The 69774-nt window shown below is 50.4% G+C and overlaps 4 protein-coding genes and 1 pseudogene across 10 annotated transcripts in view; 3 read left to right on the top strand and 2 right to left on the bottom strand.

Annotated features, from left to right (window-relative positions):
• The window catches only part of LOC112674451 (olfactory receptor 2H1-like), a 3073-nt pseudogene extending 971 nt beyond the window's left edge, over positions 1-2102 (top strand).
• Positions 2103-16549: 14447 nt separating this feature from the next.
• Positions 16550-38567, top strand: LOC112674488 (tripartite motif-containing protein 26). Of its 4 annotated transcripts, none has more exons than XM_025470952.2 (8): positions 16550-16793; positions 28817-29281; positions 29936-30031; positions 31215-31445; positions 34638-34660; positions 35055-35170; positions 35371-35403; positions 35744-38567. In XM_025470952.2, the coding sequence occupies exons 2-8, from the start codon at positions 28844-28846 to the stop codon at positions 36430-36432; spliced, it is 1626 nt and encodes a 541-aa protein (XP_025326737.1). In that variant the 5' UTR covers positions 16550-16793; positions 28817-28843; the 3' UTR covers positions 36433-38567. The 4 variants fall into 4 exon arrangements, with proteins under 4 accessions (XP_025326737.1, XP_025326735.1, XP_025326738.1 ...); XM_025470950.2 differs by lacking the exon at positions 16550-16793 and adding an exon at positions 16927-17109; XM_025470953.2 differs by lacking the exon at positions 16550-16793 and adding an exon at positions 16927-17109 and having other exon boundaries at positions 28814-29281.
• LOC125754397 (basic salivary proline-rich protein 2-like) lies at positions 17631-25377 on the bottom strand. Its single transcript, XM_049106028.1, has 3 exons — positions 25283-25377; positions 18439-18588; positions 17631-18219 (listed from the first exon to the last, which is right to left on the bottom strand). Exons 1-3 carry the CDS (start codon positions 25375-25377, stop codon positions 17631-17633), a joined length of 834 nt encoding a protein of 277 aa, XP_048961985.1.
• A 21629-nt stretch (positions 38568-60196) lies between the features above and the next one.
• LOC112674448 (uncharacterized) lies at positions 60197-64240 on the bottom strand. Its single transcript, XM_035710551.1, is given in 7 exon segments — positions 60197-60691; positions 61194-61226; positions 61517-61632; positions 62891-62913; positions 63651-63755; positions 63758-63880; positions 64040-64240. Coding segments are annotated over 7 exon segments (1074 nt in total). The 3' UTR covers positions 60197-60218.
• A 3057-nt stretch (positions 64241-67297) lies between these two features.
• LOC112674486 (tripartite motif-containing protein 10) overlaps positions 67298-69774 on the top strand; it is a 6925-nt gene continuing 4448 nt past the window's right edge. For 2 of the 4 annotated variants that reach the window (XM_025470949.3, XM_025470946.3), the window contains exons 1-4: positions 67298-67555; positions 67645-68124; positions 69114-69209; positions 69716-69774. The exon at positions 69716-69774 is cut by the window's right edge and continues 172 nt beyond it. In XM_025470949.3, coding sequence (XP_025326734.1) covers positions 67705-68124; positions 69114-69209; positions 69716-69774 — 575 coding nt within the window. In that variant the 5' untranslated portion in view covers positions 67298-67555; positions 67645-67704. The remainder of the gene's footprint in view (positions 67556-67644; positions 68125-69113; positions 69210-69715) is intronic. The other 2 variants (XM_025470948.3, XM_025470947.3) reach the window with 2 other exon arrangements.

The raw sequence follows: 69774 nt of genomic DNA, 5'->3' as shown, positions 1-69774 counted from the left end.
AAATCGTTTTACTTCCTCTATGCTCGATTTTGTCTTTAATGGTCTTTGCCTCCACCATGATGTGCCTAAACCATCTGTCATAACATGGTTATGACATTTTGATGCCCGCCACATCATTTGCTTCTCTGCCCAGCTTTTCCACTTACTTATATTTTGCATTGTCCATCCATTCATCCTCACAAAGGACAGCAGGAGGGCAGCTGAGGTCAGGCCAGCTCTGAAACCAGCCCAAGAAATACAATTTAGACCGAAGATCCAAGCCATGCCTGCTCTCTTATGGTCTTCATGTGTCCCAGCTCTTTAGCTTGGGGACAGAGGAGCCAAGGGAGAAAGAGGTGAGGGTCACCTGGGCACCTGCATTTCTCTCCTCCTACATCAGAGGACACCTGTGTGCCACTATATCTCCGCTGTCTGCCGGATCCCTATGGGTGACTTTGGGACCTGCATTTCACTGCACCACAGTGAAATGTGACTGCATTTCAGTGCATTTCAGTGACTGCACTGGTCACCTCAGATATAGGTGAGGTGTTTCTCCCTACCCCCAACCCACAGGTCATCTCAGCCTCTCCATTTTCTCCCTCGGTGTCCAGGGATCACCTCGGCCTTTCCATTCCTTCCCATATTGTGCACAGGGTCTCCTTTACACCTCCATTCCTTCCAGCGGCATCCACTGGTCACCTAGGACCCTCCATTCCTTCCCTGGCATTCACGGGGACCTCTCTGCCTGTCTACTCCTTCCCTATCATCTACAGGGTCACCTCAGCCCCACCCCCACCATCCCCAGTCTCCACTGGTCACTTTGGCCCCTCCTCCCCCCAATCGTCCAGGGGTCACCTCGTGTGGGCACCCCTTCTGCACACCCAGGAGCCCCAGGTCAACCTTAGAGCCAGGGGCGCCTCCAGCAGGTGGGCTCTGGCAGTCTCTGCCAGCGAATGGTGGCACTGCACCTGGCTTCAGGGCTGGGACCTAAGGACCCTTGGAGGTCATCATCAGTCCCACTCTCCACTCAGGAGAGATGGAAATGAGGACACTGTCGTCAGCGAGTGTTCGTGCCTGGCATAGGACATTCCAGGGACCATGGAACGAGCTTACCACATGTGGACTCATTGGATCCCTGTCACCAGGGAGCAGATCCTCACTTTCCCAATGCACCAGGTAAGACCCAAGTTGAAGCAGCAGCTTGGAGTCAGTGATTTGTCCCCGGGAGGCTGCCTCGGGGTCTGTGCTCTCACCCTGTCTTCTGATTCAACATGTGCTTCTGCTGTCCAGGTCAGAAGTCTCAGCCTCTCAGTAAACTGTGAGTGAATCATCCCAATCTAGAAATACACATGGAATACACATGGAATCCAAGTGTCCATGTGAAGGTGTCCTTCCTGGGAATCAGACTTCATCCAAAGAATCCCACGTGATCAAGAAACAGCAACTGCTTGGAAGAAGTCTTCTTCTAGCTCCTGGCTGTGCTCCTGGCTTTGATCCTCCACTATATTTCAGTCTCCCAGGAGGCAAGAACCAAAAACTGCCAAAAACTGGCACCAAATTAATTCTATGAATGAATGAATGAATCTCTCTGAAGCATGGTGTAAAGCATTTTAAGGCTCCTGACCACACAGATGCTGTCTCTCAGCTTTTTGATGGCAATGACAACACCAAATTCTCTCTGATACGTGTTGATGAAATATGAGAAAGGAAAATCCTACTTTTATTCCAGTCCCAACACAAATGGCTTTGGCTGAGCATCGTCCCTGCATCTGCTCACAACAGCACATTGACTCTGTGTTCACCCCAATCTTTCCACTCATCCATGTGTGTAATGTCAGTATCTCCTCAGCCTCAGACTATGTCCTGATTTTACTGTAGATCCCCCATCTCATGCTAATACCCTCATCTGATCCCTACACATCATGCTAACCCTAATCCCAGCTTTCAAGTCACTTACATGATTTCTTTTTCTCATGACCACCTCTGCCCTTTCTTTCACTGGAAACCTCCACCTGCCCCTCAGCCCCATACACACAGAAGTCCTGGTGGGGGGATGCAGTGAAGAATTACATGAAGGAGTATGATTTGTGGAATAAATGGCTTAACACAGGCATTAGAACTACCATCTTGTTCTGTATTAATTCTATGTGTGAGGTTAACTACCAGAAGCTTCAGGTGAAAATCTTTTTTGAAAAAAATTTTTATTGGAGTTCAATTTGCCAACATATAGCATAACACCTAGTGCTCATCCCTCCAAGTGCCCCCTCATTGCCCATTACCCAGGCACCCCAACCCCCCCCCACTTCCCTTCCACTACCCCTTGTTCATTTCCCAGAGTTAGGTGTCTCTTATGTTTTGTCACCCTCACTGATATTTTCACTCATTTTCTCTTTCAGGTGAAAATCTATCATAAACTTAATTATAATCTTCAAAGTGTCCAGGGAAGAGAGGGATGGTCAGAGACATTGTTTCAGCTTAAGAAACTGAGTTTGAGGATGTTAGCCTTAAAAGTAAGAACTGCCAGTTATTTTACCAGCACAAGTAGGTTTACTCAGGAATAAAAAAGAATTGCAATCTGGGACCCACACAGTGCAGCAAAATGGTGGGCAAGTCCAGGGAGCACATGAGAGGCCTACTTTTCTTTTATGGACAAAGGGGTGAGAGAAGAAGGCTGTTATGAAGTATTCATGCATCGCAGTAGATGGGGAATCGGAAGTCTGCCGGCTTCTCACTGCCGGAGCTGCTCTGGGGGTGGGGGATGATAAAGCTCCCTCCCTCCTGCTGGAACAGGAGACTGGTATCCATCTGCTCCATCAAGTCCCCATAAGGTCCCCTCCCGCCCTCCCTCTCTTCCTCCTGTTAGGGCTGCTGCCACCAGGAGTGGTGGGGCTGAATACCTGCCCTGCGGGCCTCCCAGATCTATGGCTCCTGTTCATAAAACAATCAAGAGGTCACACCAAGTGTATGAGTGCTTGGGTGTGTGGGAACCAGAGGATTCCCCCTGGAGGCTGGAGCCATTACAGTGGGAGCAGTTAATATGAAATATTTGCCGAATTACCGTGTGTAAAGAGCTAAGCTGCCTTGTGTATAATGATGGGAAGCTCTGATTAAGGAGGAAGGCAGAGATGTTAGGGATGCAAGTCAGCTACTGAATTGGATAATGCTGAAAAAGGGTCTCTTACAAATGCTTGAAGCCTGTGAGATTTAGGTCCCATGAGGATGGGCACTTACCTACCCACCTAGTATAGCACTTGAGTTGGAAGCATTTAAGGGATGGCATTGAATCATGAAATGGGCAAAAGACATGAACAGAAATCTCACAGAGGAAGACATAGACATGGCCAACAAGCACATGAGGAAATGCTCCGCATCACTCGCCATCAGGGAAATACAAATCAAAACCACAATGAGATACCACCTCACACCAGTGAGAATGGGGAAAATTAACATGGCAGGAAACAAATGTTGGAGAGGATGTGGAGAAAGGGGAACTCTATTGCTCTGTTGGTGGAAATGTGAACTGGTACAGCCACTCTGGAAAACTGTGTGGAGGTTCCTCAAAGAGTTAAAAATAGACCTGCCCTACGACCCAGCAATTGCACTGCTGGGGATTTACCCCAAAGATACAGATGCAGTGAAACACTGGGCCACCTGCACCCCGATGTTTCTAGCAGCAATGTCCACAATAGCTAAACTGTGGAAGGAGCCTTGGTGTCCATTGAAAGATGAATGGATAAAGAAAATGTGACAAAAAAAAGAAAGAAAATGTGACATATGTATACAATGGAATATTACTCAGCCATTAGAAACGACAAATACCCACCATTTGTTCCGACATGGCTGGAACTGAAGGGTATTAGCTGAGTGAAATAAGTCAATCAGAGAAAGACAAACATTATATGGTCTCATTCATTTGAAAAATATAAAAAATAGTGACAGGGAATAAAGGGGAAAGGAGAAAAAATGAGTGGGAAATATCAGAAAGGGAGACAGAACATGAAAGACTCCTAACTCTGGGAAATGAACAAGTGGTGGTAGAAAGGGAGGTGGGTGGGGGGTGGGGTGACTGGGTGATGGGCACCGAGGGGGGCACTTGATGGGATGAGCACTGGGTGTTATGCTATATGTTGGCAAATTGAACTCCAATAATAAAAAAAGAAAACTGTGTGGAGGTTCCTCAAAGAGTTAAAAATAGATCTGCCCTATGACCCAGCAATTGCACTGCTGGGCATTTACCCCAAAGATACAGATGCAGTGAAATGCGGGAACACCTGCACCCCAATGTTTATAGCAGCAATGTCCACAATAGCCAAACTGTGGAATGAGCCTTGATGTCCATCGAAAGATGAATGGATAAAGAAGATGTGGTCTATGTATACAATGGAATATTACTCAGCCATTAGAAATGACAAATACCCACCATTTGCTTCAACGTGGATGGAACTGGAGGGTATTATGTGGAGTGAAATAAGTCAATTGGAGAAGGACAAATGTTATATAGTCTCATTCATTTAGGGGATATAAAAAATAGTTAGAGAGAATAAGGGGAAAGGAGGGAAAATGAGTTAAACTATCAGTGAGGATGATAGAACATGAGAGACTTCTAACTGGGAAACGAACAATGGATAGTAGAAAGGGAGGTGGGTGGGGGTTGGGGTGACTGTGTGATGGGCACTGAAGTGGGCAATTGATGGGATGAGCACTGGGTGATATGCTATATGTAGGCAAATTGAACTCCAATTTAAATAAACAAATAAATAAATAAATAATAAGGGATGGCACTGGGAAACCTCAGCGTTTCAGCTGCCTCTTCAGTAATGGTCATCAGTTCCCTTCTGCGGGGTTCACTGCATCAGTAGATGTGAATGCACAGGGCCCAGCTCCCCTGTACCCTCCCGCCCCTGGTGGAGTCAGGCTTCCTGTTTTGTCTGTGCAGAATTACTCACCCCTGGAGGGGACCAGAGGACGCCACCAAAATAGGCATCTTTGGCGTATGGATTATTTTAAGCCAAGACCACTGAGGTCCAGCCATGCAGGAGGAAATGCACATCTGTGAAGGTGCCATCCTCCCTGAACTCCAAGACTCCTCATACCTTCTGTCAATGGTAAAGTCATTGACTGAATTCTGCATAACCAAGCTTACTCTGCAACCCTCATGTACCACACCTCCCCTGACCTCACTCCTCAACTATGTAGAAGCCCAAGCCCCTTTCCCTTTGTTTGATCTACAATGGTAAGCCGCCCTATAACCCGCCCCTTGGGTCACTCATCCCTGGTTTCCCAAGTGTATGCATCTTTCTCTTGTGAACCTCTCTTTTGCTTGTCAGTGAGTCATTAGTGATTCTACATGGTCTTGCTGGAGAACTTGAGATGGGTAGAGGAAACTGACCAGAAGCCTCTACCCTTCTCCACACACATGGATGGGGCACTCTGCCTGCTGCGGGGGGTGTCACAGTGCCCAGTCCACAAAGCCTCAGTAGGTTCCACCCTAGCAGCTGCCGATGCCAGGGCTTACTTTCCCTGAGACAGCCTCTAGCGTTTCCTTCCTGGGCCCAGGGTACCATATAAGGGGATGACATATTGGCAAAGCCTTCTGAAATCACTGCTGTTTGGCTGTGCGAGGGGGAACCTGTGCTCTGACTACCCTTATGTTAATGGACCACAAAGTGCAAAGGAACGAAATTCCCTGGTCCAAAAGCCTGAGTGAATAAACCAAAAGACATCAGTCCAGAGTGGCCTGAAATGACAAAGGATCATGGGAAGGTCCACAGTTGGCAGAAAAAGCTAGTGTAGGGCTGCCAGCCTTGAGGTGTCTAGGAGTAGAGGCCTAATAAGACTCTGAATGCAGCAATGAGGTAAGAGTGGTTGGTCAGCTTGGGGTGTAGACAAGCAGTGCAGAGAGGGGGAGTGAATCTGGCTTTGGAGAAGGCAGACCAGATGCAGCAGGTGATGTGAAGAGGCAGCTGCAAAATCATATGTGTCCCATCCCACATGGTTTTTTATACCGTAATGCTAATCCCAAGACTAGGGGACTGTGTTTCTTCCCCTTGAACTTGCAAGGCCTTGTGACTTCCTGGACCAATGGGATTTGGCAGAAGTGATGCTATGGGACTTCCAAGGTTATGGCAGGAAAAAGACACAGGGTCAACCTAGCTAGCTCTCCCTTCCCATCTGTCCCAAGACACACCCCATTGGATCCCAGCAACTGAGTCACAGGAATCCCATCCCATGTGGAAAGGCCACAGGAGGGCTCCACCTGACAGTCCACTGAGGTCTCATCTGACAGCCATCGCCCAACTTTAGACCTTCCCAATGACTCCGGCCCCAGCCTTCAAGCCTTCCAGTGCCTCCCCACCATGCACTGTGTGAGTTCCTGCCCCACAGAAACCAGGAATAAAATATGACTAGTGTCTTAAGCCACTGTTTTAGAGTAACAGGTTCTACAGCAGTAAAAACCAAAACATGCAGCTTGACAGTGGACTCCAATCTTTGTTGGTGCTGTGACCCTGGATAAGGGGCTTCCTCTCTGAGCTGCAGTCTCCTTGCCAGAGTACATGACACTTTCCTCCTTACAGGGCTTCCCTGAGCCTCACAGCCGAGGACTGCCACGCCCAACACTGCTGGTTGCTCTCCCACCGACTTGTTTCTGTACTCGACCTGCTTCCTTCCTTCTTCTGTCTTCCCACAGTGAGATTGTGCATCCGTGAAGCCCTGACCCAGAGGAATGCCTGACCCAGCAGCATTCCCAATCAAAACTTGTTTATTGGAGTGATAAGATGGCAGAAAAGCAGGGGACCTTGTTTCATCTGATCCTTTGAATTTAGCTAAGATAACTATCAAATCATTCTGAATACTCATGAGTTTAACCTGAAATGTAAGACAAGAGTATCTGGAACTCTCTGAGTAGAAAGTGACCACTTTTTGCAAGGGAGGGGTTACAGAGAATTGAATCTGAGGGGAGATATCAGGAGATAAACAGCAGGGTGGAGCTTCCATAAACTGGCTCCCAGGAAGTGATAAAGACTGGGAGGGCAAAATTGAAGCCCTTAGAAATTTGCCCCAGTGAGAGATATGCTTTCCTAGAAGGTGCTCAGGTAGTAAAACAGATAGAATTCTAGGTGGAGCAGTGTAGTCTCAAGGTATCTGAAGTCAGAGAATTAACAGGGGTACCTGAGCGGGTGGAGTTCCCAAGCAGAGGAGCAGGGAAACTGGTTTGGGTTGGTGAGCCCAGGTTCTCAACTTGGTTCCCCATAGACTGTGAGCCACGCCCAATCAGGTGAACTCTCTCTGCCTGGGAACACTGCAGAGGACTGGAACTCCAGGACACTCTGCCATCCCCTAGGAGGTGTAGAACAGGTGCACTTGGGACCACACAATAGCTCCCAGGGCAGGGGCCCTGTGAAGGATGGTACCAGGTGACCATCCAACTTCCCCAAAGAAGGCCAGAGTGGGTGTGCACAGGATCTTATACCTTATAATGGGCAGTAAGGTAGAACCCCTCCACCTTCCCCAAGGAGGATGGATGTGGGTATACACAGCTGGAGTCTGCAGACTGACACACTCAATAGTGAAGGCCATTTACCCCGGAGGTTTTACTGAAGATAGGGGACTGGGATCTTCCAGTTCTGCAGCTAGAGATCGGGCAGCAGCCGTTTTTATTTTGATCCTCTAAAGAGGTGCAAAAAGCCTTCACCAAACAAAAGTCACACAGAGGCCCAGCTTACACGGAGCCCAGCCCCTGGAAACTCCTCCAGGCACAGACACCTGAGAAGCAGCACAGCAGGCCCCTCTGCCAGAATACCAAAGGACAGGCAACCACCAAGTTTGAAGTGCCAAGACTGTAAAACTCCAGTGTTGGGGGAAAATGGTATATAGAATTCAAGGGTATTTTCTCATGATTCATTTATCTTGCAACCTAAAATTTTCCATTTCTTTTTTTTCTTTTTTCCCTTTTCAACTGGTTTCTTATTTTATCAACTCTTTGTCTTTAAATCTTTTTTTAACTTTCATTTTTTACATTACATTTTATGGATATGTACTTGATTTTTGGCTTCCTTTCACTCTATTCAATTATATATATTATATAATATATAATGTTTTCTTTTCTTTACAATTTTGGAATTTGGTGTCTTCCAACACAGAGATCAAAATACACTCAGGACCAAGTGGATCACCCTGTTATCCACTCTGTGACATTATATTCTCTCCCCAACCCTGCATTTTTTCTTCTTTCTTTTCTTTTTTTAAAATATTTATTTATTTATGATAGTCACACACAGAGAGAGAGAGAGGCAGAGACATGGGCAGAGGGAGAAGCAGGCTCCATGCACTGGGAGCCCAACGTGGGATTCGATCCTGGGTCTCCAGGATCGCACCCTGGGCCAAAGGCAGGCACTAAACCGCTGCGCCACCCAGGGATCCCTCTTCTTTCTTTTTTCTTTTCTTTTCTTTTCTTTTCTTTTCTTTTCTTTTCTTTTCTTTTCTGTTTTGATTTCTGACCTCATTGCATTTATTTAATGTGTATTTTGCTTGGATCATGGTTGATATTTTTTATTCTGGTCACACATTCATCCATTCTTCTCCAGGCAAAATGACTAGAAGGAGGAATTCACAACAAAAGAAAGAACCAGAGATAATACTCTGTCACAGATCTAATTCATACGGAGCTAGAATTCAGGATAACAACTGTAAAGTTACTAGCTGGGCTTCAAAAAAGCATAAAAGACACTAGAGAATCTCTTAGTGCAGAAATTAAATCTAATCAGGCCAAAACTAAAAATGCTATAAAACAGATGCAGTCTAAATTGGATGCTCTAGGCAACGGGTTTGCCGCCAGAACACAGGTGTCCTGAAAACCACCGCTAAACCTAAACCAAAATGGGAAAGGAAAAGACTCACATCAACATCATCATCATTGGACACGTAGATTCGGGCAAGTCTACCACTACTGGCCATCTGATCTACAAATGTGGTGGGATCGACAAAAGAACTATCAAAAAATTTGAGAAGGAGGCTGCTGAGATGGGAAAAGGCTCCTTCAAGTATGCCTGGGTCTTGGATAAACTGAAAGCTGAAAGTGAACGTGGTATCACCATTGATATCTCCCTGTGGAAATTCGAGACCAGCAAGTATTATGTGACCATCATTGATGCCCCAGGACACAGAGACTTTATCAAAAACATGATTACAGGCACATCTCAGGCTGACTGCTGTCCTGATTGTTGCTGCTGGTGTTGGTGAATTTGAAGCAGGTATCTCCAAGAATGGGCAGACCCGTGAGCATGCCCTTCTGGCTTACACACTGGGTGTAAAACAACTAATTGTTGGTGTTAACAAAATGGATTCCACTGAACCACCCTACAGCCAGAAGAGATACGAGGGAATTGTTAAGGAAGTCAGCACCTACATTAAGAAAATTTGGCTACAACCCCGACACAGTAGCATTTGTGCCAATTTCTGGTTGGAATGGTGACAACATGCTGGAGCCAAGTGCTAACATGCCTTGGTTCAAGGGATGGAAAGTCACCCATAAAGATGGGAATGCCAGCCAGCAGAACCACACTGCTTGAAGCCCTGGATTGCATTCTGCCACCAACTTGTCCAACTGATAAGCCCTTGCGTCTGCCTCTCCAAGACGTCTACAAAATTGGTGGTATTGGTACTGTCCCAGTGGGTCGAGTGGAGGCTGGTGTTCTTAAGCCTGGCATGGTGGCCACCTTTGCTCCAGTCAATGTTACAACTGAAGTAAAATCTGTTGAAATGCACCATGAAGCTTTGAGTGAGGCTCTTCCTGGGGACAATGTGGGCTTCAATGTCAAGAACATATCTGTCAAAGATGTTCATCGTGGCAACGTGGCTGGTGACAGCAAAAATGACCCACCAATGGAAGCAGCTGGCTCCACAGCTCAGGTGATTATCCTGAACCATCCAGGCCAAATCAGTGCTGGATATGCACCTGTGCTGGATTGTCACACAGCTCACATTGCTTGCAAGTTTGCTGAGCATTCTGGAAAGAAGCTGGAAGATGGTCCCAAGTTCTTGAAATCTGGGGATGCTGCCATTGTTGATATGGTTTCTGGCAAACCTATGTGTGTTGAGAGCTTCTCTGACTATCCTCCTCTGGGCCATTTTGCTGTTTGTGACATGAGACAGACGGTTGCTGTGGGTGTCATCAAAGCAGTGGACAAGAAGGCAGCTGGAGCTGGCAAAGTCACCAAGTCTGCCCAGAAAGCTCAGAAGGCTAAATAAATATTATCCCCAATACCTGCCACCCCAGTCTTAATGAGTGGTGGAAGAACAGTCTCAGAACTGTTTGTGTCAATTGGCCATTTAAGTTTAATAGTAAAAGACTGGTTAATGATAACAATGCATCATAAAACCTTCAGAAGGAAAGGAGAATGTTTTGTGGACCATTTGTTTTTTTGTGTGTGTGCGTGTGTGGCAGTTTTAAGTTATTAGTTTTTAAAATCAATACTTTTTAGTGGAAACAACTTGACAAAAATCTGTAACAGAATTTTGAGACCCATTAAAACAAAAGTTTAATGAGAAAAAAAATAAATTGGATGCTCTAACAGCTAGGGTAAATGAGGCAGAGGAAAGAGTAAGTAACATAGAAGACACTTTGATGGAAAGGAAGGAAACTGAGGAAAAAGAAAAACAACTAAGAGCCCACAAGGAGAGGTTTTGAGAAATCAGTGATGCCATGAAACAAACGATTCTTAAAAATGAGAATGTTGTCTTTATTTGTTCATATCCCTCATTCCTAGTTGTTTGTAAAACGGCCCTGACTCATCTTGGAAGAGGACCCTGGAATCTTTTGCAAGGGGAAGAAGAAGAAAGAAGAAAGAAGAAAGAAGAAGAAGGAAGAAGAACACTCTCTTTGTGACCAGTTGCTTCCCTCCTACCATGCCATCCTCCCAACATCCCTGATAACCATGAGCACTCTCCATTCATCACAAGAGGAAACCTAGTGGAATTGCCAAATGTGGATATTGCAGCGGTCACTAGGGCAGAGGCCAGGGCTGGACTTTGGGTCTATGCACAAACCTCCCTCCAGGTCTGGATGAACCAGCTTAGGATGAGTGCAGGCCAAGAGCGCCAGCAGGAGGGAGGCGCACAGTGTGTCCCTGGCTGTATCCCTCCACTCTTTCAGGCCCACATTCAGCTCCAGCAGATTTTTTAAAAATTGTAATTGTCAAGTGTGACTTTGGTCTGCATTGTTTGAAAACATTTTCATCGGACTTGGAGAATGACTGAACTCTAAAAGTCCGGTTTGAGAAACAAAACCAGTTTGATTTGACTAGAGGTCATGCACGGCTCAATAAAAACAGACATCCACTCTGCAAAACTTCCACTATTGGTGAGCTCTCAACCTGTAGGTCAATTCTTAGCTCCCAATGTAGCATCGTTCCTGAGAGAAGCCAGCTAGTGGCCTAACAACAGGTTCATTCTATCTGGCCCTTTCCTTCAGCAAAGGGTATCACGTTAGCTCTCTTAGGGACAGATGCTGTGATGGATGAGAGGAAACCCATCACACCCTCAGGCTTCATGGGTAACCAAGAAACTGTTGTATTCGCAGTTACAATTTATTACATAGCATGCATTATAGTACCTAACATAACAAAAGTATACAAAGTAAAATCCACTAAGGAAATAGGCACATGGGGTCAAGTCCAGAGGAAATCAGAAGTCCAGGTTCCCGGTCCCCAAGGAACACAATTCCTCCAGCCGCAATGTGTGACACTACGCGTGAAGTGTGGCCAACCAAGGAAGCTCATCGAAGCTAGCAGTCCAGGGTCTCACTGGAAGTGAGTCATGCAGGCACACAATGACTATCCAGGGGGAAAGCAGGTATTCCCCACAGAATACATACATGTCCATATAAACTATCCAGACAAACTGGTACTGTGTGGCTCAAAACCCTCCGACATGTGCTTTAATCATCTGTTCACCTTGTCGGTGAGTGAGGGAATCCTGCCTTAGGGTTATGGGGTAGCCCCCGAAACTGGACAGATGAGTTCAATGGCAGGTGTCAGCCACATGTCCTGACAGCCACTAGGACATCGCATACCTGGAGATGATTAACAGAGATGGTGAACAGGATCTTGTAACATGTATGGGGCATTGAACCATCCCTTTTCTCGTGAGCCCCTTTGTGGGTGTTTGTCCTGAATGAGCATGTCGAGTGAAGCTCCTCCCAGGAGAAGGCCATCGATGTCATGTCATAGGTCAGCATGCTCCTGAAGAAAGGAGGGTGCGGTTAAGTGAGACCGCACTCAAAGACCATGTAATGGAAAAGTACCCTGTGCTACACCATGCGGGACAATAGGGGGTTTGCACCTGGCAACAGTGAGCAGGTGGGACCGTTGAGAGGTGAACTTTGTAGTATCAAGAGGTTGAGATGGTCCCTGAGAATGGGATTGGTTTGTTTGAGGAATTCCTTGGGCTGTCAGGAAGTTGAATCTCACTACTCCGGGATAAGCAGGAATGTGCCTGGTCCCTTTGATAGGAAGGGCACTTTGGCTAGAGTGCTCACTGGTCGAGCAGAGCGGGGGACTTACAGTGCGGCCACTTGGAGCTCTCCCAGTTTGCCTGGGCCAAGGCCACATAATAATATTAAGCTGATAACAATTTTATGATATTAAACACATATGTTTAGGCCTTATACAACAACATGAAAAACATTAGTCAAGACACTGCAAGAGCTTGGTGCCCAGGAGCTGGCCAAAGACCAATCGTGGAAACAGGTCCTTCTTGGGAATGTGCAGGGTTTGAACAATTCAGGTCTGCTGAGCTAACCTCTTCCAGCAGAGATACCCACTCCAGCATGGAGTTTCCGTTTAAGACTGGACCACAAGCTTTACAACTGTAAACTTGCACGGCACCTTGCCCATCACCATGGTATTCTAAGCAGCTTCACATCTGACAAGTGACATACTTTATAGCAGAGGAAATGTGGAAAGGGACATATGCCCACTGAATTCCCTGACCTTAGCATATGTCCATCACCCAGAAGAAAGTGGCTTCATAAAATGGTGCAGTGCTTCCTTTGAAGCTCACTCACAGCACCAAGTGGAAGACAGCCCCTGGGAGGCAAGGTGTTTCTCCCCAGGAAGCAATGTGTCTGTTAAACCGGAGCCAGCTGTATGAATTTCCTCCTGGTGATGTCACAAGTTACCACAAACTTAATGGCTTAAAATAACACAAAATGTATTATCTCTGGAGGCCAGGAGTCCAAAGGAATGTCAAGAGCCTAGCTCCACTACTCCAGGTGTGGCAGCCTTGGCATCTTTTTCCTTGGCCAAGGCCTGCAGGGAAGGGCATGCCCTACACAGCAGCCCACAGAGTCACAAGCAAATGTCAGTTTCTGTGATGACTTCCCCAACAGCCCTTGTGATCAGCAGTCTTCCTTGTCTCCCAGGACTTTCCCTGTGTGTACCCCTGGTAAGACTTAGACCATTATGCACTCTATTTAGTTTGAAAATCCAGCCTTAGCCCAGGGACCCCCAGAGCACCCCACCCATGGCCCCAACAGAGGCAGGTTTCCAGGTCCTGCCTCCCTCTCCATCTTCACTAACTTGGCCTCCCTGTGTGTCTCCCTGAGGCATGCTGGGTACCTCCTCCAAGACTTAGGAGTTATAAACTCCTCTACTGACATTTATCTGTGGATAAACTACAGCTCACCATGTGGCGTTCTGTGTTCCACTTAACAAAAGTTAATTTTTAAAAAGTCACAAGGATGAGTTTTACGGGACTAACATCATTATGTCAGTAGAGCCGATTCCTTCTAGAGGTTCTGAAGGGAGCACCCACTTCTTCACCTGTTTCAGATTCCAGCAGCCACCTATATTCCTTGGCTTGTAGCTCCTTCTCCCATGTTCACACCACTCAAGTCTTTTCTTCTCTTTTGCAGTAAAATTTCATTCTTCTCATAAGGATGCTTGTGATTATATCTAGGGCCCACCTGGAAATCCAGGATATTCTGCTCACCTCAAGATCCTTAAATTAATCACATCTACAACGTCCCTTTTGTCATGAAAGGGAAACAGTCACAGGTTCTGGGGATTAGGGCACCGATATCTTTTTTTTTTTTTTTTTTTTTTTTTTTTTTTTTTTTTTTTTAAAGATTTTATTTATTTATTCATGATAGTCACAGAGAGAGAGAGAGAGGCAGAGACACAAGCAGAGGGAGAAGCAGGCTCCATGCACCGGGAGCCCGATGTGGGACTCGATCCCGGGTCTCCAGGATCGCGCCCTGGGCCAAAGGCAGGCGCCAAACCGCTGCGCCACCCAGGGATCCCAAGGGCACCGATATCTTTAAAGCCCATTATTTAACCTACCACACTCTACCCTCTGGCTCCCCAAAATTCATGTCCACTCCATATGCAAAATATGTGCACCCAACATTCCTAAAAGTCTCAATCCATTATAGCATCAACTCAAGTTCACAACCTCATCTATATATCATCAGCTCAGAAGACCTAAATCTCACAATCAAAATCATTAAACCAGGTATGAGTGATCTCTGGGTATGATCCACCCCGAGTCAAAATTCCATTCTGTGGAGCTTGGGAAGGTACCTAAGCAGAAGGACCCTGAGCTCACCCCATTTCAGGTAGGTGGTAGGTACCAACCACATCCAAGTCAGTAAACCAGAGAGCCATCCAGAGACTGGCAGAACAAGCTCCACAACTAAATATAGAGAATAAACCACATCTGAAAGGTTAGGAAGGTGAGAAAGGCAGGGGAGGCTGCCAGCAGCCTGTGGGCACGGGAAGGGCAAAGAAACTGGCCCTTGAAGGAGGGGGCTCATATGGGGAAAACTAACTCCCGTAATGTTTGGCTTCAAAAACCAGAGGGGTTGGGGCACCTGGGTAGCTCAGTGGTGGAGTGCCTGCCTTTGGCTCAGGGTGTGATCCCAGGGTCCTGGGATTGAGTTACACATCAGGTTCCTTACAGGTTGCCTGATTCTCCCTCTGCCTACATCCCTGCCTCTCTCTGTGTGTCTCTCATAAATAAACAAATTTAAAAAAAAAAAGCCAGAGGGGCCCAATTCCCTGAGTTTTAAACAGCAGTGGGACATGGAGCCTGGCGCTATAAAAGTCCACTGACTTAGCACTGGGCAATCCTGAAGGGCGAGTGACAGGCGGCCATCACTGTCATAGAGATGGCAGCCCACGTGCACAGATGACATTAAAATGGTAGTTTACACAAACTCAGGGGCAAACAAGATGGATCCATTCACATTGATTTCAGAGCATGTTTGGGGACTTCTTTAAAAATGAGGAAGCTGGCAGGTGCCATGTTCCTCTCTTCCCCCTGCATTAACACGGAGTTACCTGGGGGAGGCAGGGCTGCACACATGCACAGTCTTGGTGCAGGGCTCTGGGCAAATGTCATTAAAGCTGTGCATGCCATCTGCCCAGCTGCCAGTGTGCAGCTGCTGCCATGAGCAGCCCAGGCACCACACAGAACAAGCCCAGATGTTGGATACACAGCCACCATGGAGTGCTATGCCCAGCCACCACACTGCACTCAGCTGCCCGCCCCAGGCCACCTCCATAGCACTTCAGGCCATCCAGCATAGGATTGGGGCCCAATACATATTTTACTGACACTGCCACAATGCCCACAAGATCCCTGGTGGGCATGCTCCCTCGGAGCTGGCCTGCTCTGTGACCATAACACTCACAAAATAACAGCAATTGCAATAAAAATACCAGCATCGTTTGGAAAAGGCCTGTTAAACTCCTAATAGATGAAGATTACAATATGAAATACAAGACTTTACTGATAAAAGGAAAACATAAAGACACTTTGAGACTGTGAGGAAAGATGGAAGCTGGTGGTTCATGCAGACGAGGCAGTGATACGCCAACAGAAGTCTCAGGATGAGCAGTTGAGATTTTGCCAAAATCAAGATGCCAGTGATGGCAAGCTCTGGCTCACCATTTTGTGATTATGATCTGAAGGTGCACCTGCAACGTTCATAGCAGCCATGTCCATAATAGCCAAACTGCAAGCAGCCACAAGGTCCTTTGACAGATGAATGGAAAAAGATGTGGTATATATACAACGGATATTACTCAGGTATCAGAAAGGATGAATACCTACCATTTACATGGACATGAATGGAACTGGAGGATATGATACTGAATGAAATAAGTCAGTTGAAGAAAGACAACTATCATATGGTTTCACTCATATTTGGAAAATAAGAAACAAAACAGGATCATAGAAAAAGGAGGGAAAAATGAAATAAGATAAAATCAGAGAGGGAGACAAACCTTAAAAGAGTCTTAATCACAGGAAACAAACTGAAGGTCGTTGTAAGGGAGGGGGTCAGGAGATGGGTCACTGGGGGATGGACATGAAGGAGGGCACGATGGGAGGAGCACTGGGGTTATATAAAACCTTGGCACATGCATGAATAAAGTGAAAGGGAACGATGCCTGATGGGGAGCTGATTTACAGTGGCATAGGAAGATGCATCTAGATGCCAGTTGAGGAGAGTGACCAATGGGCAGCCAGTAAGGAGCTGGGACCCAGTGTTCCGTGGCCGAGGGGTTGAGGCGGAGGGGGAGGGAGAAGTGGCTCACAGAGATAAGCAGGGCCCTGGTGTGCCTCTGCCTGGGCTAGGGAGATAGCAAGGCCAAGGCCCTGGACTGCTGCAGGACGTACAGCATGGCCTCAGAATGGGGCAAGCACCCTCCAGGGAAGGGAGAGATCAGATCCGCAGGCTGGGAATCACACGCTTGCTTCCATACCAACAAGTAAAAGAGCAGGTGCTCAGACCGCCGGCGTCGAGTCCGTAGGTGAGGTCCCCACCCCTCCTCCGCAGAGTTGGAAGCAAGGGAGAGAAGCCGGGCGGGGTTGGGGGTGAGGCGGGGCGGTGGAGGCGGGGGTGGGGGCGGGGGCGGGGACGAGGACGCCGGCCGAAGTGTAGGCGGAAGGCGGTGGCACGCCCCACCCTCTCCACTGCACCCTTGAAGCCACTGCTTTCGCTTCGAATTCCTGCCCCACCCCGCAGGAGGGGCGGGGGCCCGGCGGGTTCTAGGGCTCGAGACCCCGAACCCGCTCTCTGGCCCCCGCCGCACCTGGACCCCCGACCACCCCGAGGGCCCGGAGCAGGTGAGTGGCTGGCGCCCAGCCCCGCCCCACGGGCTTCCGACCCCGCGCGGCCTGGGAGCGCCTGGTCTGAGGATGGCGGCCGGGATGCGCCGGGTCGCCGGAGACCCCCACGGCAACGGTGGGGGACCCGAGTGCCCCAGTGCGGCCACGAGGAGGGAGAGAGCCGCAGCGCGTGGGGCCCAGCTCTTGCAACCTCTGCTTTCCTTTCTGTGCAATGGGCACAATAGTGCTGCCCTGTTTCGGGGTGTTTTAGGGAAAGCTCCTCGGCCATCGCAGGCGCTTCGGAAACGGTCGTGAGTTTTTGCAAATACCCCCCTCTCCGCGAGTACGTGCTTGCGAAAGACCTTCCGGGTTCAGGAAGCAAAATGAGGCCACGTTGGGGGCAGGGAGCCCTACTTCATGCGGAGCCTCTGGCGCGCCCCCGTCAGCCGCAGGCCCCCGCCCACCCGGACCCATCCAGGCAGGGGGCGGGCCGGGGGGCGCCGGGGGCGCCAGCCTGGGGGTCTGGCCCCGGGGCCCAACTAGGCCTTCGCGGGAGCGCGCCCCGCCCGCCCGCCCGCGGATTCGTCCGTTCGGCCCCGGCCGCCCCGCCCCCTGCGGAGGCCCGCGGATTTGCCTGGTGATCGGTGACGTAGTGCCCGTCTCGAGCTGCCATTGGGCGGTGGCGTGCGGACTCGGCCAATCGGGACGCGGATCCGGGAGAAATCTCGGAGCGGACCTCGGGGAGCCGGGAGGCAGAGCCGAGGGGACGCGACCCCAGCTGGCTGCCGCGGGGGAGCAGCGCCCCCGGCCGGGAGCTCGCGGCCCAGAGCGGGCAGTGCGGTGAGTCGCGGGGCCGGGGGCCGGGGCGGGGCGCTGGGGTTCTGGGTGCCCGCCCTGGCTTCCCCGCCCTGGCTTCCCCGCCCTGACCTTCCCGCCCGGAGCGCCGGCAGGTGTCCGCCGTGCTCAGGGGGCGAGCAGGGCTGGGGCGCGTAGTACCGGGGGCGCCCTCCTGCCTGGGGCCGAGCAGCGCGCGGGAGGCGCACCCTGCAGAGCCCCACTGCCCCCGGCCGTGACCCCCGATGGCCAGGGTCCTCCCGGAACCCGTGGCGCGGCCCGGCCTTGTAGGGGCTGCATGCCGAGCCCCGGGTGCGCTCCCCGCACCGTCTTCAGAACGGGCTGCCTGGGTCTTGTGCCGCGATCCTTCTGAGTAGACTGTTTCTACTTCGGGTTTACGGACAGAATTGCGAGGACAGTAGAGTTCCCCAAGCCCCTTATCCCGTATTACACGTTACCTTACTTCAGACATCTGTCACAGCTAACGAACCCCTGCTGTTGTGTGACTATTGCCGATAGTTGTTGGGATTCACCGAGTTTTCAGCTAGGCACTGGTTCCGTGTCAGGATCCCGGCCAGGTTACCAGGTTCCATGGGGTCAGCATGCCCTCCTATGGTCCCCTTGGCTTGGCACTTCATCCGCTGAGGCTTGTTCTGGGGGATCCTGAGAGTTTGGAGGAAGGCTGGTCATGCGGGCTGTGAGATGCCTCTGTCCTGGATGTTCTTCTCCTAAGCCCACCCCAGGTAGGTGGCCCTGCTCCTGGCATGGCAGCAAGGGTACATACTGTCAGCACGGCCTGTGACTGGACACTGGTGGTGGTCACCTGATGTAGTGCTTGCCAGGTGTCTCCACTGTAAAGTTACTCTGTCCCCCCCCACCCCCCCACCCCCCGTTTTCATGCCTACCCTTTGGAGAGAAGTGCCTGTGAAACCCACACCCAAGGAGGGCTAGATTCTCCTTGAGGACAAGTTTTTATGTTTATTATTTGGAATTCTTTGCATGGAGATTAGTCTCTCTTGTCCTTTATTGATTGACTTATTCAGCCCTTTATTATCAGCACATACTCGTGGGTATTGATGTGATACTTTGGGTGATAATCCAATATTACTCTATGCTGTTGCTCATTGCTCAAGTTGTAGCCTTGATGATTGGAAGCTCTTACATGTTGGCTCCATTTCTTCCTAGCATGAGTGTCTGTAGAGCTCTTTGCTGTTGAAAGCACTTGTGGGGCTTCACATGAACCTCACACAGTGTGATGAGCCTGACAAGATATAGTTATTTCTGTCCTTAAGGGGTAAGGACACTGAGGCCCAGGAGCACTGGATGACTTCTTACATGTCAGTTTCCTACATGGGAGCAATGGGCTGGTCTCAGATGAGGGCTGGTCACCCCAGAAAACATTGCAAACCACAGCGGAAGTCCAGAGTCCAAACAGTTTTCTGAGGAGACTTCAGACTTAGACCTGGGGATCAGAACAGGAAGACAATGGCTTTGGAAAGTAAAGGCTTAATTTGATTGTTATCCAGGAGGAAGTACAACTCGCCAGACTGGTAGGCATGAAATGTTGAACTTTAACCCAAAACAGTGTGTGTGGAGGGAGGCAGGGGGGTATCTAGGAAAGGTCTGTGGTCGGGGCAGCCCTGGTGGCTCAGTGGTTTAACGCCACCTTCAGCCCAGGGCCTGATCCTGAAGACCTGGGATCGAGTCCCATGTCAGGCCCCCTGCATGAAGCCTGCTTCTCCCTCTGCCTGTGTCTGCCTCTCTCTCTCTCTCTGTGTCTCTCGTGAATAAATAAAATCTGAAAGAAAGAAAGAAAGAAAGAAAGAAAGAAAGAAAGAAAGAAAGAAAGAAAGAAAGAAAGAAAGAAAGAAAGATAGATCTGTGGTCTAGAACATCTAATCTGAGGGCACATTCTGCAAAAGCAAGATTGTGAAGTGGACAAGGGAAGCATAGAGTGGGGGGAGGGATGGAGAAGAGGATGGTGCTCTGGAGCCAGGTGGTAACTGGTTCACAAACACTGAGGACCACCTACTTTGTGCCAGACACTGGAGATAAGAGGACTGGTGAGGAATGGCCCTTGGGCTCAGCTCCTGTTTGGGGAGAGATGGGTAAACATGTCAACTGTGAAATCCTTGGTTGGACTGCAATGACCTGCAATGCATGCAGAGCTGCAGGAGCCACCCAGGGAGAGCTGGTCAGCTGGAGGGTGAAATGGACACAGGGAGGGCCTCACCAGTACAGGTCTGATTCCAGCCTTTCGAGATGAGCTGGTGCTGAAAACAGAGTGTGTACAGGGACAGGGGGTGGGGAGCAGGGGCCCTGAGGAAGGAGCTGTTTTCCTGGCTCCGTGTAGCCGGCTTTAGGGTGAGGCTGTGGTGGGGGCCAGGCTGGGAGACTCGGTGTGCCAGATTGCACAGCATTGACCACCACTGGGAGCTTTGAAGCAGGAGAGTGACAGGACAAGAACTGTTAGAAGGACACCACTGGTGGTGCTTTGTAGGAGATAGGCCACATTCCAGCAAATCTAAGATGCTCTCCATCTGTGTATGTTCCACATAGAAAACATGTCTTTCCAGTTGAGTTATGATATCATACTGATCACATTTCAGAGGTGCTGAAATGTAAGCACATGGATTTCTTATATTTGATGTAAAGTTTAACTCCCTTGCTAGTTGCTTAGATCCCCCTTTCTCTGGGAAATGCATGGTAAGAGTATCTCTGTCCCACCTACTGTCGATGTTGAGTTCCAGGCTCCCTTTATGATCTCGAAAAAGCTAGCTCTGCAAAACTGGTGTTTTCCTCCCTGATAGCCACATGGTCGAAAAACAGCAGGGGATACCTGACCTCAAGATTTCATCTGTGCTTCTTCTGCTTTGGTGGCTCTTGATAATGGCCACGACTTTGTGTTGCACATAGTGTGCCCACCAGACCGATTTCAGTCTGTCCTGCGCATGGCCTACGTGTCCCTTCCCGCCCGCGTTTTCCTGGTGGCAATATTGAGCTGAGCAAAGGTCAAGGATCCAGCCCCATGCTGCACAATTGACTGCAGCGGGGTGAAAATCTGGGTTTTGGTGCTAACCCAGGATCCTTATTCTTGGCTTTGGTTAGAATAACGGCCGGGGATAGAAGAAGGTTCTGTCTGTATCTGCAGGAGCCATGGAAGGGGCCATGGCAGCTGAGGGCAGGCTGCAGATCCAGCTGTCCTGGGGGAGCCAGAGATTGGAACTGCCATTGGAGCCTACCTTTGTCTAGATAAATAGGCTGTTTTTGTTTGTTTGTTTGTTTGTTTGTTTTTGTTTTTTTGCGCAAATTCTTTGCGTGTTTCAGCCTGGTAACCTTCGATTACTTCCTGTGCAACATCAGTCAGGAGTCCTTCCCTCCCCGCCCACCCCCCCCCCCCCCCCCCCCCGGCTGACACAGAGGTCCAACCAAGCTGGCTGAGCATAAAGGGCATAATAAACTTGTGTGATAGCACAGTTCAAGGGGCGATATAGGGTTTTACAAGATGCCATCAGGATCCAGGTTCTCCCATTTCATTTCTGGGTTGGCTCCATTCTCACACTGGCTAGCCTTCTGCTTAGCAAAATAACTCTTGTAGCTCTAAACCATATGACCTCACCTCCTGCAGATTCTCAAGAAACCACAGAATCTTCTCCCCATCTCAACTAGGCCTCCTTGTGACTAGCAGACTTGAGTCATATCCTCACCTCTGAAGCAAGCACTGGCTCAGGAGGCACAAGACTCATGGTCTTGCTCCACCTGTGAGGGTGAGCTCGGCCCTAAGGACCGGACCAAAGCTAGCAGAGTTAGCAGAGGAAGGAGGGATGGAAGGTAGTTGCACGCCTCCCCAAGCATAAGCATTTGTAGCACTTGCTTCTGGGTCAGGGAGCACAGTGCTCTCCTACCTTTATGTGCTGGAGGGCTCCAGGCCGCTCGCTCTGCCTGTGTCATGCCTCTTCCCTTCTATCCCTCTTCTTCTCTAATAGCATTAAACACCAATACACACAAACAATGAGCGTCTGTTTCTCGTCCTCCTGACTGGCAATACCATAAAAGCTGACAGTAGCAGGTGTCAGCAGGGCTGTGGAGCAGTGTGAGTGCCCTCAGCGTGGGTTCAGTGTGGGTGGCCTGACCTGCTCGAATGCACCAGGGCACACAGACACAGACCTTCCCAGAGCAGGGTGATTGTCCCAAACAGGAAGTGCTCCAGGTGGCTGTCGGAAGCAGCCCTCAGGCATACCTCATTTTACTGGGCTTTGCAGATGCTGCACATTTTACCAAGGGGAGTTCGCAGCAGCCCTGCATCCCACAAGTCCATCCATCAGTGCCATTTTACAGCAGCCTTTTCTAGCTCTGGGTCTCTGCAATGATTTCCACAATATTTCAGACCTTTTCATTGTTATCACAGCCATCATGGTGAGATGTGATCTGTGATGACAATTCACTGAACACTCATATGACATCATTTTGTAGCAATAAGGTATTTTTTATTTAAGGTATGTATATTGTTTTTTAGACCTGATGCAATGGCATGCTTCATAGACTACAACATAGTGTGAACCAATTTCCATATGTACTTTTTGGAAAACAAAAAAATTCATTTGGCTTGTGGTGTTCTGGAGCTGAACCTGCAGGATCTCCAGGGTGTGCCCATATGTCAGAGGTAGAATGATATAGTCAGAGAGCAATAAGAATGAACAAAATCTGCTCATCGTCACAGGAAGGAACCTCAGAAGCATGATGTTGATGTGCATCCCTGCAGAAAAATGCAGTAGGGTTCCGTCCACGTGAAGCTGAAAACCAGGGAAAAGAAACTTGTTTTGAAGGCATACCTACCTGGGTGTAGAGTGAGGGGAGGCAGGGACGATCCCCATTGTGACATTTGCCACAGCAGCCACTCCCTGAGACCCAGCCCTGCCTCCCACCCCAGCGTCCATGTGCCTGGGGCCAAACCCTGGGTACAGGAAGGTGTAGAGTGGCTGACATGATATGCAGCTAGCCGTTGGTGCTGCTTGGGGGCAGGAGAAATCGCTTCTCTCCTTAGTAACTGACCACTGTGTCAGATAGGACATGTGCCGAGGATCAGCCGACATGTAGGAAGCCCTCTGGGTGCTTCAGGTGCTCAGTCCTGTCCTGTTTTTACCTCCCTTAGCCCATGTTTATCACTCCCCTGTGCCAGATGCTGTGCTGGGCTCTGGGGATAAGGCAGACACAGTCTCTGTGCAAATGTGACAGAAAGAGCTGGTGTTCAACAGCTGATTACATGACTTAGCCAGGACTCGGGGTGCAGAGAGGAGCAGTGTGGGGTACTTCGGGTGTCACAGGTGGCAGAGCATGTGGTCTCAGCCTATCAGCTCAGGGAAGCATTGCCAGAGGACATGGCCTTCAGCAGGTATTTCCAGCTGGAAGAGGAATGGTGCTCAGTGCAGAGGGAGTAGCATATTCAGAGGGCTCAGGTAGGAGGGAGCGTGGCCCTGCTGGAGGTATGGAGGGGCTTCAGTTTGCCTGTGGGGTCAGGCCTAAGTGGACAGCAGGAGGAAATGAGGCTGCAGACCAGGGCTGGGCCTCCTGGGGGTGGGAGAGAGATTCCACTGTACCCCTGGAGCCTCACAAGGCATCAGAGGGGTTTTCACCGGGCACTGCATCTGAACACGTGGCTAGTGTTTGGGGAGCTGAGAGCCTACCTCCGTGGCTGGGACCTAGGCCGTGGGGGGAAGAGGCGAGTGGCACCCCCTTGAGGGCTGTGTGACCCCCATAGTCAGCTCTGGTCTCAGCTTCCAAAGGGTCTTTCAGTGGCATCACCTGATAGAAGCTCTGGGAGGGTAGGCACTGACCACGCCTGTTTGCTGCCAAATCCTCAGTGGTGGGCACAGGTGGGCATCTAGCCTGTGTCGTGACCTTTTGGTTTACCTCTGGCACCTGCTGCTCAGAGCCCCTCTGTAGCATGTTGAAGCCTGTCCTGTCCCCCTGTCTGCTGTCACTGCCCCTGTGCCCCTGCAGAGCCCCATGGGGCTGTCCACTGTGCAGAGCATGTTGCATCCTGGTGCCGACAGTTTATGTGGCCTCATTGGCCTTCAGAACAGCACAGATGCCTGGCCCTGGGGGAGCAACACCCACCCCTGACCCCACAAATGCAGTGCCCCGCAGCCACTGGGTGCCCAGCCAAGCCATAAGCAGGGGCCCAGGCCTGCGGCATCAGCAAGCCCCAGCCCCTCGTCTGCTAACCAGTCCCACATCACATCATCTTGTCTTTTCTGGGTTAGTAAGTGGTGTCAGAGACCTTTCTTTCTAGAATGGCTTGTTTCCCATTAAGTGGGTTTCCCCAGGGACTAGAGTGCTCAGCCAGGTGCCTTCTGATGATGAGAAAGAAGGGTCTCCTGTTCAGAGCCACACATGTGGTTGTGAGAAGCAATCTGGAGGCCAGAGTGTACCTCCAGGTCCCTCCATGCTGGCACCTCTCTGGGCCATGGAGTCCCTGCTGTACCCCGTGTGCCCTGGGTCCCCTCTCTGGGCCGTGGAGTCCACGCTGTACCCTGTGTCCCCTGGGTCCTCTCTCTGGGCCCCTTGGGTCCCCTCTCTGGGCCATGGAGTCCACACTGCACCCTGTGTCGCCTGGGTCCCCTCTGTGGGCCGTGGAGTTCATGCTGTACCCCATGTCCCCTGGGTCCCCTCACTGGGCTGTGGAGTCTCCACTGCACCCTGTGTCCCCTGGGTCCCCTCTCTGGCATCCAGGACGAGAGCGTTGGACAGCAGGAGTTGCAGAAGCTGAAGGAGACATATTACCTCCCAGGGTAGATGCCAGCTGCTGTCAAGAAAACAGGGCCGGGAATTCTGAAGCGCTCCATCTGCTGTTGGGCAGGGGCCACAGTGGGTGAGGAGTGTCTGCTCATACAGTGTGGATACCAACAGCAGTTCCTCCTTCTGCTAGTTTTGCAACGGACAGTGATTCTCCTGGGCAAGAGCTGCGTATGGCACCACACCCTGCCAGATACTTCCTCAAGTGGCACACATCACCTGGCTAGTCTGCTGGCCACAGTAGGAGGAGGCACTGACAAGAGTCCCAAGAACAGCAGGGCACTCGGGATGGGGCATTGGGTGACCCCTGATGTGACTTCGGGTTTCAGGATTCTCATTTGGGTATAGGAGCTGGGTAGGCCTTCTTGTTTCCCCAGCGCTGGCCGTCTGCATCCTGCCCCAGAGCCAGATGTGGAACAGATGGGTCGTTCCCCTGCAGTGGAAGCCTGTGACATAACCAGAATGTTTCAGAGATGTTAACTGATACAGGGGCAGAGGCATGGGGGCCTTTCTGGGACGGTCAGTGCTTTACTGGTTCTGAACGTGTGGGTGGTGAGCACACTGTCTGGCCTGCCCTGAAGCCCTCTCCATGTTGGCCACACCGTCCAGCTCAAAGAGTGCCTCCATATGGATGGTCTCATCTGAGCTTTCTGACATCTTACGGAGATGTAGTAGGGTAGCCAGGGCATCCCAGTCCTGCGTCCCCACTGTGCTCCCCCTGGGGTCAGGACGTCCTGGCTGTGCTCCCCCAGGGGTAGAGGTGTCCTGACTGGGCCTCCCCCCAGGGTTGGGAACTCCTGGCTGTGCTCTCCCCAGGGTCAGGACTTCCTGGCTGTGCTCCCTGAGGGGTCAGAATGTCCTGGCCGTGCTCCGCCCCCCAGCACCCAGATGCCCCAGTGTCATGCACCCCTGCCCCCATTGCAGATAAGATGTGTCCTAAGTGAATCCCGCCCCCAGGGACATCCTGCTGGTCACCCGGCTTTAGGGTTCCAGAGTCCAGACATGACCCTGGGTGTCGGACCCAGTGGTTTGCACCTGAGGCCCCAAATGTGTCCAGCATGTGCCGTGTGCTCGGCCGGAGCCTGTGTACCGAGTGGGACCGCATGCCGTTTGCTCAGGGCAGGTGCGCAAGCCAGCTATTCCATACGGTTAGCATTGCTGGTCCTCGGAAGCCATTCGCTCGTGCAAGATGTACATACGGAGCCCTGCCACGTGCAAGCGCTGTGGTCTCCTGATCAATGGTTAACACCGTAGTTACAGACCATCATACGTGTCCTTCCTGGGATGACAGAAACCACAGACCCTCTCCCCAGAAGGTCTAATTTGGTATGTATGTTTTGTATGTTGTTTTGTTGCATCACTTGGAAGTAACGGTCTGCAGGCCCAAATACTGCAGCAAAATGTGGGCGTTCATAATTCATAACAGGGCGTTTGCACTGTTACAAATTAATCATCATTTCTTAACCAGTCTTTTCTCAGACTTCTTCTGATTGTCCCAAAACTATTTTTACAGCTTTTAAAACAAAACAAAACACCATCCAGGCAAGGTATTTGTATTTAGTTGTTATATTCTTTAGTCTTTTTAGGTCAAGAACAATTTTTTTTCATGACATTGGCTTTTTAAGATATATGTATTTATTTACTTGAGAGAGAGAGAGGAAGAGAGAGAGAGAGGGACAGCAAGTGAGCGCGCAAGGCAGGGAAGGGCAGAGGGAGAGGGAGACTGTAGCAGACTCAGCACGTGGCATGAAGCCTGACATGTGGCTCCATTGTTGGACCCTGAGATCACTACCTGAGCCCAGACTGAGATTCAAATGTTTGACTGACTGTCCTGCCCAGGCGCCCCCATGACATTGACTTCTGTAAAGGTCAGGCCTGTTGTCCGTGGAACGTCCCACGTTCTGAATTTATCTGATTGTTTCCCCGTGATGTGGTTCAGGTCATTTCTCCATCTGTCATATTTTCCATAACTTGGAAGTAAAGTCTCAAGTCTTGGTTAGATCCCTTCGGGTCAAACAGCGTTGGCAGGATTATTTCTCCTGACTGTCATGTCATCCATGTGGTGCCGTTTGGGGAGGCAGATGCCAGGTTGTATGTCTGTTAGTGATGCGTGCTTAGTCACTGCTTGGGGCGATCCCCGCATGTCTCCATTATGTGCTTGGTGGTACCTGGCACGTGGGACTTACCCTGACCCCCGACACCCTCCTGCTGTAGTGTCCGTCGGTGATGGGGAGGGTGGCGCAGTAGCGTTCCTCGTAACCCCAGACAGCTCATGTATCCAACACATGAGATGGTTTTCGCACAGTGTCAGGGGGCTCATGATGCCCTAAGCCTGCTGTGGAACCTGTGAGGACCCCTGCTGTATGTGAGGGTGGTCAGGCATGGCGTGGATGGGAGCCGAGGCTGAGCTGCTCACTCACTGACACTTGGCCCTGAAGATCGCATGTGCCGTCCCAGCAGCAGGAACAGACACGTAGCCTCTGCTTCTGAGCTCGCAAGCCACTGGGCCAGGTGAGGCCACATACCGTAGCCACAAGCTCCAAGCCTGCAGGTGTCCCCAGCAGCAGCACCTGCTTTCCACACTGAGATTCAATGGCTCGTGGTCGGGTCCTTCTGGAGCAGGCAGCTCCTAGGATTTGTTACCACCTTGCCGCCATCCTGACCCTCTGGTACCTTCACATCTCAGCTAAATCCCATCACTCCCTCATAGGGGCTCTTTGTGCCTGTCAACCAGCCGTGGAGTGACCCCTCGCTTCTGCCTGGTGTTGCAGCTTGTTGAACAGTTATCTCTGCTCCTGCACTTGATCTGGAGGTTACACCCAATTTCCTGTGTTGCTTCTCTGTGGGCTTCATGTCTGCTTGCTTGCATCCCAGCAGGGAAGGGACTCCATGGCTTACCCCGTGTATGGTCAGGAGTATAGCTGAGCCATGGCTCTGGGGGCTGCATTCCAGCCGCATGTGGCCCATGCACCCCGTCACGGGCTGCCCTCCCAGGTCAACCCAGTACCCAGCCATTAAGGGCTTTGCTGGAGCCCGAGGCATGGTGGCCACCTGTCCTCACTCCCTCTCTTGCTGCCACTGTATGTTCCCACCTTGCTGTGTTCCAGTTTGAGCTCTCATGGGACTTGGAAACTGAGGGTCCCAACCTGTCCTAGAGTTCCCCACCCCTATGCACTGCGCTTGCCGTAATCTCAGACTCAGTCACATAGCAACCCATGAAGTAAGTATCGCTGTCCCCATTTTATGGATGATAAACGAGGTTTCTGCTGTCCTGCAGATTCGGCAGGCACAGCTGTGGCATTTGCTGCATGGAGGCTCCTGACCCCAGGCAGGAGGTGGATCTGCTGCCAAGGGACATGGTCCAGAGTCCATCCTGTGTCCTCTCATGCGTGCTCCTTCCCTCCCTCCCTCTGAGGCACTGGACCTCGCAGCGGGGGTGCCTCACCACAGGGTTTCCTCTGTGAGCCTGCTAGGACAGTCTGCCCCTGCACACCACCAGCACCCACTGCTGGTGGAACAGGACTGCAACCAAAACCACAGCTCAGCCCAAGGAAACGCCTCTCAGGGGCGATGCCAGAGCTAAGGCTCTCCATGTGCCCTGGTCTTGGTTAAGGATGTCAGTGACCTTGGTCCTGAAGCCCCAAGACCCAGAGAAGCCTGTTGCCCATAGTGCCCCCACCATGACTGGTGGTGTGGTCTGTGCTGTGCTCAGTGATGATGGTGCAAGTGTGTGTGTGTTGTGACATGTTGCCGGCAGACGGTTGGCATGTGTCACATCCTGTGTGACTGGGACCTCGGAGCAGCTGCCTGGCCCTGGGAGGACGGGGGCCCTGGGAAGGCGGGGGCCCTGGGAGGACAGGGTCTGGGCAAGGCTGCTTCCCCAGCAACCACCATGGGGGTGGTGCTGTGCTCCTCAGGCAGCCAGAGCACCCTCTCTGAGCCCTGTGCCTCTGAACAGTGCAGGTGTGGCTAGCCAGCTCCCGTCCTCCCTGTCCGCCTTGGGCCAAGCCTCGTAGGCACTGGGTTGTGTCTGTGGCTCAAATGACCTGCCACCCCCGCCATCCCATTCTTGACTCCGTGTCTGGTCTCCAAGCAGGAGCAGCACCCACGGGTGGAGGGCGCCATGGCCACTTCAGCCCCGCTGCGCAGCCTAGAGGAGGAGGTGACATGCTCCATCTGCCTGGATTACCTGCGGGACCCAGTGACCATCGACTGTGGCCACGTATTCTGCCGTGGCTGCACCACAGATGTCCGGCCCGTGTCGGGGGGCCGCCCCGTCTGCCCACTCTGCAAGAAGCCGTTCAAGAAGGAGAACATCCGGCCAGTGTGGCAGCTGGCCAGCCTAGTGGAGAACATTGAGCGCCTCAAGGTAGACAAGACCCGGCAACCAGGAGACGTGGCCCGAGAGCCACCGGACGCCAGGCTATGCGAGCGCCACCACGAGAAGCTGCACTACTACTGCGAGGATGATGGGAAGCTCCTGTGCGTCATGTGCCGGGAGTCTCGGGAGCACCGGCCCCACATGGCCGTCCTCGTGGACAAGGCCGCCCAGCCCCACCGGGTAAACCCCACCTCCACGGCCTGCTCTGTCCCCCCACCTGCTCTGTCCCTCTCCCCACCCCGACCTGCTCTGTCCCCCCTCCCACGGCCTGCTCTGTCCTCCTCACCTACTCTGTCCCTCCCCATACCTCGACCTGCTCTGTACCCCCTCCCATGGCCTACTCTGTCCTCCTCACCTGCTCTAACCCTCTCCCCACCCCGACCTGCTCTGTCCCTACCCCCATGGCCTGTTCTGTCCTCCTCACCTGCTCTATCCCTCCCCCCACCCCGACCTGCTCTGTCCCCACCCCCATGGCCTTCTCTGTCCCCCCACCTATTCTGTCCCTCCCCCACACCCAACCTGCTCTGTCCCCACATCCACAGCCTGCTCTGTTTCCCTCACCTGCTCTGTCCCTGCCTCTCCCACCCCGACCTGCTCTGTCCCCACCCCCCACAGCCTACTCTGCCCCCAACCCCAGGGCCTGCTTTGTCCCCCTCCACCCCGTGACCTGCTCTGTCCCCTACCCCGGGGCCTGCTCTGTGCCCCCCTCACCTCAGGGGTGCCCCTCACTACCCTCCCAGAGCCATGGCCTGGCTGAGACCTCTCTGCTGCCCATGTCCACCTCCTGCCCAGGTCCAGAGCACCCACTTGTCCCCACTACCTGTCATCTTACAGGAAAAAATCCTGAACCACCTGAGCACCCTGAGGAGAGACAGAGACAAAATTCAGGGCTTTCAGGCCAAGGGAGATTCGGATATCCTGACTGCACTGGTAAGTGAGGCTGTTGAGAAGAAGCCTGAGGCAGTTGGCATATGGAGCAGGAGCTAGGAGGCTGAGTGGTCTGGAGGCTGAGCGGTAGAGGCACTGCCAGGAGGCTGAGCGATAAAGGCCCTGCTGAGAGGCTGACCAGTGGAGGCTGAGTACTAGAGGCCCTGCCGGGAGACTGAACAGTAGAGGCTGAGTGGTAGAGGCCCTGCTGGGAGACTGAGCAGTAGAGGCCCTGCCAGGAGGCTGAGTATTAGAGGCCCTGCTGGGAGGCTGAACACTAGAGGCTGAGCAGTGGAGGCCCTGCCAGAAGGCTGAGCCCTGACGCCCTGAGCCAGCCCTGAGCCTGGGCTGGCTTCTGTATCTGATGTGTGAGTGAGTGGCCTAGATGTCAGCTAAGGTCCCTTCTCGTCTCTAACTCACCAGTGGCTGCTGTTCTATGGGGAACTGAGGTGGTCCTGGCTCAGTCCTTCCTGTCAGAGACAGAGGGAGACCGGATTCCTGATTGGGGAGGGGAGCCCCAGGGTGGTGGAAGGAGGATGCTGGCCCCCGGATGAGAACCGAGGGAGGCCTATGAGGGCATGCAGCATTCTGGGTATGCAGTATCTGCTGAGCCCCGCACCCAGGGCCCCACCAACTAGGAGGCAGAGGCTGCACGCTATGTGCTGGAGTAGGGGTGGGTCAGGAAGGTGTGTCCAGTTTTCCAGGGGAGTGTCTGCATCAGGGAACTGTCAGAGGGATGTGGGGGTCAGGCCCATCAGTGATTAGACTGGGAAAGGGGGAAAGGCATGTAGGAGACGACAAGGGTTCGAGGACTGCCTGTGAGCCCTCATGCTGTGTGGATACCTCCAGCCCAACGTGAGTCAGCACAGGGTCATGGACTCTGGCCCATACCCACAGGGAAGTTTAGAAGCCGCAGAGGGGGGAGGGGACTCTCGGTAGTTTCCCCAAGGGCAGGGGTCAGGCACGTGTGTCCTTTGTCAGGGGACCCTGCAGCACCCAGGCTTATGTAGGATGCGTGTCAGGTCAGGATCCCGCCCTGTGAGGCCAGGTTGGCCCAGGCATGCTATACCACCCCTTAGCCCCTGAAGAGGGGTGGGGTGGGGCCAGCCTTGTGCCCCTCCAACAGCAGACCCTGCAGGGCCATGGCCCAGGGAAGGAGCATCACCTCCCCCTCACCCCCCTGCAGAAGAAGCTCCAGGACCAGCGGCAGTACGTGGTGGCTGAGTTCGAGCAAGGCCACCAGTTCCTGCAGGAGCGGGAGCGGCATCTGCTGGAGCAGCTGGCCAAGCTGGAACAGGAGCTCACAGAAGGGCGGGAAAAGTTCAAGAGCCGGGGCGTCGGGGAGCTGGCCCGGCTGGCGCTGGTCATCTCTGAGCTGGAGGGCAAGGCACAGCAGCCAGCTGCAGAGCTCCTGCAGGTGAGTGGCCTTCCTGGGACCAGCAGTGGGCAGCCAGCACAGGAGGAGTCTGTCCCAGAGCTGTCTGCGTGCAGGACCTCAGGGGAAAGAGTGCCCCACAGGTCTCAGTCTCTCTCCTGACCCCTGGCCTGCCCTGTGTCCTTCTGTGGCTGACTGAGCCCATGATGGTCACAGTGTCATTTCACAAAGCAAATGGTCCACCAGAGAAAAGTTGGGGGGTTTAGAAAGTGCCATCAAAGTGGAAGGGAAGGTGTGGATGCTCTCATCACTACTCATGTGGTCACTGCAGACACTGTCCCCGGGAAGCTGCTCCTCCTGACTCTGGAGATGGGGCAGCTGTGCTGTGGGGTGGGGGATTGCTGAGGGATAGCCACAGCCATGGGGGCGGGTGTTCTCAGGGCTGTGCAGTTACTCTCAGAGAGAAAGATGGAACCCTTCCTGGCGGAGACAGCTTTGATGCTCAGACGGGATGAGCCTTGAACTAGAAGGCAACTCGTCTCCTCCGTCCTGCAGCTTCTGGAGGGCTGTGCTGGACCTTCCTCCCTCCCAGGCCAGCAGTACAGCCCCCAGGGCCCCCACCAGGAAACCCCTGTCCCAGGCTGGCAGCCTCAGGGATGCACAGAGGGCAGGCTGTCCAGCTATGGGAAGGGATCACCTTGGCCTGTGACCCCTGCTCTGCACTCTGGCTCAGGGGTTGGGATGGGCAGGGTTCGAGGGCCCTCAGACATTGCTGATCGCCCGGCCGTGAGGCCTATAGGCTCCTGTTCTTATCCTTGTTTCCCCAAAATGTACCTCTAGCTCCCCTGTTTGCTCCAGATGCCACTGTGTGCCCTCAGTTCCTTGCATCAGACTGTGACTCATTCACTTACTGCCTCCGCGCCCTCCTTTTGCCATGGCCCCCACATTGTGATGTGTAGTAGGGATGCTTGTGGGAGCTGAAATCCCCATGTGAACCACCCCCTCCACCCCAGTAGGGCCTCCAGCGCCACTGGGACGGAGGACCTCCCTGGAGTGCAGGCACAAGGTGGTGGACAGGCGCGGCGTGGGGGATGGGTGCAGGGGGGCGGTGGAGGTACAGGCGCAGGGTAGGAGGCAGGCGTAGTGTGGTGAACGGGCAGGGATTGTCCACGGGAACCAATACGAGCTCAGTGTGGGCACTGGTGGGTTTGCTGCAAGGGGACTACACAGTGAACTCTTCGTTGTCACTGATGTGTTCCCACAGGTCTTGTGACTGTCCTCAGGCAGGAGGACACCCTGGTCACAGAGACCCCGACCTACAGTGACCTGCAGCACGGCACAGGGAGGCAGACGGAGGGAGGGGCAGCAGGACAGAGGTGGTCGGAGGGGAGAGGAAGCTGGACTGGGAGCTCAGGCTGCACCATCCACCCCCGGACAGGCCTGGCTGGCTGGATTGGCACCCTGTGCCCGTGTCCCCCACCGTGGGGGCCAAGCTCAGCCATGGAGGACCTGCGCAAGGGCACTCCTTTCACACCCAGGCATGCTCCCTTGCCATAGCCACTCTGCTCCGAGTGCCTGTTTGAGGACAGCCCTAGAGTACTGGGAGTGCAGGGGGGTCCTCAGGAGCTGTGGGCAGGCTGCTTCCTGCTGGGGTCCTACATGTGACTGCAGGTTGTTCTGGGTTCCCACACTGGACCCCCCCCCCCTCCCCGGTCCCACATGGGTCTCCCTCCCTCTCTGGGCCCCTCCCAGCCATAAACCCTCACAAGGCCAGTACAGTTCCACAGTCCCAACAACACACACTCTCCTGGCCCTTGCCCCACGGCCCAGGTGCTTGCCAGCATGCCCCCGGAGACACGGCTCTGAGTTCTTGCCTCACCCTGTGAAGCTGCCTGTGGGTTTACAGCTTTCAGGGACAGAGGGAAGGATGTGCTGGGCCAGGGCTTCAAGACACGGGGAGCAGGGAACACCCACGTCCCATCTGGCCTCCCTGTGTAGAGCCTGACATGTCACCTTCCTCACACTGTCTGAACCCCTGTCTGGGTCCCTGATCTCACTCTCCCAGGGCAGCTTGGGACACCCCCCGCTGGACACCTGAGCCTGTGCTTCTCCTGGCGGCTCAGGAGTGGAGTGCTGTGTGTGCACACGTGTGTGTGTGCATACGTGTGAGTGTACATGTGTGCATGTGTACATATGTGTCTCCATGTATGCGTGTGCTTGCTGCTGCCAACCCCATCTATGTCCCCGCCACACTGGCCAGCCCTCTCATTGCTGTATCCCAAGCTCTGGAGCCAGGCCAGGGGATGCACCACAGTGAGCAGAGGGTTGCATGGTGGCTTCAGACCTAAGCTGAGGCCCACTTGCCAGGGGACCAAGCGGCCCCCACCTCTTGCCCCCTCCTCTGACAGTCCAGGCCCCTGCTGGCTGCTGTCCCACAGGCCCAGCCACCCCAGGACAGCAGTTCTGTGCCTTTCCGGGACACAGCTGAAGGTTGTGAGCAGTAGAGGCGGCTGGCTGTGAGGTGGCCCCCAGGCTGGGTCACCCCGTCAAGGGTGTTGTCCTCAGCTACAGGAGTCAGAGCAGTCATTCATTTAGGGAATATAAAAAATAGTGAAAGGGAATAAAGGGGAAAGGAGAAAAAATGGGTGGGAAATATCAGAAAGGGAGACGGAACATGAGAGACTCCTAACTCTGGGAAACAAACAAGGAGTGATAGAAAAGGAGGTGGGTGGGGGGAGGGGGTGACTGGGTGACGGGCACTGAGGGGGCACTTGATGGGATGAGCACTGGGTGTTATTCTATATGTTGACAAATTGAACACCAATAAAAAATAAATTAAAAAAAAAAGGAGTCAGAGCAGGGCTTCCTTCCATATCTCATTGGCCGGAGCTCAGTGACATCAGCAGACTGCCCCGAGGGCATCTGGGAAATGTAGTCCTGGGCCTGGTGGCCATGTGCCCACTGTGAGTCCTGGGTCCTGGGGGAGGATGTGGCCATCCCAGCACCTGGCAAGCCACTCACACACACCACCGCCCAGCTCGGAGCTCCTGGGGCTTTCACGCACTCCAGGACCATGGGCACCTCCTCTGGGCACCTCCCATGGTGCCTGGCCAGGCCATAAGGAAGGGACTTGTGCGTGTGCTCAGTGTTACGCCGGGCACAGAGCCCGTGGGCACCTCCTGTGAGCAGGGCCCCACTCCACTCAGCTGATGCATGTCCTTTCTTCCCCTGTAGGACACCAGGGACTTCCTGAACAGGTAACTGGCTTCCCTTCTGCATGCACCTTGGTCCCCTGCCTGTGTCCCTGGCTTCCTACCCTGACCCACGCAGAGCAGTGGTACCACATGTGTCCGCATCCTTTGGTTCACCGCAGCCAGCCTCGCTCCTGTGAAGCAACAGCACAGCCTTGGGAACTGGAGCCCTGCTCTTGGAAGGAGACCGTTCTCCACCCCATGGGGGTGGACACATGGCCCAACACACCCAGTGCCATGGTGGGGGGTGGCTGCTCAAATCCCTGGCCAGTCCTGGCTGGTCAACTGTCTCAGCCTTGTTCTGTGTTCTCATCAGATGCGTTCACCTTCATAGTTGTCGTGAGAACCCAGAGAAACACTCACAGGCCTAAGTAATGGGTTCCATGTGTCATCTTCCCAGGTATCCTCGGAAGAAGTTCTGGATTGGGAAACCCATTGCTCGGGTGCTTAAAAAGAAGACCAGCGAGTTCTCTGATAAGCTTCTGTCCCTGCAGCGAGGCCTAAGGGAGTTCCAAGGTGAGGTGTCCCTCACTTCCCCTCCAGGGAGGGGTTGGCTCCTGATCAGCACCTTCATCTTCTGGCAGTTCTCTCCTTTCTCCCTGGGACCTCAGCGGGGGTGGGGGTTGCCTAGCAAGAAATGACCCCTGACCACGCAGGACATAAGCCTGTAGGTTTACCAAGTTCAAGGGTCATTGCTGTCCTTTCCTTCTCCGCAGGGAAGCTGCTGAGAGACTTGGAATACAAGACGGGTGAGTGTGCAGAGGGCTGTTCCCTATCCACCTGTGATGAAGAACGCCCTCCCCCTAGCCCCCTATGACTTCCCACAGCCCTATGGCCCCCCACAGGCCCCCATGACCCAGCCACTGTCCCCCATGGCCCCCCACAGCTCCCAGGGAGACCCTTCCCTTATGCAGCAGAGATTTCTCAGCTGCAGACCTGGGGCCCCTCCACTGGGTCTGCAGGTTGCCCAGATGCCTCTGCTTCATGCTCTGATGCCCCTCTGCACCGTGTCCCCTCTGCCTGACGGCCTGGCTCCTGGGGCCCACCCCAACCCCCCGTGACACCATCCTTCCCGTGCTGTCTCCACAGTGAGTGTGACCCTGGACCCGCAGTCAGCCAGCGGGTATCTGCAGCTGTCCGAGGACTGGAAGTGTGTGACCTACAGCAGCCTGTACCAGAGTGCCTATCTGTACCCCCAGCAATTTGACTGCGAGCCAGGTGTGCTGGGCAGTAAGGGCTTCACCTGGGGCAAGGTGTACTGGGAGGTGGAGGTGGACAGGGAGGGCTGGTCGGAGGAGGAAGAGGAGGGCGATGAGGAGGAAGAGGGAGAGGAGGAGGAGGAGGAGGAGGAGGAAGCCGGGTACGGGGATGGCTATGACGACTGGGAGACAGACGAGGATGAGGAATCGCTGGGGGATGAGGAGGAGGAGGAGGAAGAGGAGGAGGAGGAGGAGGTTCTTGAGAGCTGCATGGTGGGGGTGGCCAGAGACTCTGTGAAGAGGAAGGGGGATGTCTCCCTGCGGCCGGAAGATGGGGTGTGGGCGCTGCGCCTGTCCTCCGCGGGCATCTGGGCCAACACGGAACCCGAGGCTGAACTCTTCCCCGCACTACGGCCCCGGCGGGTGGGCATCGCCCTGGATTACGAAGGGGGCACTGTGACGTTCACCAATGCGGAGTCACAAGAACTTATCTACACCTTCACGGCAACCTTCACTCGGCGTCTGGTTCCTTTCCTGTGGCTCAAGTGGCCAGGGACACGCCTCCTACTGCGACCCTGAGCCCTGCACCTGCCCCGGCCCACACCCAGCAATGACGCTTCCCCTCTGGGGGGCTCCAGGATCATGACGGGGAGAGGACATCTGGCTGTGCCCCCAGAGCAGGTGTATCCGCCCCCAGTGGCTGCGGCCCCGTAAGGCTTACCCAGTGCTACTCCACCTGCACAGCTAAGTCGGGCTCTCCCCCAGCTCCTGGGGCTCCCCTGCACCCTTCGTGACCCCAAAGCCCATGAGGATGTCCCTACCACCCATGGCCTTTGGCCCAGCTTGGCACTCTCTGCGTGGAAGAAGAGGCGGGTTGGCGTTGTGTTGGCACCTGTGCCACTGGCTGCTCCTGAGAAGGCCCACTTGCTGTCCTCACCCCTGGCCCCTACCCATGTCCTCTGTGCTGCCTGCCCTCCCTGGCACCTAACTCAGAGCCACACATGTGGAAGTGAACACAGTGGAGATCCACTGAGGATTCCAGACTGTTTGAACAAGCCTCCCGGAGTGCCATGGGATTGCCAGGTCCAGAGTAGGCACGAGCTTCTCCCAGACAAGGGTTGAACATTCAGCATTCCACATCTAAGGGGGCAGGAGCCCCTGGAGCGTCTTGAGGGGGGATGGGGTGCATGTGGCTTCGGAGCAAACCTGTGACTGCTGATCAATGACCTGAGGGTGGGGCCCTGGGAGGGGAGACAGTAAAGGGAATCCAGACTGTCCTGCCCTAGATGGGTGACCTGAACACACCGGAGCAAATGTGCAGTCAGGGGAACCTCCCTGCCTGGGAAGCCCTGGTCAGGTCCTCTAGGGTGGGAAGCTCGTGCGGTGGCTGCACTTCGTGCACAGGGTCGGCATCCCCGGGAGAGGGATGGAAGCCTGCAGGATGCCCCCAGCTCACTGGGTCTTCCCGCCGGGACAGCGCGAGCATGGCCCACTGTGCCCAGGGGCTCCCAGCTCTCACTGGTCACCTGCCACCCTCATCCGCACCATTCCAGGCCAGGCACCCCTGTCCCCCGTCCCCTGCCCTGTGTGTCTGGACATTGCACTTTGTAGATGCTCCATGCCGCCCAAGCCATAGATAGACCCCTCCACTTCTGCCTCTAGTTTTGTAAGGTCCCTGAGGGCAGACACCGTGTCTCCTGCCCTGTACCCTCCACGGCACTAAGGCAGTGCTGGGCACAGCATAGGTGCTCAATAAAGACTTGTTGACTGAGCAGCTGGCCTCAGGTTTTATTGTAACTCATGTGTCACCGGACCCTGCTCGTCTGGCTACAGTGAGGTCCTGTGGGCAGCAGAGCCTGGGGCTCCCCTGCACTCCTCCTAAGGCTCCGGGCCCACCATCCTCCCCATGCACACAGGCTGTCCTGTGTGTAGCTCCCAGGCCAGAGCCCCATGTGCCTCCTCCCGCTGGGCAGCCCCGAGTTAACCCAGCATCTGCACAGTGCGTGGCAGCTGAGATGCAGCAGCATCCCGTGGCACACCCAGAATCTGCCATCGAAGACAGAGCCATGGCTACCCCAAAGGAAACCCCCCCGCACAGAGCCATGGTTCTGCCCTCTGATACAGTCAGCCACCCAACCAGATCCCAGCTGCGCTGATTAATCGCCATTTTAAAAATAGAAAAGGAAGAATTACAGAAAGCCCCTCCAAGATCGCATTTATGATTCTTCTTCGTCTTTAGCTTTTGTTCTTTCTACTTTTCTTTCTAAATACAGATATGCAGAACTTGTCAATTATTAGAAATAAGATGCGCGTTATCAATGTAATGAGGACAGTTAATCGACACTCGAATCCTCAGAGACAATAATCACTAGCATATTCTTGAAAATTTACATTTATTTTGTTGATTGATGTGAATTGTTCCCTAAAATTATAGTCTACTAATCTTTTATTTATGGAAAAATTTCATGATTCTCAAAGTGCCTTTTATCTTTTCTTGGAAAGAATTTTTTATATAATGAGATTTCTGAAATTTTAAGGTGATCATTGTGTAATCCTACTTATTGTAGGATTGTACATTGTAAAGCTCCTACTTATTAAATAGGGAACATTTGCATCTGAACAAAATATGAATGCTTTCAGGTCATTATTGCTTTAGTGAGTTTTGTGCACATCAAACTTCCGGAATAAACTGGACAATAAAGTGTTGCATGAAACACCGCTGCAAGATCATCAATGAAAACATGCACTTTGTGACACCAGCCTAGCACAGAAAGTCACGCTTGTTCAGCAGATTCCTTCAAAACTTTTTATTTTGTAGAATCATATTTTTTAAGTACTTTCTTACGTGAATTAACCTACACGTACAGCCAAGTCCACCTCCAGTGTTTATGACAAGGGGAAGGAGCAGAGAAGTCCTGTTCCTCTACCTGGGGCTCTTCCTTGCTGACGAGTCTCTCTGTGCTGCATGGGTCTGGGTCCAGTCCCCCCGTTGGTCCAGCAGCGGGAGGCTCTGGCCCCACATCCATGGCCCCTCAGCGGGCACCCGCTCCACCTGTCCTGTGTCCTCCACGGAGCCTCAGGTCCTGTCTGTGAAAGCTGTGCCTGGACGTACCCTGTGGGGATGACATGCTCCTCCTTCCTGGACCCTTTCCTATGCTCTTACTGCTAATCAAAGCCCAGAGGTTTCAGCAGTCAACAAAATCCCGCACTACGGCCGGAAGCTCTTGTCAGTGGTCAGGTGCTCTTGTCAGTGCTAAGCCCACCAACTCTCCAGAAGCCTGCTGACACCCCTTGAAGCCTGCTGACCCCTTGAAACCTGCCACCCTTCCAGAAGTCTGCTGACACCCCCAAAACCTGCCAACCCCCCCCCGAAGCCTGCTGACCTCCCCTGAAGCCTAACACCCCCAGAAGCCTACTGACACCCGCAAAGCCTGCCAACACCCCCAAAGCCTGCCGACACCCCCAAGCCTGCTGACCACCCAAGCCTCCTGCCCCCCGCCCCACAACACCCTTCCAGGTCTCCATTGCTGCCCTACTGTGAATCAGAAATCACCATGTGGGGTTCCTGTTTCCTGGTCCTGACTTCCCTTGGTAAACCCCAATCCTGTAGCTTCCTGCTGGGGCCTGTCAGCTGGTGTTTGGAAATGCCAAATATCTGGGGGTGTCTCCCCGCCTTCCCCCACACATGGGCTAATTCACTCAGAGGACGCTGTCGTTCTAGACATTCACAATCTTGCAGTTCCAAGAAACATTACTGAGTTATTTCTTTTTTTTTTAATAAATTAATTTTTTATTGGTGTTCAATTTACCAACATACAGAATAACACTGAGTTATTTCTTGATGGGTTTTCTGTCCAGCCTTTGTGTCGCTCCTGAGTAGGCCAGGACGCTCCAGGTTACACCAGCAATGAGGGACACCAGTGCCTGCATGCACAGACTTTGTATTCTAGTGACCGGCAGGGGTGTAAAACAGGACAGGGACTGGTAGTAAGCCAATGCGGGGACAGGGCTTCTCTGAGAAGGGGAGGCTAAGACTGCAGCAGAGTCACCAGCAGAGGGACTGCCTGCAGCACGAATGGCGGGGGGCGGGGGGGGGGCGGGCTGGGGACCGTGCCACAGACCCCAGAGTTCCCTCTAAGTGCCCTCGCTGAGAAGCTGCTGAAGCTGCAGAAGCAGAGGAGCAGTGATCAACTCAAAGCAAGTGTGGTGTGCCTCGTATTTGCCAGGTACTATCCTTAGCACTTGGGATGCTCCCTTTCTTCAAGGAATTTATTCCAGAAAGAAAAACAGACAAAAGTAAGCATGGCGGGGCACCTGGGGGGCTCGGTCAGTTGAACCCCTAATCCTTGATTTCAGCTCAGTTTGTGCTCTCAGGGTCCTGGGATTGAGCCCCACATCATGCTCAGAGTTCTGCACACTGTGGAGGGAGGGAGAGTCTGCTTGAGATTCTCCCCGCCCCAACCACCACTTGTGCTCTTTCAAATAAATAAATACATCTTTATAAATAAATAAATAATAAAAGTAAGCATGGCAAATACAAAATATGAAGAATGTTCAGAAATAAGCACAATGGACCAAAAAAACGTATGGTTGCTTTTTGAATGATCTTTGTGTAGAGAAATGAGGAAGTCAGAGTCTAGGAGAGAGACATGCTTGGTGAGTCTGCGAGTGGTGACAGTATAGACCATGGTGGCAGGAGCGGGCTGAGGGGGAATCAACGCGATCACTGCCAGGCTGAGGGGCTACAGAGGGTGGCAGCTCCCAGAGTGAGGTTCAGGCAAGGGCCAGAAGATGACAGAGCAGCATCATTGAGGACACGGGTTTGGAAGCCTGGTGACAGAATCAGACTTGGGTCAGAGATGGGTGTCAGGCATCAGAGTGGAGCAGTCACGCAGGTAATGCACTCAGTGTCAGGGCTGAAGCCACAGATGTGAGGTCAGAGATGCACAGGGGCCAGTGGAGGCTGAGGGGCAGGAGTGCAACGGACACGGAGCCCTGGGCACTCGGGCAGCCACCCCAGGCAGAGGGAATACACAGCAGCCGGGTATGGAGGACCCCAACAGAGTAGGAGCTGAGTCTCCCGGGGTGGGGAGACTGGGATCCCCCTGCCAGGGGCTGCTGAGCCATCTGGGGCCTGCGTGGGAGCTGGGGTGCTCCATCTCTCCGGCTTGCCTAACCCTGCATGCATCTCTGTAAATGTCCCTCCATGACAGTCTCCCCAGCTACTCTCGGTGAGTCGAGTCAGTGGAAGAAAACCAGCTGCAGGCGGTGGGTGATGGGGGGAAGGAGAGTCATTGGGACCGAGCCTGCTTCTCCCTCTGCCCATGTCTCTGCCTCTCTCTCTGTCTCTTAAATAAATAAATAAATAAATAAATAAATAAATAAATAAATAAATAAATAAAATCTTTAAAAAGAAAGACTATACTGTAAAGTTCTATGTATGATCATTACATGAATTTTATTCTGTTATTCAAATATGCTCTATCGTCATTAGAAGAATTTTATTTTGTGGTTCAGATATTCTATATCCTTACAATTTATTTTTGGCTTTGAGTAGCAGTGACTGGAAGAAATATGTTTTAAATTCTGCTATTAAGGGACATCTGGGTGGCTCAGTGGTTGAGCATCTGCCTTCAGCTCAGGTTGTGATCCCGGGGTCCTGGGATCAGGTCCTGCATCAGGTTCCCTGCAGGGAGACTGCTTCTCCCTCTGCCTCTCTCTCTTTCTCTCTCTCTCTCTCTCATGAATAAAGAAATAAAATCTTTTTTTTAAATTCTGCTATTAAGTGCTTTTTGTAACTGACCATGAATTGTTAGATGTGTTAGAGCTTAGAATTGCTAGTTTCCAGATAAATTGTTCCTTTTACCAGAATGTAGTGTCCCTGTCTCTCTACCTAATAATACTTCTCTCATTGAGGAACATTTTCTCTGATACTGATACAGCCACATCAACTTTCCCTTCACCGTCAACTGCCCAGTATGGTATTTTTAATCTTTCATGATCACTGTTACATTAAGTTGTTTTGTAAACAACAGAGCTGGATGTTTTTCTGGACTAGAAGCTGGTCTTTTGGCAAATATGAGTTATTGTGTTTAGATTTCTTCTGGTTATTGATAACTCAATAAATGTCTATGATATTTTATTATTTCTATTTATCATTCTTTTTCTGTGCTTCTTTTTTTTCTTATCTTTGCTGGGTTAAGTTTTCTTTATTGCATTGTCTCTCCTGTCCTGGTTTGGAAGTTATCTGTCCTCTTTCTTTATATAACATTTTACATGCATACTTGAATTAACAAAACATAAGGTGTATCAATGCCCTGTGTTCTCCCAGACAATACACAACCTCAGAAAGCTCTAACTTGGAGCACACCTTCATGTGCGTGGTATTTGTACTTTTGTTCCACAGTAGCATTATTTCCAAGTGTAACGATGCCACTAAATATATGTCTGCACCCCTCACAGTGTGAGTGTGCAAGAGCATCTTGAGGATATGCCCAGCTATGAAATTTGGGCTGTCGCATAGTTTGTTCTCAGCTTTACCTGGTGTGCCAGCCTGGTTTTGAAAGCAGTTGCATTAATTCACATCTCTGCTTCAGTGTCTGTACTTTTTCCCTGCCCGTCCTCGGATCTCACCGTGGTTATCATCTGCATTTCCCGGGCTGCTAAAGAGGGTCACTCTGCCATTCCTCACTGGATAGGGCCTGCTCAAGTCATCCGTAGTTTTCTCTGAGGTTTTCTTGCATCGGGACCTAAAGTTTTTGTATGCTCTGAATTCCGAGCCGTTTGTCAGTGTCTTTTCAGTTTCTGACATTTCTCTATACTCTCTTTTGATGTCGTTTTTTCTAATTTTTTTTTTACAATTTTTATTACTTATTCAATTTGCCAACATATATATGGTATAATACCCAGTGCTCATCCCATCAAGTGCCCTCCTCAGTGGCCAAAACCCAGTCACCCCATCCCCCCACACCTCCCCTTCCAAAACCTTTCCTTGGTTTCCTGGAGTTAGGAGTCTCTCATGGTTTCTCTCCCTCTCTAATTTTTACACTCAGGTCCCCTCCTTTCACTTATAATCCCTTTCACTGTTTCTTATATTCTTCAAATGAGTGAAACCGTATGATGATTATCCTTCTCTGATTATTTCACTCAGCATGATGCCCTCCAATTCCATCCACACTGAAGCAAATGGTGGGTATTCGTCCTTTCTGATGGCTGAGTAACATTCCATTGTGTATAGACCACATCTTCTTTATCCATTCATCTGTTGAAGGACATTGAGGCTCCTTCCACAGTTTGGCTATTGTGGACCTTGCTGCTATGAACATTGGGGTGCAGGTGTCCCGGCGTTTCACTACATCTGTATCTTTGGGGAAAATACCCAGTAGCGCAATTGCAGGGTCATAAGGTAGCTATATTTTAAACTTCTTGAGGAACATCCACATTGTTTTCCAGAGTGGCTGCACCAGTTCACGTTCCCACCAACAGTGGAAGAGGTTCCCCTTTCTCCACATCCTCTCCAACATTTGTTGTATCCTGTCTTCTTAATTTTCACCATTCACTGATGCGAGGTTGTACCTCATTGTGCATTAATTTATGTTTCCCTATGGGAAGTGATGCGGAGCATTTTATCATGTCCTTGTTGACCATGTGTATCTCCTTCTTTGGAGAAATATCTCTTCATATCTTATGCTCATTGCATGATGGATTTTTTTGTTTCTTGGATGCTGAGTTTAAGAAGTTCTTTATATGATATATTATTTGCAAATATCTTCTCCCATTCTGTAGGTTGTCTTTTAGTTTGGTTGACTGTTTCTTTTGCTGTGCAGAAGCTTTTTATCTTGATTAAGTCCCAATAGTTCATTTTTGCTTTTGTTTCCTTTGCCTTCATAGATGTATCTTGGAAGGAGTTGCTGTGGCCAAGTTCAAAAAGGGTGGTGCCTGTGTTCCCCTCTAGGATTTTGATGGATTCTTGTTTCACATTTAGATCTTTCACCCATTTTGAGTTTACTTTGTGTATGGTATAAGAAAATGGTCCAGTTTCATTCTTCTATATGTGGCTGTCCAATTTTCCCAGCACCATTTTTTTGCCTTTGTAGTACTTGCTCTTTATTTTTTTTGAATTTTTTAATAATAAATTTATTTTTATTGGTGTTCAATTTGCCAACATACTCATACTCAAACTCATCCCGTCAAGTACTCATCCCGTCAAGCCCAGCACCACTTTTTGAAGGGACTGTCCTTTTCCTGTGGATATTCTTTTGTGCTTTGTGGAATATTAGTTGACCATAAAGTGGAGGGTCCACTTCTGGATTCTCTATTCTGGGGTGGAGTCTTTGGGGTTTTCTTTATTTTTTAATAAATTTATTTTTTTGGCTACTGTGGACATTGCTGCTATAAACATCAGGGTGCAGGTGTCCCGGTGTTTCACTGCATCTATATCTTTGGGGTAAATCCCCAGCAGTGCAATTACTGGGTCATAGGGCATATCTATTTTTAACTACTTGACGAACCTCCACACGGTTTTTCAGAGTGGCTGCACCAGTTCACCTTCCCACCAACAGTGGAAGAGGGTTCCCCTTTCTCCACATCCTCTCCAACATTTGTTGTTTCCTGCCTTGTTAATTTTCCCCATTCTCACTGGTGTGAGGTGGTATCTCATTGTGGTTTTCATTTGTATTTCCCTAATGGCCAGTGATGTGGAACATTTTCTCATGTGCTTGTTGGCCATGTCTATGTCTTCCTCTGTGAGATTTCTCTTCATGTCTTTTGCCCATTTCATGATTGGAATGCTGTTTCTCTGCTGTTGAGTTTAATAAGTTCTTTATAGATCTTGGATACTAGCCCTTTATCTGATACGTCATTTGCAAATATCTTCTCCCATTCTGTAGGTTGTCTTTTAGTTTTGTTGACTGTTTCTTTTGCTGTGAAAAAGCTTCTTCTCTTGATGAAGTCCCAATAGTTCATTTTTGCTTTTGTTTCTCTTGCCTTCATGGATGTATCTTGCAAGAAGTTACTGTGGTCAAGTTCAAAAAGGGTGTTGCCTGTGATCTCCTCTAGGATTTTGATGAAATCTTATATCATATTTAGATCTTTCATCTATTTTGTGTATGGTGTAAGGGAATGGTCCGGTTTCATTCTTCTGCATGTGGATGTCCAATTATCCCAGCACCATTTATTGAAGAGGCTGTCTTTCTTCCAGTGGATAGTCTTTCCTCCTCTGTTGAATATTAGTTGACCATAAAGTGGAGGGTCCACTTCTGGATTCGCTATTCTGTTCCATTGATCTACGTGTCTGTTTTTGTGCCAGTACCACACTGTCTTGATGACCACAGCTTTGTAGTACAACCTGAAATCTGGCATTGTGATGCCCCCAGCTATGGTTTTCTTTTTTAAGATTCCCCCTGGCTATTCAGGGTCTTTTCTGATTCCACACAAATCTTAAGATAATTTGTTCCAACTCCTTGAAGAAAGTCCATGGTATTTTGATAGGGATTGCATTAAATGTGTAAATTGCCCTGGGTAGCATGGACATTTTCACAATATTAATTCTGCCAATCCATGAGCATGGAATATTTTTCCATCTCTTTGTGTCTTCCTCAATTTCTTTCAGAAGTGTTCTGTAGTTTTTAGGGTATAGATCTTTTACCTCTTTGGTGAGGTTTATTCCTAGGTATCTTATGCTTTTGGGTGCAATTGTAAATGGGATTGACTCCTTAATTTCTCTTTCTTCAGTCTCATTGTTAGTGTATAGAAATGCCAGTGACTTCTGGGCGTTGATTTCGTATCCTGCCACACTGCCAAAATGCTGTGTGAGCTCTAGCAATCTTGGGGTGGAGTCTTTTGGGTTTTCTAGGTAGAGTATCATGTCATCAGCGAAGAGGGAGAGTTTGACTGCTTTGCCAATTTGAATGCCTTTAATGTCTTTTTGTTGCCTGATTGCTGAGGCTAGGACTTCTAGCACTATGTTGAATAGCAGTGGTGAGAGTAGACATCCCTATCTTCTTCCTGATCTTAGGGGAAAGGCTCCCAGTATTTCCCCATTGAGAATGATATTTGCTGTGGGCTTTTCGTAGATGGCTTCTAAGATGTTGAGGAATGTTCCCTCTATCCCTACACTCTGAAGAGTTTTGATCAGGAATGGATGCTGTATTTTGTCAAATGCTTTCACTGCATCTATTGACAGGATCATATGGTTCTTGGTTTTTCTCTTGCTGATATGATGAATCACATTGATTGTTTTACGGGTGTTGAACCAGCCTTGCATCCCGGGGATAAATCCAACTTGGTCATGGTGAATAATTTTCTTAATGTGCTGTTGGATCCTATTGGCTAGTATCTTGTTGAGAATTTTTGCATCCATGTTCATCAGGGATATTGGCCTATAATTCTCCTTTTTGGTGGGGTCTTTGGTTTCGGAATTAAGGTGATGCTGGCCTCATAGAATGAGTTTGGAAGTATTCCATCTCTTTCTATCTTTCCGAACAGCTTTAGTAGAATAGGTATGGTTCCTTCTTTAAACGTTTGATAGAATTCCCCAGGGAAGCCATCTGGCCCTGGACTTTTGTGTCTTGGGAGGTTTCTGATGACTGTTTGAACCAGCAATATTTTTATAAAGCCCATCATTGACCACAAAAACATAAGGTAAAAGAGGAAGGCAGAATGGGAAGGAAGAGAGAATATAAACTCACAGAATGAACCAACACGGTGTTCCACTTGGTTCTAGGTGTATGTTGATCATGTGTTAGAAGGTACTAACTTCCACCATTGTAATACAAACAAGGCAGAAAAAACAAAAACAAAAAACAAATACCCATATCTTGTATATCTACCAAAATTAAATTGAATCATTGAAAAGAATCCAGAAGTGAAAAATCTATCTAAAACATGTAATTGTAGAAATATAAAAGTCAAAAAGGAAAGAACTTAAAAACAAAGAGTTGGTAAAATATTGTAGTTAAGGTGGCAAAAGATAAAAAAGATTGGAAAATTTTAGCCTGATATAAAACCGAGTTGTAATGAAAAAAAAAAAAGGGGGACCCTCTAGTTCTATATACTATTTCCCTCAGTCTTGGAGCTTTCCAGTGCTGCCTGTCAAGAACTTGCTATTCCGGGATCCCTGGGTGGCGCAGCGGTTTGGCGCCTGCCTTTGGCCCAGGGCGTGATCCTGGAGACCCAGGATCAAATCCCACATCGGGCTCCCGGTGCATGGAGCCTGCTTCTCCCTCTGCCTATGTCTCTGCCTCTCTCTCTCTCTCTCTCTCTCTCTGTATGACTATCATAAATAAATAAAAATTAAAAAAAAAAAAAAAAAGAACGTGCTATTCCCCTGTTCTTCCAGCTGGTCTTCTTGTGTAGGGGTCTCCTGTGCTGATTCTCAGGTGTGTGTGCCTGGGGGAGATGTCCTGCCCCCTGCCGGGTGCCAGGCTCAGTGGATCTATTTACCCCGGTGACTCCTCTGTTCCCTGGCAGCCTGCCTCTCCCAGGCACCGGTGAAAAAAGGAGGAAAAACAACAATGCCTGCGGCCAGAATTCCAGCTCTAGAAGCAGCTCTCCACTAGTAACTGATGCAGTCTCCCAGTCCGCACTGACCTAGATGCTCCTGGGGCCGGGGCTGATCTGCACAGCTGGAGGGCTCCCAGGGGCCCGAGAGTTCTCGCTGTCTTGTGCCCTCCCCTCTTCCGCCTGTTCCTGAGGGAGCGCAGGATCGCCAGCCGTTCGTGCTTCTGCGCGCTTGGATCCAAGGCCCTGTACCACTGGCCCCGCCCTCCCAGGGACTGCCTCTGGGAAGGGAATGGGGAGAGCCATCTCCCATCTGTTGCCAGCTTCTGGGGTAAAGGCTGATGCAGAGCCAGGCTAACTGGCGGGCTTCTCCCAGATGCCCTGAGGGCTGTGGTGCTCCAGCCCTTTACTGATATCACCCGGAGATTTGCAGTGAACTTTCCCTCGGAGCCTCACCTCTTAGAGTGACTCTGGGAATCTGGAGACTTCACTGCCCCTCATGTGATTCTGCCTGATTTTCCTGCTAAGCACTTTCAGTCTGGAAAAACTGTGTGGATTTTTAAAGTTCCTGCTTCTAAATAAATAAATTTCCCGTTTCTCCAAGACGGCTTTCCTGTCCAGAGGCTCTCACCCACCGCTCTGCTTTAGCCCAGTTCCTCATGGGGCCCCTCCCCCACTTCAGTTCTTTTTTTAATTTTTCTGCCTTCCTACCTTCTTAGAAGCAAAAAGTTTTCTCTCTGTAGCGTTCCAGCTGTTCTCTCTTTACATCTCAGGTCGAATTCATAGGTGTTCAGGATGTTTTGAAAGCTATCTAGGTAAGTTTGTGGGGCCAGGTGAGTTGAGGACCCTACTCTTCCACTCTCTTGCCCCACTTCTTTTGATGTCTTGATAATCAGAAGTTCTTAACTTTAATGCTGCGGGATTTATTGATCTATGCCTCTGTGGTGAGTGCTCTATTTATACATTTACTTACTTACTGGTCTTACTTAAGAAATTTTCCCCCATGGTCATGGGAATATTCCCCTATATTACCTTCTAGAAGTTTTACAGTGTTTCCTTCACATTTTTAAAAAAGATTTTACTTATTTATTCATGAGAGACACAGAGAGAGACAGAGACACAGGCAGAGGGAGAAGCAGGCTCCATGCAAGAATCCCGATGTGGGGACTCAATCCTGGGACCTAAGGATCATGCCCTAAACCAAAGGCAGACGCTCAACCGCTGAGCCAGCCAGGAGTCTCTATTACCCCTTGTCGTAAACTCTCCACAAAATCTCAACCTCTTGCCCAGATTCATTCTTCCTTCAACTCTTGCCATTCCAGGAAATTCCCCCACTTCTCTGTAAAATCTTCATCCGTGAATTAAACTCTGATGTTAAACACCACATTTAACCCTATTTCTCACTCTTTAGTTCTTCATATCTGTAGTTTACTCCCCAAACTATTGTTCCCAGCCTTGTCTAATTTTAAAGATAGTTTTCAAATTTTCGTCCTTTTTGGTCCTCATTATTTAAGTAAGGATTTGTTTTTGTTTTTTAAGTTTCTATTTTTTTTTTGAAGATTTTATTTATCCATGAGACACACACACACAGAGAGTCAGAGACACAGAAGGAGAAGCAGGCTCCATGTAGGACTCGAACCCGGGGAGCCCCCATGGGAACCTCTGACCTATAGCTGGTCAGCCAGAAGTACAGGTGATAATGTGGCCTTGCAATCAGCATCCGAATTGGCAGTGGTGCAGTCCTGTGGAATTGAGCCCTTACCTGCAGGATGTGACGGTGTCTCTAGGTAGAGGGCATCAAATTGAGATAATCATAGAACCCCCAGCTGGTGTTCCTGAAGCTGATCAATGCAGGGAAAGTCTGCACAAGCTTGGCGACCAGAGGAGCAGTGTGGCATGCAGGTGCTGCAGGAGACTCACAGCAGAGCACACTGTAGAGAGCAGCTGCACTCTCCCCACAGAGAGAGGAATCCCTGTGCTTTACCTTATACGTGTATTGTCTCCTCCAGTCCTTACAACAATCCCAAAGAGGCACTGGTTCTGTTTTCAGACCAGCAGACTCAAAGTTTAGGGAGATTGAGTAATCCTCCCTGAACTCATACAAGTAAAACGTGAGCCAGGATTTGAACAGAGTCTCCCTGTGTCTAGAGCCTATGGTTTCTACTGAGCACAGAGGTAGGAGATCATTTCCTTGCCAAGGCCCTGGGAAAACGTGCATGAGCATGACCTCAGCCCCATGAGGAGCACGGTGATGCTATGGAGGGTGGAAGCCCACTCTGTGGGCCTGTGGGTGGACTGCTATGAAGATAGAAGATAAGACACAAGGTCTCAAAGGTGGGAGGGATCCTGCATGTCCTAGGCATAGGCAGAGGGGAGGATTTCCCAAGGTTGGATCAAGCCCAGAGCAAGAGCCCTCATGTCCCCAGCAGGCACCTGACTGCACGCTCACTGTTACTTTTGTTCCTGGGGTCACCCAACCAATCTCAGGATACCTAGACAAAGAGACTACTGTGAACAATGATACTGGCGGCAATGGCTTTATTGTCATCATGGAGATAATCAGCTCTGTGTCCTTTTTCTAAAGGGGGTAGAGATGAGAGAATGTACAAAAATAATATTCACTGCTGATGCCACATAGTTCCAAATTAAAGGTAGTCCACACAGTGCTTCTCTGTTTGTTTGTTTGTTTGTTTGTTTTGCTGTTCTGTGGATTTGAATACATTTTTTAAAATTCCCTGTTCTGACCCTCCAGCCATGACACTGTGATGCTCTTTGAGTTCAGGACAAACCAGCCCCAGAGATGCAGGGAAGCTGGGCTGGCTCTGGCACCCCTCCCTCGTTCACCGGTGGTGCTGTGCTGAGCTCGCTGCTTCGATTGTCTCTGTTGGAGTGTTGTACTGGACTTGCCCAGATCTTTCACCTTGACCACAGACTTTTCAATTACATGTCACAGAAAGAATTGATAAGTAGTGATGACCCTGCTCCTAAGTAGGGTATTTTTTTTCAGCAGATGAATGGATAAAGATGTGACAAACACACACATGCGCACACACACATGCACGCACGCAAGCAATGGAATATCACTCAGCCATCAAAACAATGAAATCTTATCGTTTGCAACGACGTGGATGGAACTGGAGGGTATTTTGCTGAGCAAAACAAGTCAGAGAGAGACAAATATCATATGATCTCACTCCTGGAATTTAAGAAACAAAGCAGATGATCATAGGGGAAGAGAGGGAAAAGTAAAACAAGGTGAAAGCAGAGAAGGAGACAAACCATGAGAGACTCTTAACTCCAGGAAACATACTGAAGGTCACTGCAGAGGAGATGTTGGGGGGATGGGGTACCTGGGGTATGAGCAAGAAGGAAGGCACGGGATATGATGACCACTGGGTTTCACATGCAACTGATGAATTATTGAACTCTACCCCTGATATGGAATACTTCCAAACTCGTTTTATGAGGCCAACATCATCTTAATTCCAAAAACTGACAAAGACCCCACCAAAAAAGAGAATTATAGACCAATATCCCTGATGAACTCAGATGCAAAAATTCTCACCAAGATACTAACCAATAGGATTCAACAGTACATTAAGAAGCCTATTCACCATGACCAAGAGGGATTTATTCCCGGGATGCAAAGGTGGTTCAACACTCGTAAAGCAATCAACCTGAGGGATCACATCAACAAGAGAAAAAACAAGAACCATATGATCCTCTCAATAGATGCAGAGAAAGCATTTGACAAAATACAGCATCCATTCCTGATCAAAACTCTTCAGAATGTAGGGATAGAGGGGACATTCCTCAATATCTTAAAAGCCACCTATGAATTTCCCACAGCGAATATCATTCTCAAGGGGGAAAAACTGAGAGCCTTTCCCCTAAGATCAGGAACAAGACAGGGATGTCCACTCCCACCACTGTTGTTCAACATAGTACTAGAAGTCCTAGTCTCAGCAATCAGGCAACAAAAAGGAGAAAAATGCATTCAAATTGGCAAAGAAGTAAAACTCTCCCTCTTTGCAGATGCCATGATATTGTACATAGAAAACCCAAATACTCCACCCCAAGATTGCTAGAACTCATACAGCAATTTGGCAATGTGGCAGGATACAAAATCAATGCCCAGAACTCAGTGGCATTTCTATACACTAACAATGAGACTGAAGAAAGAGAAACTAAGGAGTCAATCCCATTTACAATTGCACCCAAAAGTATAAGAAACCTAGGAATAAGCCTAACCAAAGAGGTAAAGGATGTATACTCTAAAAACTACAGAACCCTTCTGAAAGAAATTGAGGAAGACACAAAGAAGTGGAAAAGTAATCCATGCTCACGGATTGGAAGAATTAATATTGTGAAATTGTCTATGCAAGCCAGGGCAATTTACACATTCAATGCAATCAAAATACCATGGACTTTCTTCAGGGAGTTGGAACAAATAATCTTAAGATTTGTGTGGAATCAGAAAACACCCCGAATAGCCAGGGAAATATTGAAAAAGAAAACCAGAGCCGGGGGCATCACAATGCCAGATTTCAGGTTGTACTACAAAGCTGTGGTCAGCAAGATTGTGTGGTACTGACACAAAAACAGACACATAGATCAATGGAACAGAACAGAGAACCCAGAAATGAACCTCAACTCTATGGTCAACTAATATTCGATAAAGGAGGAAAGACTATCCACTGGAAAAAGGACAGTCTCTTCAATAAATGGTGCTGGGGAAATTGGACAGCCACGGGCAGAAGAATGAAACTCGGACCACTCTCTTACACCATACACAAAGATAAACTCAAAATGGATGAAAGATCTAAATGTGAGACAAGAATCCATCAAAATCCTGAGGAGAACACAGGCAACACTCTTTTTGAACTTGGCCACAGCAGTCTTGCAAGATACATCTATGAAGGCAAGGGAAACAAAAGCAAAAATGAATTATTGGGGCTTAATCAAGATAAAAAGCTTCTGCACAGCAAAAGAAACAGTCAACAAAACTAAAAGACAACCTATGGAATGGGAGAAGATATTTGCAAGTGACAGATCAGATAAAGGGCTAGTATCCAAGATCTATAAAGAACTTATTAAACTCAACAGCAAAGAAACAATCCAATCATGAAATGGGCAAAAGACATGAACAGAAATTTCATAGAGGAAGACATAGACATGGCCAACAAGCACATGAGAAAGTGCTCCACATCACTTGCCATCAGGGAAATACAAATCAAAACACAATGAGATACCATCTCGCCTGTGAGAATGATGAAAATTAACAAGACAGGAAACAAATGTTGGAGAGGATGTGGAGAAAGGGGAATCCTCTTCCATTGTTGGTGAGAATGTGAATTGGTACAGCCACTCTGGAAAACAGAGTGGAGGTTCCTCAAGAAGTTAAAAATAGAGCTACCCTACAACCCAGCAATGGCACTACTGGTGATTTATCCCAAAGATACAGATGCAGTGAAAAGCCGAGACACCTGCACTCCAATGTTTATAGTAGCAATGTCCACAATAGCCAAACTGTGGAAGGAACCTCGGTGTCCATCAAAAGATAAATGGATAAAGAAGATGTATATTATCCACACAGTGGAATATTACTCAGCCATTAGAAACAATGAATACCCACCATTTGCTTTGACATGGTTGGAACTGGAGGGTATTATGCTGAGTGAAGTAAGTCAATTGGAAGACAATCATTATATGGTTTCACTCATACAGGGAATATAAAAAATATTCATAGTGAAAGGGAAAGGGAAAGGAGAGAAAATGAGTTGGAAAAATCAGAGAGGGTGACAAAGCATGAGAGACTCCTAACTCTGGGAAATGAACAGGGGGTAGTGGAAAGGGGGTTGGGCGGGGAGATGGAGTGTCTGGGTGATGGGCACTGAGGGGGGCATTTGATGAGATAAGCACTGGGTGTTATACTATATGTTGGCAAATTGAACTCCAATAAAAAATATACAGATTAATTAATTAATTGATTGATTGATTAATAAGAAAATCACTGCAGCTGTTATGTGGAGGAGGAACTGTTATTGGACAAGAATGGAAATAGACCAATTATAAAGCTCAAAGACCAAGGGAAATTGCCATGGCTTCTTCTTGGGTGGCAGCAGTGGAGACAATGAGGAGTAGAAGACATAAGAGGCACTGAAAAGGGAAGGAAAGGATGTCACCTACTGTGCAGCCCTGGGATCTGCCTTAGAGGGAAGAGTTCTGGGATCTCCAAACTGCCTTATTAATCCCTGTCTTCTTCCCTTAACCTGCCTGTCTGTCCATTTCAGAAAATACTCAACTTCATCAACATCTAGAGGCACCTGGGTGGCTCAGTCAGTTAGGTGTCTGCCTTCAGCTCAGTTCATGATCCCAGGGTCCTGGATTGAGCTCCACATGGGACTCCCTGTTCAGCAGGGAGTCTGTTTCTCCCTCTGCCTCTGCCCGTCTCCCTCCTTGTGCCTTCTCACTCTCAAATAAATGAAATCTTAAAAAAAAAAAAAAAGAATCACTATCCAAATGCATCAACAGCATAAAAGATATTGAACTTTTAGATCCAACACTATCCTTTCAAAAATAAAAAAAAATAAACTCTACCCCCTGAAACTGAGAATATACTATATATTAACAAAACTGAACTTAAGTAAAAAATAAAATTTAAATTTAAAAATAATAATAAATAGGTGCTTTTGGTGCATATAAAGGGTACAGAGCAGTTTGATTCCCACTCTGCAGACCACTCACTGAGCCTCCTGAGAGGGTCTCATCCCAACAGTTTTTCCCAAGTCTGTTACCACTGTCAAATGCCAGCATTAACTGCGTAGTAAATGCCAAGCTCTGTACCAAGCCCATTACACATTGTGTTACTGTGATTTATAGGAAATATGCATTTGGTCGGTCAGAGGAGCAAAATATACTTCTCATACACTTTTGGTCTTTGTCCACAGTTCCTGGCTCACAGCTCCTAAAACCTTGGAATTTCCAGAACCATCTTTTATTGCAATATTCAGTCTCATCCTCAGGTTCTGAAATCTCTTCAGAGCCATGAAGGTGTCTTATTTATAACAGGCCCCTTCCTCCACAACTGGCTTTATGTTAACAAGGCAACTAAGCACCTAAGGATAGCACCTAAGGATGAAGGCTGTTTACCAGGGGATCCAACCACCATTAGAGGGTTGAAACACTCAGCCCCACCCCCCTGATTTCTGGGGAGGGGACTTGAAGTTGAATCAATCACTGATGGCCAATGATTTAATCAGTTGTGTCTATGTAATGAGGCTTCCATAAAAACTCAAAAGGAGGGGGAGTTCAGAGAACTTCCAGCTGGGGAACCAGAATGCTTCCACATACCACCATACTGGTCCTCAAGCTTCTTTGAAGACAGAAATCCCTTTGTTCAAGACCTCCCTTATGTATCTCTTCGTCTGGCTGTTGATTCAGATCCTTTACTATCCTTTGCAATAAATCAGTAATCTAGTGAGTCAATGGGTTTCCTGTGTTCTGTGAGCCACTCTAGAAAATTAATTGAGCCCAAGGAAAGGGTCGTGGGAACTTCTGGTTTATAGCCAGTGGGTAAGAAGCACCAGTGACAGCCTGGGTTTGGGATGGCATGTGAAGTGGCGAGCAGTCTAGTGGGTCTGAGCCTTTAACCTGTGAAATCTGATGCTGTCTCTGTGCAGATGGTGTCAGAATTGAGTTGAATTACAGTACACTCAGCTGGTGTCCAGAAAATTGGTGGCACTGTCAGGAAAACCCATACACCCCACATTAGGATTGGGTTCCAGAATCATATTACACGTTAATCCATTTAAGCCACATGAAGTCCCATAGAACAGGCTTTTCCATCTCTTCTTCACGTGAGACTAAGATCTAAAGATAATAAGCACCTTGCCTCTGGGGGAACTAGGGTTTGAACTCATAATGACCAAGCCAAAAGCCTATGAACTGTACCAGGAACTGTCTGCCACAATGTCGGCCCTGAGGTACTTATCAATGGTCACCAGACACACACAGATGAGTGACTTGCAATCTGGTACAAACATCTGTACCAAACCAATCAAAAGCATTTCTTGGAAATTTGGGATTTGAAGGTGCACAGTGGGGTCTGCTGGGTGAGAACATGTAAAGCCCTTAGAGTGCTGGTTGCAGCCCCAGCATCGCCCTAGAATTTCAGAAATGCACAATCCCAAGTCCCTGCCTATACTTTCTGAGTCAGAACTTGCATTTGAACAAAACTCTCAGTGTTTAAATGTAAGGTTTGCAAAGCACTGAGGTAGATGGTGGTGGCTCAGCCAAAAGGGTCTTGGGCAGATTAAAGAGTCCATATGTGATTCTGAAACACCTCAACAGTGAACTACACTGTTATCATGTAAATTTATCAGAAAGGCAACGATAGTCTAAATCAGAAACTCTGACAGTGAGATGACCACAGCCATGGTCAAATAGAGAAAAATCACAATGATTACATTGAAACATGAAATGGGGTATTTGATAAAGCTTAAAATTCAAACATTATTTGAAAAACTGCAAGAAAACTAGAAATAGTTTGATGAAGGCTCTCTATCAAGAAATCCACTATAGTCATTGTGTCTAACCAAGAGACCGTTAGTGACCTTATTCTATTCGTCACCCTTCAACAGCATGCTGGAGGCGTTGGCCCTCACAGCAGGATGCGAAATGGCAGAAGAGTTATATAGATGAGAAGGAAAGAGTCAAAACTGTTATTTTCAGATAATAAAATAATAACTTTCTAAGGAACCCTACAAATAAATAAACTATTAGAATTAATAAGAATTTGGTAAAGTTGCTGAAAACAAGATTAGTAAAATCAATATTGTTCCTTCATATCTGTAATAACCAATACGTATTGTGATTTTTTAAACGGAACGTTTATAATAGCAATGCAAGCCTTATAACTATCATAGCCTCCCCCAAAAATGTACAAATTTTATGAAGAGCAAGTTTTGTTTTTTCTTATAAAGTATTTCAGATCTATCTAAAGGTGTTCAAGGTAATGCACCACTCAAGTCCATCAAATTCTCATCTTTGGGGAACATGATTTAGTGCTCCTCCCTGTCCTCCCAGCCAGAAGGAGCTACCATGGCAAGGGTTGGGTGAGCAACAGGGTTGGGTGAAATTTATCCATCTGTGTAGCTATGATGCATTCACTCTACTGTTGCATAGTACCGTACATGAACACAGTTTGTTATCTGCTTCTGAGATTTAAACTATGCTATGCCAAACTATCATATGCATATGTGAATGTTTGTCTAGAGGGAAAATTGCCTGGTCCAAGGACGGGCATGTCATGTTACCAAACTCTTCTCTGAACAAAATCTCAAAATCCCACTACAGGTGTAAAAAGAGATGTAAACAGCCTGAGACAGATAACACGTTTATGGAAAGGATGGTGATGTCCATCTTCTCCAAACTAATTTCCCTCTGTCCTCAAATTCAATAAAATCACAATCAGTGAAAAAAATAAAATTTAATAAAATTTAAAAATCACAATCAATGCCAATGTAATTTCAGTTAAAAGAGCACCAGGATTTTTAAAAAAAAGAACCTGGAAAATTGATTCTAAATTTATATGGAAGCCTAAATTCATAACTAAGATATATTTGAGAAGGAAGCTAACATGGGGGAGAGCAGTCCTAGTAGACATCACATTGCACTATGAGGCCATTGGAATAAAAAAAAATAGCACGCTGGTTCTGGGCTAAGTCAACAAAGGATGAAGATCAGAAACAAGTCCTCCAAAAAAAAAAAAAAAAAGAAGAAGAAGAAGAAGAAGAAACAAGTCCTCCAGTATCGGGGAACCGTTGTAGCAGAGGCACTACCACCAGACAGTAGATGGAGTCAGAAGAACTGGTTTGATACATGGAGTAAAGTAGAGTTGGTGTCTTCTTCACTCCAGATAAACCAAAGATATTCATGAGAACAGTAAATCTATAGAACTGGTGACAATACATATAAACACACACAGACAGTCCTGTGGTGGTGAAAGGAATCCTAAAAACACAAACCACAAAGTGAAAAGTTTATTAAGTTTATCATCAAAATCCAGGATTTCTATCGAATGAATAACACCACTGTTAAAGTGAATAAATGAGGGACATTTTCAAGCCTAAAATGAGTAAGACATTAATATGTAGAATATGTAAGAAATTCATGGAAGGAAATGAAAGGAAGATGAAAAACTGAACGATGGGGAGAAGACATAGAAAATTTGAGAAGAGATGCATAACCTCCCAGATGGAAAAAGACAAAAATTTTTTTTTAATGAAGCATCACATGCGGCACCTGGGTGGCTCAGTTGGTTGAGTGGCCAACTCTTGATTTTGGTTCAGGCTGTGATCTCAGGTTTGTGATCTCAGGTTGTGATCTCAGGGTCACAGGATCAAGCCCCAAATTGGGCTCCATGCTCAGTGGGGAGTCTGCTACTCCTTTTCCCTCTGCTCCTCCTACCCAACTCTCCTCTTTCTCTCTCTCTCTCTGTCTCAAATAAATAAATAAATCTTACAAAAATGAGAGTCACTTTACGGTCATCAGATTTGCAGAGATGAGTGAGTCTGAAGATATCTACAATTGGTGTGAGGGGTCGGGAAGCAGGAATGTCCATGCCCCTCTGGTGGAAGGGTAGATGGATACGCCATCTGGGGGCGAAATCTGCTGGTCCTTAAGGAAATGGAGTGTGCAGATGCCGGCCACCCCTCCTGGCATCTGTCTTAGATGAGTCATAAGGAAAAAGCATGAGGCTATTCCTCATCGATTTTGCTCAATGTCATAGGCAGGAAGAGGTAACCTAGATATTCTTGGTCAAAAGAACGTACAATGAAACGTGGTTGACATGTTCTGGAGAACACTATTCAACAGTTAGAAGCCATGCACCAGATGTATGACTAGATCTTAAAAACCATGGGACACATGGGTCACAAAAAGAAAGAAGCAGAGCTCGTCCAGTACTACGTATATGTTCAGAGATACGTCTTAACCAAGGGCATCTGGAAACATTAGAGGGGAGTGACCATGAGGTGAGGAGGACGGGAAAGAGAGATGGAAAGACAGGAGAAAGTATGAATAAGACAAGAAGACCTTGCCTGGGCTGCTGCCTGATGACCCATGCCCTGGAAGTCCAGGAAAAGACAGGAGTTGGAAGGAGTGGGAAAATAAAGGGCACCAATAAAACCAGGAGGCCTGCCCATAGATGGGAGATCCGCCCACATGCAAAGCAAAGCGTGTAGACCAGAGCCAGTGCGGTGGCTACAGTCCCTTCATGGGTGGCCTGCTGTAATCAGTTCTGGGCTTTGGACTGTTCCACCTGCAGACCCCACCTGGGTCCTCACAGCGACCCCTCTGATCTTGGGGCTCCTTTAGCAGATGACAACCCCTCACGTAAGCCAACAGCCTTGCATCTGTTTTGTGGAATCTCTTCTTGCCTCTGGCCTGAGGCAGACACAGCTCAGCATGCTCACATTCCCCAACACCAGCTATGCTTACGAAAGCTTGACCCCCAGGTACATGGAGCTGAGGCTCCCATGCTTGAGATAAAGACTGGTTTGACATCACAAACACTGCAACACAAAGATTTTCACATTGCCCCTGCAGTGCCATCAAGTGGATTATTTCCCTCCAGACAGCTTCTAGTCCTCAGATTTGGGCATTGGCTATGCCTAAACCTTCTTCATAAGCTTTTAAATTCCATTTTCTTTCTTTTTTATTAGCTTTATTTTTCAAAAAGATTTTAGTTGTTTATTCATGAGAAACACACACACACACACACACAGAGACAGAGACACAGGCAGAGGGAGAAGCAGGCTCCGTGCAGGGAGCCTGATGTGGGACTCGATCCTGGATCTCCAGGATCAGGCCCTGGGCTGAAGGCGGCGCTAAACCGCTGAGATACCTGGGCTGTCCTCCATTTTCTTTTTTATACATGGCAATTTAACTTTGTCCAGGAGCCTCCATATCTGCATTTCCACACCCCTAAAGTACCTGGGCCACTCACCCTAAATTTAGTCATTCCAGAGGCTTGGAAATACAGCATAAGAGGTTCATTTGTTTTTTCTATTTCATACTCAACCCAAAAATAAAAAATAAATAAAGCTGGCTTGTCCAAAACACTAAGTCAGTGCACAGGAAGCAAAACAAACCCCATCATCCAATAATAATAATAATGGTAATATTAGTAACTCTCTGAGGGGATAGTTAGACCTGAACACCAATGTCATTCATTGAACAGTAGAGTCTGGTTCCTGAGTAAACGGGACAGGACTGGGTGACCGTCTGGGGTCACAGAGGTCCCACTAGCTTTCAGCGTTCACTAGACACAAGACCCGCGGAAGTCCAGCGGGTTCCCCACTTTATTAGGATTCTCTATAAGAAGGAAACAGGCCCCACATGTCAGAAAGGGCTGGAGGGAGAGGCAGGCACCATCAAGAGGAAGCATCTCCAGGCGCATGTCAGCACACCAGCGGTCCATTCGGAATCAGTGCGGGCCCAGCCAAGTCCTCTTCTTCCCCAGGATAACTATTTTTGAAGGTGTAGAAGTTTTTCTGGCAGTGCTGTTTTGTTCTGTTTTTCAAATACGTGCTGGCTCTGGGTCTTGCCTGTGTTCTGGGCAGTCCGGGGGTCTCCTGTGGTCAGCTGGGCAGCTCTCTGCTGTAGCGCCCCTTGCACATACTCCTTTTGCCCCTCAGGTGGGCAGGAATCTGCTTCCCAGACCTCAAAGAAGGGGAGACTGCGGGGAAGGGAGCGGCAACAGCGGAGTCCCAGGCCACCGCAGGGCGAGAGTGAGGCAGCTGGGGCGAGGCCCTTCAGGCCCTGTGAAGTGGGTCCCAGCTCAGGTGCCGCCCCCTAGCCGCCTAGCCCAGCCCCCACCCTGGCTGCACCTGCTCCCCCACCTGCACCTGCACCTGCACCTGTCCCTGGTGGTGCCCCAAGGGGCAGCCGGGGAAGCCCCAAGCCTCCAGGGCATGCTCAGAACGCAGGGGGCTGTGCGGCCTCTCCTGGTCTCTAGTGAACCCGGCCAACGTCCTGTCCTCTGTCCTTGGGGAGGCCCAGGCCCGTCCTGGCAGCCTGAGGGTCCGGAGCACCGACCGGCCCCTGGAGGAGGAGAGCGGGAGGGGAGCAATGTGCCTGCAGGCGAAGGCACACCTGGTGCTCGGAGCCCCACTGTTCATTGGGCGCTGCTGCTGTGCTGCCAGGCTTGCTTCCCAAAGGGCAGCTCGGGGGCCAGCGGCAGGCGCTTGGCTGGAATGTGTTGGAAACGCAGGATGTCTGACCGCTTCGCAGCCCCCTGACTCAATCTGCGTTATAACAAGATCCCCACGTGGTTCTGCATGTTAAGTCATTAAGTCGGAGAAGCAGAATGAGCTGCTATTTGTGGAAATGGTTTCTTAACTAAGTACAAACTTCAAAGTAAATGCTATTTTTTAAAAATTAGACAATATTTGTTCAAGACCGCAGAGTCTGGCACAATGCTGGGCAGAACACACACAAAACCAACAACTGCATAAATACCTTTGAGGAAATGATATCCGTGCAAGCAAGAACACTATCAGCACATACTGTGGTGCCAGGTACTGTACTAAGCTCTTCCATGTATCCATGCATTCCTCTCGTGCCTACTTATGGGGTTGGCACTGGTGCATTTTCCATTTTAGAGGTGAGAACTGGAAGGAAAGCCTTCCTGGCTTGCCCAGTGTCTCATCACCTGCCAGCACTAGAACAGAGCCCAGCAGTCAGGCTGCAGACCCCATGTATGTAACGGCTCTGTTTGCTGCCTGGGAACTAACACATGGAAGGCAGAATGGATCCTTGAGCCCCCAGCCATTTACCTGAGTCTGTCTCCAGATGATGTGCCAGGTTTTCTGAGGGAAGCAGAAACAGAGCAATGTGTGACTTGTTATCTCTTACAGGTGCCCCAGGGCAGCCCTGGACCCATGTGAGGACAGGGCACCTGCTCTGTGCCTTCTGCCACAGTTGCCAGACCCGCCTGGACACTCAGTACAGTGATTGTCTGAGGTAGAGAAGCTGTGCTGGGTGCCAGTCCTCCCAGCAGAGCCGGATCCCCAAGGGAGGCTCCAGGAGGGAAGACACCTGGACAGGCTGGAAAGGCAGGGGAGGGGAGGCATAAGGGAAAGTAGCAGGCGGTGGTTACCTGAGAAGGTCCTCAGCATCTCTGGGAGGAGGAGTACCTTCCTGTGCAGATCTCGGATTTTCTTGATAAGGTCAGAAGAAATGAACTCTGGACTCACAAAAGTCTTTGTCTCATACCTAGGGACAACCAGGTCCCTAATCTTATTTTCAGGATTAGAGTCCGGGTTTGTGGAGGCCGCAAGGGGCAGAGGTCATGACCCCACTTGCCTCTAGAGGACAGTGCAGTGTCACTGGAAAAAACAACCTGGGGTGTTTTAATGGAGGTTTTAATGTTCTAATGGGGTGCTGTTCACTACTAGGGAAGGGGATGGGGAGAGAAGAGATGAGAGGACACGCGTGGCAGTTCTGTTCCTGCTCCTCTGCCCCCCTCTCTTGCAGCATGACTGTGACTGTGACCAGGCACAGCCCCCTACCGAGGCTCAGCTTCTGGATCTATCCAACCAGAAGACCCTCAGAGCCCTCCACATCTATGTCTCTAAACCAGTTTTTTTTTTTCCCAAAGATTTTATTTATTTATTCGTGAGAGACAGAGAGACAGAGAGAGAGGCAGAGACACAGGCAGAGGGAGAAGCAGGCTCCACACAGGGAGCCCTATGTGGGACTCAATCCCAGGTCTCCAGGATCAGGCCCTGGGCTGAAGGCGGCGCTAAATTGCTGAGCCACCAGGGCTGCCCCCATACAAGGATCCTGATGTGGGACTCGATCCTGGGACTCCAGGATCACGCCCTGAGCCAAAGGCAGACGCTCAACCGCTAAGCCACCCAGGCGCCCTTCTAAACCTGTTTGAAAGGCACATGAGATGCTTGCTGATGCCTGGCGCCCTGGGCTCAGTACCTTGGGGTGTCTGACCAAGCTGAGCACTGAGAAGGCACCAGGGGCTTCAGGCGGACAAGGCCAAGGGGCCAGCATCACCACACCAGCTGCTGCCCTTACTGGTGGAAAATGGGTCACCCAGTTGGGAAAGCTCCCAGAAGGACAGGCTGGTCTCCCCGCTGCAGGATACCTCCCTTCAGAGCTACATGTTGCCTGCTGTTCAACACTGATTCAGGTACCAATAATTTCAGGAACCAAACAGATGTTCCTGCATCAGCCTAAAAACATGAGTATTGTTTATAACTTCACCTCTGGGGGCAGGGGGAAATGTATCCCTGGCACCAAACAACCCGTTTAAAAGTGAACTCTAGACCACAAACATTTAAGTGGAGGCTGTGTGTGTGTGCGTGTGTGTGTGTGTGTGAACATGATTTTGCCTTGCTGTGGGGGCAGGGAAGAGGGTGCCCTCTCCTTGAGGCTCCGTGTTCAGTGGAGCAGAGGTGACAAGGACAGAGGGCACACTCCTGGCATAAAGGAGGCAGGACTGTAGAGAAGGCCCTACCTGCTCTGGTTGACTCTGACATCCTACAAAAGAAACAGAACATGCACTCAGCATCCACTTGTCCTTCCCACCGCACACTCTGCACACTAACATAGGGACTCACAGGCTCCTCCTGCAGAGCTGTGGCTGCCTAATTTCCTATTCATCACACTGTCCTCACAGTGTGAGGGACTCTTGAGTACTCTTGAGCTACTCCCACAGTAGCTTGGGACTCTGCTCAGGTCACATAAGCTGGCTTCTCTGTCTTAGCCTCCTCTTGGAAATGTGTTCTGCCTCTGGTGTGTGAGAGGTGGTGAGTTAGCAGCCAGACTGATGTGAAATACGACAAGATGATGAGAATCACAACAGATGCTGTTTACAGAGTTCTGTCTCTGAGCCAGGGAGCACGCTATGCACCTGGCATGATTGCCTCTTATCATCTCTGCAACGGCTCCGTGAGGGACATGCTATGATCACCCCCATGGGTAGGGGTCACGAGGCTCACCAAGGTCACACGGCTGGGAGAGCCACACTCAAACCCGAGGCCCTCTGACTCCAAAGTCCTTGACGTGGATACAGTGGGTGAGCAGGCCATCCATCCTTCCTGGGTCTGCGTGTCTGTAAACTCTCTGGGCCAAAGGAACCCAACTGCTCTACTTTCTTCCCACCAGAAACAACCTGTGCTTCCCCCTCCTGCCTTTCCCCAGCATCTTCTGGCCCTCAGGGGTGTCCCCTCCTGTGCAAACCCTCCCCAAGCCCATGACTCAGTAGGCAGTCTCACCTGGAGCAGGGCACTCGCCGGCTGCTGACACTTCTCCAGCTCCTTGGCCTTGGCTCTGAGCCTGGTGACCTCCTCAGAGACCTCTGAGATGTATTCATCTCTCTCTCCTGCCAGATCTGCAGCTCCAGCTCCCTAAGCTGGGCCACCAGGACATCCTGCTGCTCCACCAGCTCCTGCCGCAGCATCTCGAACATTGCTGCTACCTGCCGCTTCTTGCCGTCAATCTGAGTCTGTAAGGGGTAGACAGACAGACAGACATGGCCAGAAGCTGGTCATAGTGTAAGAAATTGGTGTCAGGAAGATCACCTATATATTCACTATTCAGACAGGGAGTAACCAGCTCTCTCACATACTGAGGTGGAGGCAGACAGGTCTCAGAATAACCTCACCCGTAATGCGGGCTCCGCTCTCATTGGACCTAGACATGTAACAATGCCACCGTGCATCTGCAGAGCCTTCCTCATCTCCAAGGCCACCCTTCCCTCAAGCCAGGTCACTAATCGGGGAGCCATGAAGCAAAAGAAAGCTGTGGTCAGAGCTGTCACGGAGAGCTTGGCACTGCTCTCAGCCCCCAAGGTTGCCTTCTGCATGGCATACTTTGAAGGGGGCAGAGACCGCTGGAGGTCTTTTCCTGGTCCCACACTCTACTCCTGTGGTCAGTGCCCCAGGGATTCTCTTACTGCAATGTCTCTCCTGGGTAACCATGTGGCTCAGAAATAGAGATGGCAGTGAGCCAGAGAGCCACAGCACTCACCCACAGTGCTCAGGGCCGGCCTCAGATCAGGACTAGACCAGAGAACTTCCCATCTGAAGGCAGTGCTTCCCAGCAAACAGACTGGGATGGGAACAGCGGCCCAGGTCAAGAGACCCAGGTCCTAGGGGCGCCTGGGTGGCTTTGTCACTTAAGCATCTGACTCTTGATTTTGGCTCAGGTTGTGATCTCAAGGTCATGGGATTGAGCCCACGTTGGGCTCTGAGCTTAGCGGGGAGTCTGCTTGGGATTCTCTGTCTCTGCCCCTCCCTGTTCACTCTCTCTCTAAAATAAATAAATCTTAGAGAGACAGAGAGAGAGAGAGAGAGAGAGAGAGACCCAGGCTCTAGCCATGTCATCATGACCTCGGCTCTGTGGCCTTGGCAGTGGTCACGTTCCCAGACCTGTTCTCTGCTCTGTAAGGTGGCTGATAAGATGGTTGTGGACGGTGTATCAGAACCACATCCAAAAAATAAAAAAATAAAATAAAAATAAAAATAAAAAAAGAACCACATCCAGCTGTGATGTGGGACTGGGACTCCACAACCTTGGCCCAGATGCCCTTGGGCAGAAGTAGGGAAGTGAAGAGAATATCTTTCCCAATGGGCAAAAGTGCCAGAAACAAGCTTCCCCGGAGTCTGATAAGAAAACCCCCAAAAGAGGGATGCTGGAGTGGCTCAGTGGTCGAGCATCTGCCTTTGGCTCAGATCATGACCCCATAACCCCAGGATCAAGTCCCACATTGGGCTCTCTGCATGGAGCCTGCTTTTCCCTCTGCCTCTGTCTCTGCCTCTCTCTCTGTGTGTGTCTCTCATGAATAAATAAATAAAATCTTAAAAAAAAAAATTAAAAAGTTAAAAAAAAAAGAAAACCTCCAAAAGAGAAGGAGGCCAGGACTGGGGGGATGGTGTCCCCAAGCACAGAAAGGCCATGTCTAGCTCCCCATCATCCAGACCCTTGGCCCATTCCCTTCACTGTGGATGACAGCACACTGTCCACCCATGCAGGCCCAAGGGGAAGCCTTGCTCCTTACCTAGTAGGGCTGAATGGCTGCGTCCAGGACCCCCTTGGTGTGGCCCTGGTGGTCAGGACCCTCCCAAAAGAGCACACAGAGGAGCTATGTGTCGGTCTCACAGAAGAAGTAAATCTTCTCTCCATGTTCCTCATAGTATGTGTCTCCAAGCAGGCCCAGTGGCACTGGCACCATGGGTGTCTTTGGGCGCTCCTGGTTCTTGCAGCATGGACAAAGCAGGACCTCGCAGGATGGCTGGGCCCCCATCTGGGAAGGCAGGAGGAGGCACGGCCAGCAGAGGGCGTGTCCACAGAGGGCAATTACTGCATCCCTGAGGGGTCTCCTGGTGGGAAGGGCTGGAAAGCATCATGGTACCTCCCCAGCCTGTCCAGGGAGGCCTCTGCCTCTGGCCATGGAAGTCCTCTCTCCCTGAACTCATTCACTTTGGCGTGAGTCATGGAGGGAACATCATGGGTAGCTGAGAGAGAAGACAACAGGAAAGTCCCAGTGGGGATGCCACCCAGCTCTACCTCTTAACATTTCCCGAGCCCGAGCTGAGCCAGGACCACCACACTTCAGCTGAGTAGGTTCAAACTCCAGGATGGCTCCCATTACCTAGCACTTCCCAGCAGTGGCCTGGTCAGCCCATCCGCCACTCCTCCATGTCCTTCTGGTCCCTAGGGTGGACTTCATGGCCCCCAGCGTGCCATGAAGTCACAGGGAAATGGATTTTCCTGGAACACTTCCTGTGACCACCGTGGGGTGGAGAGCGTTCGGAGAGCAAGGAGCAGGTGGGAGCCAGGAGCTCTGATTATAAGGTGTGAGCTGTCCCTGCGGCGGCAAAGTCCAGACAGCCATGGGAGGCGCCCCAGGGCCCCTCCTCTGCCTCCCTATGGGGCTCACCCCACCTGCCTGGCCCAGCCTCCTGAACCCCAAACAGAAACAGGGTGATGCTGGGTCACGCTGCACTTTAATTTCAGTCTTTAACCTCAGGTGGGAGAAGGCAAGAAATTATAATACAAATGATTTCTGTTAATGAAATGTAGAAAACTCAGCCCAAAAGGTCAAGGGTAGAATAAGCATATTTAGGAGAACTTAGTATTTTCATATTATTACAGCCAATCTGGCAAGAACCCTTTAGAACAGTTAGGACGATGTTCATTTTCCAGATGAAGGCATGTGAAGGGCCAGAGAGTGAGGCTAGCTAGCTCTAGGGTGGAGAGGAGTCTCTGAGCTTCCCAGCCCTATGCTGTCCCCATGCCCTGTGCTCTCCCCACACTGACCCCATGCCCACGGAAGGCCCCACAGCCACAGTCCTATTCCTGTCCCTGCATCTGTGGACAAGCCAAACACCCAGTCCTGCACCCAGCGATCAGTGCTGCACGGTTTCACCACCTCTTCACCTCTGTGGTTCGGTGTACCCTCTTTGTACCCACCCCCCCACCCCCCCACCTGACCTTCATGGGCCAAACAAGGGCCCATGGCTGGTTCCTGCTGAGATCTCAAAGACATAGCACCATTAGGACAAATGCAAAATGTTTCATGATGCATTCCTAGACTGAGCACATGGTGATGTGATAATTTGGGGGGCTAAATAAACTACGATAATGAACTTCATTTAGTAAAATATAGCTACCAGCAAACTTCAGCTGAATCCAGGGCTCACGTTGTGTTTCTGTTTGACAACAGGGCTAGGATGCTCAGACCTGAGTGCAAGTGTGTGTCTGCCCCCACCCAGCATCCACATGGAGTGGCCGCCTGCCCATGCCTTTGAGCACAGACACCTTATCTGGGAGTGCACGCTGCCCTACCTGCAGACCCGCCAGCCCTGGGCCTGCTGATACCTGCAATCTGCCCGCACAGCCGGCAGCTGCAGGGGGGCCAGGGTGGCGGCTCTGCTCCCCAACCCACTGTCCCTCCCATCCAGAGGAAGGTCCATGTCCTCAACGGTGCGCAGCTGAGATACTGCCCCGTCCTTCCCAATGCATGTCTGCGGATGGACGGATGGACAGGAAGACACACGCAGCCGCCCAGAGAGTAGCCACATCGTGTGGGTATGCTGTGGCCCCATCTCCCTCCCAGACAGCGTGCACATGTTCCTGAGGGAGGAGGACAGAAGAACCCTGGTGTGCAAGTGTGAGTGTGAGTGTGTGCACGACCACAGGCATGTGCATTTAAGACGTGCTCGTGTCTGGGTGTGTGCACACATGTTTGTGTATCCTCTCCCCCAGCCCTGACCCTCAGCCACGCACTGACGCTGGCCGTGAGGACCTCCCGGGCCAGGTGGTACCATGGCATCTGTGAGCAGCCTGGCCGACGAAGTCAGCTGCCCCATCTGCCAGGGCACGCTAAGGGAGCCAGTAACCGTTGACTGTGGCCACAACTACTGCCGGGCCTGCCTCACCCGCTACTGTGAGATCCCGGGCCCTGACCCCAACGAGCCCCTCCACTGCCCCCTATGCAAGGAGCCTTTCCGCCTGGGGGGCTTCCGGCCCAACTGGCAGCTGGCCAGCGTGGTGGAGAATATTGAGCGCCTTACGCTGGTGTCCACGCTGGGCTCAGACCAGGAGGACGTCTGCCAGGAGCATGGGGAGAAGATCTACTTCTTCTGTGAGGACGATGAGGCGCAGTTGTGTGTGGTGTGCCGGGAGGCCCAGGAGCACCAGACCCACACCGTGCGCTTCCTGGACGAGGCAGCAGGGCCCTACAGGGTAGGTCACAGGCCACTGGGGGTCCCTGGGTGCAGGCACGCCCTCCTTCCTGCCTCTCCTCAGGCAGCCGACCCAGGGGTGGGGACCGCATGTATGCTCAGGGCTCTCCGTGTTGCTCACAGATGGCCAGCACATACAGAAGCTCAGCAGGGTGTGGAATGGTTGAGTGACCACAGTGGGTCAGGGGTCTGAGGATGTTGGAGTCATGTCTGGGGGTGGACTGCACAAACAGCAGGGAGTGTGCATGGACGTTCACCCAGTTACGTGCATTTGGTGTCATGGGGTGGGGAGCGTGTGTGTGCTCGTGTTTGTGGATACTTCAGCGTTCAAAATCACGGAGGGGAAACATAATGTGCAATTGTGTCTATCATCAGCCACGTGCTCCTCTTAGTCATGTACTCACTGCGCTGTGATACAAGTGGGGTCTGTCTGGACATGTTAGTTCACTAGCATTTGACGGTGAGGGCAGGTATCTCTGGATGCCCCTATGTGGACCTCCATGCATCTGTCCCTGATCCTGACTCTTCTAGAGTGGACAGTTTTTAAAACAGTGTATTGACCACTTTAATATTATGTAAGCCTCTCCTCCCATCTGGAACCTGACAGATTCTTGTCACAAGAGAGGACTGTTTGCACGCATGCCTTCTGAGACATGTCAGAAAGTTGGGGTGCTTTCAGAGAAGGGCGTGTCAGGCTCCAAACATGGCCCAAACAGATCTAATTAGGGTCTTCAGCGTGAAGACAGCAGGGCGCGGGTGGGGAAACTGAGTAGCAGCTTGTGCCGGCCTGGGCGGAGGGGACGGCTCAGGGCTCAGGGGATTAGCGTTTCCAGAGAGCAAAGCTGGAAGGAAGAGAGTTGGGGAGAGCAGCCTGCCAGGACGTTAGGACTGGCACAGTCAGCGTGGGCAGGGGTCCCGTCCTCAGGGCTGTCCACCCCAGAGGCAGAGACCCCCATGCACAAGCCATTGTTTCCTACTCTGTCCCTCCAGGAGCAAATACAGAAGTGTCTTGAGTGTCTGAGAAGAGAGAGAGAGGAGATTCAAAGAATCCAGTCGAGAGAAAACCAGCGGATACAAGTCCTCCTAGTAGGTCGCTGTCCCTTCCCTGGACCATGTCCCCGCGGAGCATGTGGGGCTGAGAGGTCACTCTGAGGTCGTGCCTGGGCTCCCACAGTAACCAGCTTTGTGACCTCAAGCCAGTCTCTGGCCTCCGTATTGCAGCGAAGCAGACACTACAAGTCTCCCTCCTCCCCAAGTCACTGTAATGTGTAGTGTGTTTGTGCCCCTAAAGCAACCTCGTGCAAGACGAGAGGTGTGCTGTCCCCACTGTCTCCTGGGCAGCTCCCGGCCTGAGCCACAGGCTTCTGGAAGCTCCCACAGAGGGGCTGGGGCCACGCCGGGCAGTCAGCCCCCAGAAGAAGCTTGGTGGGTGGAGGGGATGCCATTCTGTCCGGGCACCTGGGGCTGCTGGAGGCTCGGATTTTCCACTGAAACGTGGAGGACGTGAACCTGGGCCCGGCAAGGGCGGGGGGGTGGCAGAAGGAAGGGGGGAGGAGGAGGCATAACTCCCTCCTGGCCTCCACCCTGCCCAGTGCCAGGTGGCCACCAAAAGACAAAAAGTGATTTTCGAGTTTGCACATCTGAGTCAGTT

Source organism: Canis lupus, chromosome 35 (genome assembly GCF_003254725.2).
Source record: "Canis lupus dingo isolate Sandy chromosome 35, ASM325472v2, whole genome shotgun sequence".
NCBI classification, from domain to species: Eukaryota; Metazoa; Chordata; class Mammalia; order Carnivora; family Canidae; genus Canis; species Canis lupus.
The sequence above is the reverse complement of the archived record's forward strand: the minus strand, read 5'-3'. Positions and strand labels throughout refer to the sequence as shown.

Bases quoted from the DNA above. Each gene is read 5' to 3' on its own strand.
- LOC125754397 (XM_049106028.1), bottom strand. From the start codon at position 25,377: ATGTCAGAAAGCTCAGATGAGACCATCCATATGGAGGCACTCTTTGAG. The intron at 18,589-25,282 runs GTGTGCTCACCA...CCAAACTCTCAG, and splicing joins GCTTCAGGGCAGGCCAGACA to GATCCCCCAGAACAAGCCTC. The intron at 18,220-18,438 runs GCAATAGTCACA...CTCGGCATGCAG, and splicing joins GTGAATCCCAACAACTATCG to CCCCTACAAGGCCGGGCCGC.
- LOC112674488 (XM_025470952.2), top strand. From the start codon at position 28,844: ATGGCCACTTCAGCCCCGCTGCGCAGCCTAGAGGAGGAGGTGACATGC. The intron at 29,282-29,935 runs GTAAACCCCACC...GTCATCTTACAG, and splicing joins AGGCCGCCCAGCCCCACCGG to GAAAAAATCCTGAACCACCT. The intron at 35,171-35,370 runs GTGAGGTGTCCC...CCTTCTCCGCAG, and splicing joins AGGCCTAAGGGAGTTCCAAG to GGAAGCTGCTGAGAGACTTG.